This window comes from Fundulus heteroclitus, chromosome 10 (genome assembly GCF_011125445.2).
Source record: "Fundulus heteroclitus isolate FHET01 chromosome 10, MU-UCD_Fhet_4.1, whole genome shotgun sequence".
Lineage (NCBI taxonomy): Eukaryota > Metazoa > Chordata > Actinopteri > Cyprinodontiformes > Fundulidae > Fundulus > Fundulus heteroclitus.
The window spans coordinates 21,470,548-21,542,636 of record NC_046370.1 but is presented as its reverse complement, the minus strand read 5'-3'; the positions used below and the strand labels follow the sequence as shown (position 1 = coordinate 21,542,636).

The window sequence follows — 72,089 nt, the reverse complement described above, 5'->3', positions numbered from 1 at the left end:
TTTGGGAACACTTAAATAACCACCGATGTCAAAACCTGTGATGGGGTGGAGACCGAGGAAGAAGCTTTCGGTCCACAGTGGACAGCATCAAGCAGCTGGCTAAGTGGTCTGCCTAAGCGGTGAGAACCAGGGGATGAAAATTTTACTATTTAACTCACACAGAAGGAGACCTCAGGTTTCCCAGCTTGAGTGGACTGAACAAGCTGTCAGGCACAGTAGTGGCAGCGTCACGTTGAGGGGCCGTGACTCCCGCCATTCTGCTTTTTATAGCACACTGTTAGTCGGGTGGATTGCTCACATTGCCAGCCTGCGATCACGTTCTCTACAGATCTGCTGCTTGATTTCAAAACAGCGTCGCCTTAATGAGACTGAGTGATGGTTCTCCTTTAGTTTCCAAAGTTCCCCTTTGTCTTTCTTTTAAGGAGGGATAAACTGTGAGGGAAACTGAGCCCATGCAGAAATTGGTCAGTACGGAGCTGTTTACTGACAGAGAAATCCAGTCAATCGGGCATGTGAGTGCGGTGGCATCTCCTATGTGGAGGCTATTGGTCCTGTAGCATGTCTCCCCCCCCTCCCCTCCCCAACTTCCTTTATTTGCCCATTTGATGTTTAATTGCTGCAATCAAGGCCACCAGCAGCACAAATTATATATATAAAAAATATATATTCAATTGTTAGAATGGTTAATCTGCTTGTCACAGTGTAACAATGGAGTGACAGTTGTGGAGCGATATTTTATTTTCTTAGCTTTATTTTAGTAGATTTAGTAGTCCATTAAAAAAAAAGAATCACAGAGAAACTGTCTGAAATGAGGCACGAGATGGGAGAGAGCTTAATTGTGCCATATGAAGAAAGAAATGTTTGAAACACATGCCTGAAAACATAGCATGTGACGAGGCATTGGTCTGTGATTACAGACTACTACTCGCTATTTTTCTGACTGAATAAATAATACATTACTGACGCTTCCCTTAATATTCTAACCAGAGTACCGATAAGGCATGTATTTCACCAGTTGCAAGAGATTGTTTCACATCCAGTTCTCACTAATTCAAATTAGATTTTCATATTTGCTTATACATTTGGAGTTAAATTTAGCTTCCCTACATACAGTATTTTATTCTCGATCATGATTTTTGGGCAGTCGAGTCTTCCAAACAAATGGGGAGCTTGGACACGTAACATGTTCTTATTACTCTCGTTCACGTTTATTGCTCTCAGAAAGCAAATAACAGAGGATCAGAGAAGAAAACCTCTCACATGCATCGAGCTGATTATTTCATGTATACTTGTATTTACAATGGTCATAAAGGGGGAAAGAGTTAATAAAAGCCGATCAAGTTATGACCTTAAAACGTTCACAGTAACAGATTTTTGTGTAAAAGCCTCACTGCAAGCTATGTACCAAGCAAACAATTAGATTAGTTGACTGTTTTCCTCAAGTGGACCGTTGTCTGAAATAGGCAAAATTTTTCATCATGAATAATGTGAGAAAATGCATCACGGTTATCCACATTATTCACTTTTGTCAGAATGTGGATCAGACATGCAAAAGCTGTTATTATGGGTCACATGGGTCACATGTAAAACTCTGATTTTTTTGCTTCAGACCAGTTAGACAAGTGCAGCAAAAAAAAAAAAAAAAAAAAAAAACTAAAACATTTTTAGTACAACTGGTTGCACTCGGTCTTGTTCTCAACTCGCTCAGGTATTGGGCATGACTCATTCCGGGGTAGGGTGGTTTTGACTACACTTGAAATTTCATCTCTCTTTTCCAGGTATAACTAAGTGTAACAAATCATGCTAATAATTGTCCCCCAGTCTAAAAAGTATCAAATTTCCAGCAGCTGTCCCTGACAGACACAGAATGTTGTTTAATATCGCCACAATGAGCTGCTCTCAGTGCAGGTTGCTTAGGTAAAAACAGCCTCAGTGAGTTTGGTACTTAGATGTGGCACTAGTTAAAATACCCATTTGAATGTGTTCATCTGAAATACTGATAAATCAAAATTTCCAACCCAACCTACTCTCTGGACTTCTCTGAGCTGCATGAATACAGTTTCTATTTTTAAAGTTACATGGCCCGTTGGAGTACTTTAGAAAAACTAAAGCTGGGGACATCACAGTAAGCGACTTTACTATCAGAATGGGTTCACGTTTTCTTCAAAACTAAAACCCTCTTCCTTCTTGTGCCCATGGAAATGTGTCTGTCTGCTATGTGAAAACTTTGTTTACTGCTTGTTAGTGCTGTCCTGGTCAAACGTCTCCGCCTGTCGTAAAGCCGCGCGGAAAACGAACCGCCTTCAAATCAGTAGAAATCAGCCGCACGCCGCAGATTCTGACAGATATGAGCCTTTCAGTCCTCTCACCAACCGAGCGCTGTGGAGTTTTTTTTTCCCCGTGTCTTAATTACCTCACATTTGGCACAGTGAGCTGTACAGCTACTGCGGGGCCATGGGGAGTTTGGGAGTAAGCTGAGACGCTCAGACAGCGGTTGGTGACAGAAGCCAAGGGAGGCAAGGCAGAGAAAAAAGCTCCCAGCTATCATGCCTGGGATGACAGAAGCCGCCGTGGAGGGGGCCCAACCATCCCCCCGAGGAGAAGCGAGAAGAAAGAGGGAGAGCTCGCTTTAGGGAGAAATCCCCTCAGGCACATATGGTGGAATTGAAACATCCATATGCCGTCTTGAAAGAGAAGATATTGAGTATGTCGCCACTCTCAGTCACTTGTTCTTTCCGCTTTGGAGATGCCGTGTACTGTCTGGTTCCTTTCATTCGGCACACAAATCAAAACCCCTTGAAGGATTGCTGACGGCGGTGAAAAGAAGATAAGGGTGTTTTTAGAGACTGCTACAAATAAAACAGGAGAGACACTCGGTGGTTTCATCAGATTCTACTTGTTTAAAAAACCGACCATTCTTAAATTTGCTAAATTTGTTAACACAGGCATGCATGATCTAAGCGATCTAACGGTTCCCTCGGATAAAGTATTTCTGCGCTTAACCCGGCGCGGCGAGTGAATTGAAGAACGAAGCAGGGTTGGCAGAGACAGGAAAAAAAAAGGCAGAAATATTCAACACGCAACAAAAATCTAAAATATAATATTGAATATCTTTCACGCGGAGGTAGTAAACCCAGAAAGCAAGAGTCTGAAACAAGAACCTATAAAGTGAACTGTTTGGGAAAAAAAAAAAAAAACGATTTGAGGAAGACGTGTAAAATGTGGATGAAGCTCATTGACCGATGCTGTTCAGGTCTGCATGCAGTGCATGCAGCTCACGGCATTATTCGACAAGTTACTGAAGAGCTCCATGAGTTTCTAGCAATATGTTGTGTTTTTTTCACACGTAGAATAAAGGCTTCATACGTTTCAGACTGAGCTCTAAAGAACCGCAATCCAGTTAAAATGCTCTTTTTCAGGTATGATCACTGCAAAAACGGAACTAAAAATAGGGTAAATTTTCTTGAAATGAGTGTTTTTGTCCTTGATTTGAGCTGGCAAATAAGATTATCTGCCAATGGAACGAGTATTTTGACCCCTAAAATAAGATAAGTAGATAAATTGCATTTAAAATAAGATGATGTTGATGAATTGTTTCTGTTTTAAGTGAAAAAAAAAAACTCACTCCATTGGCAGATAATCTTATTTTCCTTCTCAAATAAAGGACAGATACGTTAATTTCAAGAAGATTTTACCTATTTTCAGTTCCGTTTTCACAGTGATCAGCTTAAGATTCTAGAGATGACCAAATGTAGTCCGGTCCTTAACCCAAACAAGCAAACAAACAGACCCAAAAAAAACCCTTGTTTGAGATGAAATGTCTGACTCTAACAACTTAGACACAAAGCAGATGACAGCACTGGCACAGGGGGCAGCTAGCAGTTAACTAACGGTGCTGCTCCCACGGTGCCCGCTAATTATTTATACGTTGTTTGTCATAGCTGTCATATCTCCCCTTCTTTAGTGCGCAGGGTATCCAAAATGCCACTGCAGAAACGACTTTAACCTCGATGTGGCTTCTTTGATGCGTTTAGGTTGAAGCCGGAGCCTGAATCATACAAAAAAAAGATACTTTTTTTTTTTTTAAGTAAGGCTTTATTTTTATATTCCATGATCTGGTATCTCAGGTTTACGAGGAGTGATCGTTTCCTGAATCTATTGTTAAAGTTTCGCCTCTTACCATCTGATCTCCACCTAGTGACCTCAGTGTTGGTACGTCTCTCTAACTGGAGGTATCCTTACACAACTGACTAGACTAATGACGATCATAATTTAAATCATATGACTGGATTGAGGCTTTTTTGTTTTTGTCATCGGGTCAAGTTCCCATTTTCATTATTTCTAACTGAATTCACTATTGCTGCAAATTGGTGCCGTGTGGAACGAATGACGTTATTGCAGAAACACGGAGAATCACCTGTAGTGTTGTCTTAGTCCATGCTTTTTATTTTTTTTTTCTCTCCCTGATTTTAACGCAAGGACGTTTAGGTTGTTGCGCAATGGCCGACGTACCAATGACGCACTCCAGACGGCAGAATTAAAGTTTGTTATCGCAGGACGCAAATCATTCACGGACACTTTGATCTTGTTTCAATTTAAACATTATTTAGAATCATATCGTCTTACATTACACTCAATAAATCCATTTAGATAGAGGGACATAAAATGCCGCTGTGCCGATTGTATACCCGAGCAATTTCCAGACAGCGTTTTTTTTTTTTTTTTTTTTTCTCAGTTAGTTGATATTGGAAAAGCACAAAAGGAGCCTGCTGTGAAAATAGAAGCCTGGAGCCATGGGCAATGAACTGCAAAAGGCTGACAGCGAAGCTCGGGCGGTGTTGATGTAAAATCTGCGCCTGTATCTATGCTACCAACACTCTGCCTATCGGTACCCGTGCTCGCTCGCTCAGTCTTTTAATCCTAATAGTCAGCTGATTGTGGGGAGAAAAAAAAGCATGCATGGAGACAGGAAACCGACGCAGGGCATTGCGACGCAGCAAATCAGAGCTGTCCACATCAACAGCTGGACCTGCGTTTGATGTAACACCCACATCACACCTTCTGTTTCGCGATGTGGGAACACGCAATAGAAAAGGCAAAACACTTCAACGCTGCCTTACCAAGCATTTGACAAAATGACATACCCAGACTGATCGCCAGATCAGCTAGGAAGCCACATACTTTTTTGAAGATGTCTAAAAAAAAATTAGTCAAATATTATATTTTTACAATGGCCAGTCCTGTCTGCACAGATGAAGATTGACTCACCCCAGCATGGCAGACACTGAACGTTAAAATTGACAGTTCACCCTACTTTCTGATTACCTTGGCTAGTAATCGTCTGATCAATTGTCGCCACACAGTCAGTCAGCTGATGAACACAAATCAATAATATGAAAAACAGAAAAACACATAAAGAGATGGTCTACACTACTGTAAAAGTAACATACCTCGTATTGATGCAACGCCACTCTGTGACTTCTCGACCCCTAACTCCGATTTCGATGTATTCAAGAACTGCGGCAGACCAAACTCAATATGCTTCATATCGTCCATCATTATGAGTTTTTCCAGTAAACTAGCTCGCATGGAAAGATAGGAGCCAGAGTGGAAGCAGCTTAAATAAGCACTTTGCATTTTGTCTGCACAGCATCACTGTTCTCCACTACATGCTGGGCAAACAGCACAATTCCTGCCCGTGGTAAACCAAATGAGGTTTACCATAAGGTTTCCTGCCCCCCCCCCCCTCATTTATTTCCCCCTGCTAAACGGCCTCGGTTCCCCTTGATGTGGCATTGATCTGTCTTTGTTAGAGCCGACCTGACGAAGCACCATCAATATTACATCACGTTCAGTCAAAACAGCCCAGAATCCTTTGCAGTCCGTTCAGGGAAGATGTAATAAAAGTCATCCCCGTCTTCATTCCCTGGGCGAGGAGAACCGTACGCCTCCAAAGCTTAACCCTTCCCTTTATTTTGAGAGAGGGCAGAATAATGTACCACCCCCCCCCCCCCAACACACACACACACCTGTACCAAGAGGTCAGGTATGAATATAGCAGAGGCAAAAAGTGACTTGTTACATTATTAATCGCCCCAAGTATTAATTAGCACTCTCCTGTAATTAGCATTTGGTCTTTTCACCGCCCTGGATCCACTGCTCCGAGGAGATTTAATGCTTGCAGAAGAGCGAGTCAATATTTGCTTGTTACTAGTCGAATGGAATTGTCTGAAGAATTACCCCCGGGCGCTCGGACTCACCTGAGCGACGCGGGGAATAACACGCCGTCCGGGTCCGCTGGAGCCGCTTTGGGCCCGGACGGCACCTGACTTCTCCCCCCCGTTTCCACCTCCGTCCTGTCTCTGACCACGGCGGTTTATTTGGCAGACGCAGCAATCTGCAGAAGCGTGGCGATATTAAATTGAATCCATGCAGCTGCCTCAGTGCCCCTTTGGGAAATATAGTGAAAAATGGAAACTGTTTCCAGAGGAAGACATCTACTCTGTTGGTGGCTCATTGACTTCAAGTCTTTAAGCTAGATCATTAGCTTTTTCAGTATAACTGACTCTACCAACTCTGGTGGAGCGACGGTGGCGGCGATGGTATCCTACCTTGCTTTTAATTAATGGCGTTACTTTTAAATAAAACATTGTGCAGTGATTTGGGACCATTTGGCATCATCCGGTGATCAAAATACAGCGGTGAGAATAACAAAGCTTTTACGAGGATCAAAGTTACGAACAACAACAACAAAAAAAGCAAACCAAGCAGGGTCATCATTGGACAGCTGGAGCAGCTAACAATGTAGCGACCTCAGGTTCTGTTTTTACTTTGATTGAGCAAGAATCACTTTCCCAGCCACATCAAGAGAAGCAATTCCATACAGATTTCAAGGCATTGGCTTGATATAAACAGAGTTTGACAAGCAGGTCTTCCGCATGAGTTCTTTTAAGAACCCCCCCACCCCACCAATCACTTAACAGAGCGTCGCTAATGTACGCTAATTTGTTCTAATCGAATCTCACTATGCCGTTTTAATGCAGCCATGGACGATACAATATCAACATCTAACAAACATTTCCGAAGAGTGCATCATTCTTCAGTATTAGAATTGACTGCCTTCTTTTATGCATTTGTTACTGCGTTGCATGTAGTAATGTCCCTGATAATACAATTATGAAAGCACATTTTTGCTCCATAACATAAAACTCCAGGAGCTATGATCAAGAAATTAATTGTGGAAGAAAGAAACATAGCATGAGAAGCACCAGTTTTGCTGATCTGTATGTCGCATAATACATATACAGTTAAAGCCCAGGTTATTCACACCTCTGGCTGACATAGGTTTAAAGTAATCCTTCATTTTATCAACATGCGTCTTCTGACTGGAAGTAATATTAACGCTGTGGAGCGGCCCGGCCAGAGGCCTGACTTGAAATGTGTTGGTAGTCAAAATTCTAGTGGAAAACATCCAAAAATCATGAGAAATATAATGGAAAAAGGTTTGATTGCATAAATAGGTTTCTACTGATTAACAAGTACTTTATCATTAGTGGTAAAACGCCATTCATATTTTTAAAAATGTATATTTTTACAGAATTTACTGTGTTTCTATATTATTTATCTTTTAGGAGAAGAATTCCCTGTCAGAAACACCATTCTTTGTTGAATGGAAAACCTTTTAACTCTAAATCTGCCAGGGGGGGTGCATACTGTAATTGTGGGCTTAACTGTATATATGTTTAGCCCATATAGTGCTTAATACATAGCTTAGGACTAAAACCTCAGTGGTAATCTTGATTAATTTGTGTCTGATTCTGTTCAACCATTTCCACTAGACCGGTTTAGTAACCTGTGAGTCTAAACCAAACTCAACTTTAAACACTCATCTCAGATCTCAGCAGTATTTTAATGAGGAAAACCTCACCCATCTGGAGTGCACGTTGCACTTACTTGTCAGTACTGGTCATTAAAGACTAAACACATTAAAAGATAGCACATTACTATTGTATTAATTCAATTCAATATTTAAATAATTAAAATAGTTATTAAATACAGTGGGCTATGCTATTTCAACACATGTAATCACCAGTTATTGAACACACTGTATGCAGAACTTCAAAGGTTTCATCTTTATGTTTTACAACAGTACGTTTCACTGTAGCTTTGGCGTCCCCCCCCCCCCCAAAAAAAAAAAAAAAAAACAACAACAAAAAAACAAATTGCTTCTGAGAAATCTCTCTGTTTATTGTCCCTCCCCAACAACCAAAGGGAATTTCTGCCTTGCCGGTTCCGCTGACTGACGCCATCCTGCCTGAGATGTAGATGAGGACAGGTTGTACTCAATACTGCGGCACTTTTAACCCCTCAGTCGTACCTCGATGCAAGACATGCTGCCGCAAGCAGGGCTGAGGTTTATGTACTAATGTTTTAAAAATATATACATATTAGAAGATTTGCAGTATTGGTTCCTAGTTTTCTCCTTGCTGCGTCATCTCCTTTTGCTGTGGATCGTGTCCTGTGTGCCGTTTTTTTTTTTTTTCTTCTTCTTCTGATGAAGCAGATCATTGCAGCAGATTGAAGAAGAGCCAGGAACCGTAGTTCACTCTCGTTCCTTAAGGCTCTGTGTTGCTCTTGCTTACTTGCTGAGGACGTGTCAGATGGTTTCCTGGCTGCGTTATGTTTCTTTTGTTTTATTTTCTAAAAGGATCAGTGGTCAGGGTTAGAGTTTCTTTTTAGTTTACGTCAGAGAGAGGGCACCTTTGTGGACTGGTGTGAGTTGTCCCCGTCCATATTGCTAACAGCCAAACTGCTTTTGATGGTTGCATTAATGTTACTTAAAGGTACAGTGGACAATCTTTTTACGGCTTCGGGTTCTGGGGGGGATCATGTCTATTGGTTGTCCCACATACCAATCAGTTTGACAGGCTCAGCTGACACCAACGTGCGTGGTGGTTCCTTGCTAAATTTCCTCTTCTAGTGTTTATGTATCCGGAAAAGTCGCCCACTATACCTTTAACTCAGCTTTTTGCCCTTTTATTTCATCAATACGTATTGCAGGTCACGTTTAGCAGCACGCTTTTTGTTTTGTTTGTTTGTTCGATGGGCTTTTGGTGTTAGGATGTTCATAGTGCAAGCCAAGGTTCTTCAATTATGGGTTTTTCTCATTAGGTCAGATCTGGGTAGTCATTAGTCTGAAAGACCCAGAGCCCTCAAAGGTCTTGTGATTCCGTTTAATTTCCTGCAACCCTTTGCAGAAAAGAAAGACGGGAATAGTCCACCTTGCATTAAAAGTCTCCAGACTGCGCGTTGGTCTTTGGGGGTCCCCATGAACACGAGGGGCATTCAAATATGTCCCCGACGGTTTTCGCTTCAGCTGTGCAGATTAAAATGAGATAAAAAATCTCACTTGCTGAAATGTCTTTGAGAAATCTAGCGGATTTTTTTGGAAACAGCAGGACGGCTTCGGCATCATTTACCAGCTTGTCAGTTGGCTGAGGCAGGGGACGAAACAGTGATGCTACTGCATGTTTTCGGTAATGCCGCTTACTAATTAGTGGAAGTAAAAGACATGCTTGATTAAACCTGTTTTTGTATTTTGCTTGTGGTGGCCAGGCAGACCGGCATCAAACGTTGCCTCAGAGACCAGCTCAAGATTTCCAGTCTGGATCTTTACATAATGCTCCCGAAACGAAACACTTGTAGCACAATGAACTCCGCCAGAGAGCGGCTCAGAGACCATTTCTGAGTCCTCCAACCTCTTTCATGATGGCTGCTCTCTGTCCTTCAAGATTTCTATCCCCTGACGGGCCAATTCAGGGGTACGCACATAATCCATTATTTTAGCCCGCTAATTGAGCCCCGCAGTTAAGGATCAGTTCGGTGGCAGGGGTAGCCGGACCCTCCTCGGAGACGGCTTCGTCATACAGGAGCAAGCAGAGGTGTCAGGCAGCAGCCCACTAATCACTCTATACTGTGAGTAATGGCTATGAAAGCAATCACAGTAGAAATGCATCATCTCTGCAGACCCCTCGATCTATCAACCTGACTCGCCCTCATTTGACTGAAACGCGTGCCAACATGAAATATGGCGCTTTGTCAAAGGCAAAGGGAGCACATTGGCTCCTGAGCTGCAGAATGTAATAATTAAACACACCCATAAAGACCCATTGTATTTCATCCAATGACATGGACGTGTTACCCATTTTCAAAGCGGGTCCCTGGGTAAACATTTCATGCCCGGCTCCGGCGCTTAATTACAATCCTTCCCTAGTTTATAGACTTACAATACACTAACAGTCATTTTCCACTTCAGTCGTCTTTCAATTAATTTCTCCACACGATATCGCCAGCGCAATGTTGAAAAAGAGGGAAGAAATCCCTCCCTTGCAAGCCATCAAATAACCATTTGTCTGGAAATTTGATATATTTTGAGCAAACAAATGCCACAAGCAGAAATCCTTGACTAACCAATCTTTTTTAATGCTTTGCATTATGCAGGAACAGGAGAGCTGCTCTGATGCCTTGATACTTTATTTTTTTTATAAATCTTGCGTTTCAAAATGACTTGCTATGCAAATTTTATTTTGCAAATGTTATATCCTGTCCAGACGAAGGGCACATAGATTCCATCACCTTACAGTCGGCATGGTTGTCTCCCCTTGCAAAGTGCCTCTGCATTATGCAGCGTGTAGTTAGTCTCACCAGGTGCTCGAACTTTTTGCACAGAGCCCTGTCCTGATCGACCATCTAACTCATGCAATGTCGTTCATTCTGAGTGAAATTATTGCTGCATCTCTGGAAATGAATTCTATAGATTTTCCTCCAAGCTCAGTGAGGGTTATTACTTAATTATATCACAGAAAGTCTCAGTCAGACATCTCCCATACCTCCAGCCGAGACCTTGCGCTACATGCTCATTGAATTCTGATCGGTGAGCAAACCCTTTCAATTACGACCTAGGCATCGAATTTAAGCTAGCAAACGCCGATATTTTCATACACTTTCTGGATCTTCTTTCTGATCCCCATCACAGTGAGGTGAGAGACCGTTTTCACTCCCTCCCACCGGACTTTTCCTCTTCAGTTTTTATCTCTCATTAGAAAACGCATCAAACTTCTGTTAAAACCTATCATGGTTTAAAACAAATATCATGGAAATAGCATTTGGTGCTTTATGTTGTGGGGGCTTATAATTTGCAAAACTGAGTGGGGCCCACTCACTAATTCATGCAAAATTGACTTCAATTATTTCTCATGTCACAACTCTGTCAGCGCCGACTCAGAGGTTGGTGCTTCAAATTAAATCGAAGTAAATGAATAGATTTTTCCTCCTCCAGAAGTCATCACTAAATTCTTTTAGTCTGGACTGGGTTGAAAGTGGCAGCAAGGAGCCATTAAACTTCTATTCTAGATTCAACTAAATCCCTGTAGCTGATTAAGTGATGGAAAAGTTAGCAATCATTTACTGTTATTATAACTGTTATTGTTTTAGTAACAGTAGCCTATTGTTACAAGATGTTTTCTTTTCTGGTTAATATTTGTCAAGTAAAACATCTGGCATTTGGTTCTTGGTGTAATACCACCGCTTTTCTAAGAGGCACCTTTGAAATATTTATTTTTGCATGCAGTACAAACTCTTATTACACAAGCCATTTATCAACCTGAGTTAACACAAAGTTAACCTGAGGTAATACAAAACAAAAACTTTTCAAATTATTTCCTATACCAAAGGAAAAAAGCCAGTTAAACCAATCTGATGATCTATAAATTAAGTAATAAGAGGGCTAATCCATAACTCTGGAATTAACACTTTTTGGAAAACTACTTTCAGTTTCATTAGTCCAGATTCCAGAAATCAGATAGAGAGATAAAACTTCTCTGGCAACATGACGTAGTCCAAAGATGTGTATATATACATATACATACATATATATATATATATATATATACAAATGAATTGACATCTGTCCGTCTGGAAAGGGTTACAAACCCATTTCTGAGGCTTTCTGACTTATTGCATTTGTACCGCTTGGGGTACAAGCCACTATCCACAAATGGAGAAAACATGGAACAGTGGTCAACCTTCCCAGGAGAGACTGGCCCCTAAAAATTACTCTAACAACGTATTGACGACTCATCCGTGAACAACAAAGGAACCGAGGACAAACAGTGAAGGCCTCCCTTGCCTCAGTGGAGGCCAGGGTTCACGTTTCAATAATGTGAAAGAAACCAGGCAAAATGGGCGAGTTTGAAGGCCAAAAGCTTTGCTCACTAAAGGTCAATCAAAAAAGAAAAAAAAAAAGTGTTTTGGGAAGTCAATTTATGGAATCATTTGAAAACTGCATTTATTTGTTTACTCAGGTTATCTTATGTCGTTATTAAAAATTCTGATGATCTGAAACATTTTATTGACAAAAAAAGCGAAGACAGATTAAATCTCTGGGGAAGCAAATCCTTTTCCTTAGCACTGTATCCTCAGGCGCGCTGTAAGAAAGCCTTTCAGGCATTGCTGTGGGGATGTTCTGATCTGATTACCTACTCACTTACGGCACAGTGAACATATTATGCATATATATCACAGACTACTATTTTCTTCAGCGTGCACCTGCATGCTTTGCTATGAACACAGGCGGAGCATGACTCATGGGTAGGCTTTTTATTCTTGTATCTATTAACAGGAAATGTTAACATCCTCAGTTTTACCAGCGTTGTAAAACATCAAACTCACTCATTACAATAACTATCCAAATTGGATTTTATAACACCGGCTATAAAGCTGTTGTGTTTGTCTTGTGTGGTGATTTGAGATTATTTCGTCATGAATTATTGCCATAGAAATGCAGTCGATTCTGCTGTAGTGCGAACACTGGCGTGTAAGCAAGCAGAAGCAATACAATTTGCTGCAAGCTTAAATTATTTTGCCGCAATAACAATGCAAGATTTTTTTTTTTTTTCTGGACACAATTACATTGCAACTGCATTGCTCAGAACTGCAATGATTATATTGATTACGATTAACCAAGGTTTTCCAAAACCCTTCTTGACATCAAATAATGTGGCCAGGTCTTTTTTAAAAAAGAAAACAATTATTTAATATTTATTTCTATGGTAAGTGACCATGGTATAAGCAGGATAATGCCCTTCGTTAATGGCCATCAGCAGAAACGGACGGAGGCATGCAGCTCGAAGGAGGAGCACAGCCTGAACGTAGCGTGCCTCGAGCTAATAACAGCTAGCACGCTAGCTTATTTACACCGGGAGGTTTTATCACAGGCGGGAGCTTTAATGTCACTCTCAAACATCGAGGCATTTCAAACAAACAAACAACGCTTAGCCTGGTGGCATGCCAAGCTTATACACTGCAAAAAAACGATTTAAAAATAAGTAAAATGTTCTTAAAGTTAGTGTATCTGTCCTTGATTTGAGCAGGTAAATAAGATTGTCTGCCAATGGAATGAGTATTTTGACCCCTAAAATAAGATAATTAGACATACTGCACTTGAAATAAGGTGATGGAGATGATTTGTTCCTATTTTAAGTGCAAAAATCTTATTCCATTGGCAAATCATCTTATTTTCCTGCTCAAATCAAGGACAAATATACTAACTTTAAGAACATTTTACTTATTTTTAGCTCTGTTTTTGCAGTGTAATACGCTGGGAGAAACCCTGACCTGAAATTTACACCAGACATTGATATCATGCAGACATGCATTCAGTCCTCTGTGGAAAAGCATTTTTAGTTATCACAACTTGAAGTGATAAGTGGGATTTGAAACATTCTTCCTTACAAACTGTGTCTTTTCTTAACTTAGCCAGCCAGATTGATAGTGTACGACACATTATTAATCTGGGACTGCTCGATTTGAATCTGTTTGGGGAAAGAAGGGAAGTTCAACAAAACTCTCTGAGCTGATTGGGCGAATCGAAGACTGGCCCGGACCCGTCTTTGGTTCGGACAGAAACAGTTGAATCCAGGGCGGAACAAGATGGATTCTCGCGTGTTTAAATACCGCGAGAATTCGTCTTGCAGGCAAGGTTGGTGTTTTCTACCAAACACCGGTCTTCAGTTCTTTCCATGGATTCCGACTTGGGTTTGTTGAGTTTAAACAAAAACTCTGCGTGTTCGTTTATATGAGAACGGATCAAAAAGCTACTTCTGTCTGTTGAGAGTTTATTGCAGATTAGGATTTGGTTTTTACGGGGACTCTTTCTCGTTTCAGCTCACTGCACACGCTAAGGCGACACACACAGTATCCCAAAAGAAAAAAAGTGACAATCAATCAGTGCATACATGATAAATACGATTGATGACGTCTAGACAATATGACATTGACTGGTTTTATAAATGGTGTTGGGAATATATGGTTTAGAAACTTTAGACCTTCCCTTCGAGGAGTGTGAACCTCTCTCCGTCTCTTCCTCATGCAAACCTTGATCCCTTCTGCTGCTGTGCCGTTATCAGACAGATCGTTAGATTGTTGATGCTTCTGCGCTCCTGCGGCCTTCAGGGCGACCATTGAACCAATCGCCTCTGCCTGTCAGCCTCAAAGTAATGTCTAGCGGGATGCAACTGCCCGCTGTTTTAGCCCCTAAGATAGTATTCACAACCCCTTTAAAAAGACTCCTTTTTTCATCCTAATGGATAGAACTCAGGTGATTAACTGGGTCTTTCCAGCATACTTTCTTCCCCTTACACCAGTTAACAGTTCCCTTAGCTGTGTGTGTGTGCGCGACACCATTTTCTCGCTGGGAAATCCACACTTACTTTCTCGTCGGATTTTTATCCAGAACGTCCTGATGCATTTCTCCCTTCATCCTCTCTTCGATTAGATGCAGTCTCTCAACAACATGCGCTGTCAGAAAGCATCCACCATAAGGTTCCAAAGCTGCAATATTCACTTTTAGCATGGTGTTTTTGGGTGATCAGCAGACATTTCTTCTTTTTTGCAAAGACAGGAATGCAGCTTGTGCCTCATGTAAGCAGACTACCCTCTGCTGGTATATCAGTGGGTGGATCAAATGTTGTGCAGCAAATGCTAAACAAGCTTCAACACTCATTTCCTTCAGCAGAGGAGTCTTGCACAGTGGGTGTTCATCATGGTTGTTGCGGTTGAGCACATGACTTATTGTTTTAACGGGAAAAAACTGTACCTGCTTCTTTCAGGTCTTTCTGAAGCTTTGATATTCCTCTGTCAGAAATCTTATGATGGGCACCTGGCTGTGGCTGAGTCATAATGTAATGTTGTTCTTTCCACTTGCTGATCCCATTTTCCTGGAACATTCAGAGGCTTAGAAAAGTGGCTTGAACTTTGCCATTATTGTGTTTTGCAATGGTAAGCCTTTTTTTGTTTGTTGTGAAGGTCTCTTTGCATTTACCAGTTGCACTGCTCTGTGCAATGCTTTTTTATAGTGTCATCAGTTAACCTTAAACCATCTACAACTGATGGCAGCAGGCATTTTGTAAATACTGAGAAGCTTTAGCTGATTTCCTGTTTTTTTTTTTTGCACATCCTTTTCTTCATGCGCTCAATGCTAGCCCATTGTGTTATAGCGGTATTTTTCTGCATAGCCTCGTTTGTGGACTAATTTGATTAAAACATTCTTTATGTGTGACCTGCTTGGGTTGTTGCCAAGATCATATGCGGATTCCGTGTCAATAAAAATATTTCAAATACATTTACTGAGAAAATCTTGATGATTCTAACAGATTCTACCTGCATACCTGCAGTATATTAAAGAACTGCAGAGCATGAATGCCTTAAACATGGTAGTCTACCTAATACTGTATCTGAGGAGTCCTTCGTGATCACAATATTAAGCACCCTTTTTGTGATGATGAGTGGGATTGGATATGTTGTGTAACCTTAGTTCTTATCAATGCGTTTGAATAATATAGTCCGTACTGCTGCATGTTTAATGCTAGTGAACCAGAAGGGGGTGCCCTCTGGCTCACCTACTTTCTATTTAAGAATATTTGCCTTAGCAAAATCTCTACAATTGTGGTTCCTGTTAATGTAGTCTGAAACTTAATAATGTGACTCACTACAAGTTGTTGAAACCAAGTTTTAATCTGCTCCAATACCCTTAGGAGCCAGAACTTGGATCTTGGAATGTACATCAGACCCAGTAAAAAGACAAAAAAAACAAAAAAAACCCTTATGTTTTAAGTTTCTAAAACATAAACACCAATCCCAGGCAGAAAAGATCAACTGCTATGCTTCTGAAAGTCAGAATTATTGTTATTATTGCAAACCCCACACATACAATTCAATATGGCTTCCTTCCAAGTGCTCACAGCTGCAGTAAAAAAAAAATCAGCTTGTTTGCACTTTTGAGCAATTTATATATTCTTTTAGATCCTGCAAACACATTACTGTACAACCTTTATTAATAAACATGTTCTAATCAATATTGAATGTGTATACTGATAAATGTATTTTTGTTAGGCTGTTTTTGTTTATTTCAGTCAGCTGGGTGATGCAAGCAAACTAGCACGGAAATGAAATACCTTTCTGCTCTGCTGCTGGGTCTGACGCACATTTCAAGATCTGTTTCTGCAAATTAAATGGAACAATGGGACATATTATGATATGAAGGATTTGCTAAGGTAAATTAACAGTCAAACTGGGTCAGGTTATGAATTTGCAAAGTGCAAAATGCAGAGATATGTGTTGTGTTGACTGAGGACAACATGTAGGCAAATCCACTGGTTTTGCAAAGCAGTATTACTCAGGGTAACAGTCTTTTTTTTTTTTTTTGTCTCCGCAGAGTGATCAATCAAACACACGTAACTAAATGGTTGCAGTCTTAATTGTTGACCTGGGAAAAAGAGGCTGTGTCCTATTGAAGAGTAGGCTAGAGGAGTAACTATATCTGCATTTGCCCTGGTTCATCGATGCCAAACAATGAAGCTGTGTTTGCACAGACACAGCAGTGTACACTGGAGATACAGCCGAGCAGGAATGCTTTACCTGTAGATAGAGCTCACACATCCACACAAGTACAGTCAAGATCTTATCTCAGAGGCTCCCAGTGGCCCCCAAAACAGATAGAGAGTAGGAACAAGTGGGGAGGAAAAAAGCTTTCTGTGGGTGAAGATGTGTTTTTTTTTTCAGATTTTTTTGCTGCCGGTTCTGGGATTTCTAACATACAACTGGCCTTATTAACAAGGAAACACATGCTGTCTGAAAAATTGTCTCTTCTAGTGAATCTGGGGCACAGTCATTCTGAGAGGCTCTCAAGCTGCCTTCTTTTGAAGGGACCTGAAAACTCAGATGCTGGAGTGTCTCATGCCAACAACTGTATGGGAACTGCTAGGTTTAACCTTTTGCTGTTGCCATGGTATCCAAACTGGAAAAAATGTTTACATAATAATAATAATAATAATAATAATAATAATAATAATAATAATAATAACCAGTGCCATCTCTGCCTCACATTTGTCTGTAATATAGCATTTCTATAACTAATATAACAGTTTTAGGTATCATTTGTATTGTTTCTTAAGTATATCCTTGAATTCTTTGGAAATATGTTATATTTTTCACCCATTGGCAGCATACAAAAAATTAAACCACAGAATCAACTGTCGTTTTTTCAGTTAAATTTACAACTCCCATGATTTACACACTGATGTTGCTGAACTCTACTGCAACAGAGCAGATCGCTGGATCTTTTATCAGAAACCCTGATGGTTCTTCATAGAACGGGTTAAAAAAGAATCACCGAACCTAACACTGGGAGCCTTTTGACATCATTGTTGCCTTAGTTGCTTTCACTCATAATGCAGAGTAGGGACCTGTTGATACATTTTCTAAACACACAAAAGATCCGACTTGAAGCACTTTGGCACAATCTGAGGGTCAGAGGTCGGGCGACACCCGCTTGTGACCATAATGTATTAAGTTGTATTTGGCATACTGTGATGATGGAGGGCAATAGATTGTACAGAAAAATATATTGTGATTTCAAAGTCCTTGTTTAGCAATAAATAGCATCAATAAAATGTCCCGCACACCTGAGACTAGAAAACATACTATCACACCCACTTATGCCTAACGTCACCAATATGCATGATATCTTCATTTATATGAATTTTGTTATATGTTTCAAAATGAACAATCTGTACTTAGTTTAGCATTTGCTCCACAACAAAAACATTTTTTATGTATATATAACCTTAAATGAGTCAAAAGAGTAAGGGGTTAGTAAAAAAATAATAGTTTTATGACACATATCTTATGTCAAAACAGATGTCTTTATGGCTGCATCAATACTTACATAAGTTGCAGAGAGCTTTGCCTGACATATACATATATTTGAATGCTTTTGACAAACATGTTAATGCACTTGGCAGTAGAAATCCCCTTACTTTTGGAGCGAACAGGAGGATTAAGCGTGTGACTGACAGACTCTGTATGTAATAACTATGGCTTGCTGGTAGCATGGCTGAAAAGCTGCATTAGTTCTGCCTTATTAGTACTTGGGAGTGCTGGTTAGTTTCTCAGGTCTTAGGGTACATTATGTGTTCGCTGAAAAAAAAAAAAAGAAAAAAAAGAAAAGCTGTCCAAACGAGAAGACTACTTACTTTCCCTCCAATCATGATCAAATATTAAAATGCCAAGACGTGGGGCCATAAAACCTCTTCCAAAGTCTCCGTCCACGTTGCCCTCGTTGTTGAACTGGCAGGAAATTAATCACAATAGCTGTGATTGTTTTTGCCGATGTGACCACTGGCGCTTTTTTGAAATGTTAATAAAGCCGCATTGAGCGGTGCATTATTCTCGGCCGGAAGTCCTTCGCCCGTGGCTGCCCACTAAATCTCAATGACTTCATTAACTCATTACCATGATTCATGGTGTGCAGTGCCAAAAGCAATTAAAACACGACAGAGAAGAGCAGCGTCCTTGGGCCACGGTTCCGCTCTCGAGACTCTTACTGGATTTAGCAGGATGATTGACGTATCAATAGGGACCCGGGTGGACTAAATGGTTCCAGTCGATATTCAGATGCGTCTCCCTCGCACCTCGCGTCTGGAACAAATTGAACACACCTTGTCAAGTCCTATCAGCCTTTGTGCTTTTTGGCAGCTGTTCAAGCAGGGTACACGTGTTCTGCTCCATCCAGGGAGACCGCACGCCTTCTGAAGGTTTTGGTTAACCTCCTAAAAGGAAACAGAAATACGCTTTTCACATACGGCGTTAGAACAACAACAAAAAAACAAAAAAAACAACGAACAGGAGTCAACGTAAAATCACAGATGGCTGGAAAGGTGACCAGTATTCCCACCAGTGCAGAGAGGGATTGTTAATATTCATCCACGTCTTTTGTCATTTCATTCCTCATTCGAGCAGGAGGCCAGAAGAAACGGGAAAATAGCAAGTTTCAGTGAGCATGTCAAGGCTTTAATTCAGCTCTCGCCGCTGTCTTTTGTGGAACACATTTCTATTCATAAAGCCGGGCCCGTACAGCCATGGCACTGCATACTTATGTTCACTTTGTAAAATCCGAGCAATATGGTAATTAAAATGCAACAGTGAGCTCCTGTCCCCTATGCAGCAATAAAGAAGCCTTTATCTTAGTAAATGACTGACAGTTGATTATGGCGGGGGGGGGGGGGGGGGGAATCTAAATTTCTTTCTTTTTTTTTTTCCTACCCCCATGCGAAGGCAGTCCTCCCACACCTTCTGCTTTTGTGCTCACTATTGTTATGGCTTCATTGTTAATGAGTTTAGGTTTAACCGGCTGTAATGAGTGGAGACTAGAGCCCCTGTCGAGCCTGATTGTGCTGTTGAGTTGGGAGCTGGAGGAGGACTGCGTGGATGGGAGCGTGCGGCGCTGTGCAGCTATGTGTGAATGCCACGCGCTCGCTGCATGGAAACATGAAGCATTAGTGGAGCCGGGGGAGGGGGGGGGATCGCATTCGGGACGGTCACGCCTCAGTGCATGGCTCTGCTGCACCGGCATCAGGTGCCGTCCACCGAAAAGTCATCCACTTTAGCGGATTGGTCTTATTGTGAAAGTTACTATTAAGCAGGTGTCGAGTGCTAAAGCTGTGGCCCCATTCAAGTGGTGGTATTAGATAACACCCAAACTAATCCAGTAAGATCTGAAGCTCTCTGCTGAGCGTTTTTATATATATATATATATATATATATATATATATATATATATATATATATATATATATATATACAGGCTCAGTAGTGAGAGTCAGGACTTACAATTTTCCCATTTTTGCATTGATTGAAGCGAAAGACTAACATTTTCTTTATGATATTGCAGAATGACCTATTTAGATTATTCTCCGTATTAGAAAATATAATGCAACTTCGTTAGCGTGCGACGTTTCCCCTCGTAAATGTAAGGTTGTTTGGCACATGGTTCCGAACTCATGAAGTAAGGGTTCTGTGGAGCTGAGTGCTTCTAATTCTCAAACTGAGTAAAAATGTGGGTTTGAGACAACCATCCGGCATGTGGTCTGGTGGTGAAGGGGGGGGAGAGCAAGCAACCCACGTACAGAGGGCTGGCCTGTCAGCCAAATTTGAAATAAAGGCCACCAGTGGCAAAAACTAAAACTAAAAAATGCAGCCTGTTTGTAAAATAGCAAACAAGCATTTCTGCGCTGATGCATATCGTCAACGTTTAAACAGGCAATCATGAACGTATTTGGGGAAGGCGTTTAGAGGGCGGTCTGATGCGGGAGGTGGTGAACTGAAATCGAATGATCTTAGTTTGCATTATGTTGACATTAACAGGATGTAAGCCCTTACCCGTCTTCCCACTTTTTCTTATAAACTATACTAGGGGTTGCCTGTATAGAATGTATATATCATTAGATTTGTAGACCACCTGTTATAATGTTGAAATACTGTTAATTGGAATTTAAAGTTTTAAGTAATAATGCTTCATCACCTCAGAACCCAGATTTCTCAGTTAACATGATCAAGTGAATCGTTTTTCTCTGTCTCTTTGATCACTTCTACTTCAATTGTCTGTAGTTGTAGAGCAGGTAACTGTGACCTGACCAAGAAATAAGTGCAAATGACAACCATCTACCAGACTGCATGAGTGGAATTGCTCCGGTCTGTATTTACTGCAATTTGCTTTGTGACTACAGCACAGAAATAAAGCAAAAAGGGTGTAAAACATACAAGAGGCTGCTCAGCCTAGTGGATTCCTCCTGCTGTATTTTCGTATTTGGCATTTTCGTATTTGTCCTAAACTGTCAAATGAAAACACGACCCACTTTTATCTAAAGTGTTGATCAGTCTTTGATGCTATACAGGTTATTTACTGATTTACAAGCTACAGGTTATTTACTACCTAAAAAAAGTTTAGTTTGTTTTTGCCAAATCAATATGCATTTAAAAATATTAATTGCACCAGAGTCAATAAACTCTCTAAGAGAGGCACCATCAAAGGCGCCCTCATAACATATGGACGGCGTAGCGCTGACCGGATTTCCCCAAGGCAGACGAACCACAAAGTTAACTCTCACTTTTAGACCAAATGTTTCTACATTTTTTGCCAAAAACATCTACTTGACATAATTTCAAACTAAGAATGCTGTGATGTTACGTTCTCACCGAACGATCTGCCATTCTTAACCAGTGGCGTCAGCGCCACTGGTTAAGAACGGCAGATCCCGCAGAGAGTCCAGGTTCGATGATTACCATCACCTGTAGCTGCATTTGGACGATGGTCGCTTCCAGCGGTTCTTCAGTCTTTCCAGGACCCGGTATGAGGAGCTGCTGCCCTGCGTCGAGGGACAGATCACCCTCCAGGACACAAACCACAGCCGTCTTCGTTCAGTACATTCAACATTGCTCAATAGGAATAATTGTATGGTCCAAACATTTTTGTGCTTAAATTAATGGACGAGCAGCACACTTAACGCGATCCGAATTGACGGAAAGGTTCCGAATTTTGGAACTCGAGCTAAATTTCGCATACCTCTATTCGCCGAGTTTGTGCAGGTCACAGCGCTCAAAACGCGTCGTTCGCATCGCGGACCGTTAATTTGCTCCTGGTCGCGCCTTTCCATAGAGGTAACATATAAATCACTCGCTCCACACGGCTTGTTCGCGTACGGTGTGAACGCACTTCTACAGAGACTGAAACCTCGACTAATAAAATAGATTTAGTTCAACTGAGTGCGTGGTTGTTTTGTGGGAGTGCTCTAATTTGCCTTGTGTAGTTAGCAGCAATATGCATGATAATTCATGTGATATGTTTTTTTTCCCCAATATATTTATTGATTTTTTGCATTGCATAACAATTCAAAATAGAACATTAACACATAACCCCCCCATCCCCACATACACACAGACCTAGGCTAAACCTGCAAATTCCACCTATGTACAACTTAGCTTAAGGAATATATACATTTGAAATCAAGTACTCAAATGTAAAAAGGATCTCGCTTAAAAATTATAATGAAAAACAAATAAATAAAACATTTAAAAAAAAAATACAGAACTTAGGATAAATAAACATTATAAACATTATATCTCAGACTCTATAATGCTCATATATGGTTCCCAGAGATTATAAAACTCTTTCTGTTTTCCCTTAGCAATATGCGTTAGTCTTTGCAGTCCAAGGCACTTGGAAAGCTCCTTTACCCAATGTTTCATTGAAGGAGCCTCTACACTTCTCCAATTAAGTGCAATCACCCTCCTGGCTTGTAGAAGTCCAAAGTCCACCAATCTAGTCTTTCTGTGCATTTGTATCATATGATATGGGTTAATGGAGACCTCAGGCTTGTGATTACTGATTCAGTGTGAAGATTACAATCCTTAACCCAGGACTTCAGGAACTATCCAGTTCGAGCTCACATGTCTCAGTTACCTGTTGGTAATTCTCTTGGCTATATACAGTTTTCTTTCTACGCCGGTAAAGTGTGAGAAAGGAGCATTGGAATTTATTTCATTTGGAAACAGCTCAGAAGAAACGCTGAGTTCTCCTAACCCGCTCGCAGAATCTATCGTAGGTCAAGAAGCTGTTCTAAAAAAAAAAATTGCATTAAACATTTTGTAGCAGTCGAGCTGAAGATTGGAGGCTCAATTTGTGTGCCTCTTCTTCTCTCCCCCCACTGTCCTGCAGCATAATTCTCTAAAATGAGCTTGCGGACAGAAGATGAGATATGATTCTTGGAATTAAAACAGCATTTTGTACTTTGATCATCCAGCAGTGTGTGAAGCGATGAAATAAGACTCTCCGCTTTATCGAATCCTTGCTCTCACTCTCACTCTCTCGCTCTCTCTCTTAATCTTACCCTTGCTCGCTCGCCTCGCTCTATCTGAGCTTAGGGGATTGCTGGATGAGATGGAGAGTTAATGAAGAAAGCCTTCTTCTCTCCCCTGCTAGAACACTGGTAAACTGCAGCAACTTTGTACTCCTCTTTTGTTAATCGTGTCACGATCGGCTTTCTTGCTTTTGTGGTCTCAACCCTTGAACCGGCTGAGCACGAAAATTTCACATGGTTACTTTTAAATATGGAGGGAACGTAACCCTAAACAGCTGCGCAAGCTGCTTCACGGGAGTCTTCCCAAGTTGGCTGAGCAGCTTAATTCCTTCTCCGGCAAACATAGGCAATTTAATCCTCCTTTACGACACGCTGTTATGTTTTATATAATGCGCACCTCGTCCTTAAATGTTTAGGATGCTATCATCCAATATGGAGGCCGACGCGGGCTGGAGCTGGATGTGTGGTTATGTGCGCAGGGTTCTAAGCGAGTGTCCCTGGTGTGTGTGTGTTTAACGTAAACGACACATTCTAGGCCCGTTTACACTACACCTTTTTTAACCGAGCCGAGACCAGTCCGAGCTCGGTAACCGAGATAACTGTTGTGTGTAAACGGTCAGCAGACTGAACCGGACCGCGCTAAACATAACCGGACCGCGCTAACTGCAGACCAGTTCCTGAGCAGGTCCCGAATCACACTCCATTCAGACAAATTTCAGACAGTCATAATAATACTAACTTCCTTACCGTGCCACACGGTTTCCAGAGATGATTCTGCTTAGCAGCGTGATGAACCTCAGTGTCTGTCGTCGTTTCCTGCGTCTGTAAATCCTTATTAGACGTTCGTTTGTCTCACCCACTTCCCAAAAAAGCCGACTTTCACAAGTAAATTCACCAATGGTTGCCTTCTTCCCCTGACTCTCCACAAGCACCGAAATATCACAATATCATGCATAACATCCTGAATGTTAGGGGCGCCGCCGTTTTGTTTTGCTGCTTCCGCCTTCAATCCCAGAGAGCGGTAGTACCGTAGATCGCCACTAGGAGGCGAGGAGCAACCAAGGAACCGGGATAGTGTGGTGTGTAAACGGGTCGGCTTGGCCTTGGATAACTGATCCAAGCTCGGACTGGTCTTGGCATGGCTCGGTTAAAAAAGTGTAGTGTAAACGGGCCTTCTGTCTACTGCACAGTAACCCTGCCTGGTCACTGGCAGATTCAGACCCCGTACCTGTTCATTTGTTAATACGCTAACGCGCGCTAATTAGCGGTGCACGAAGAGAAACATGCCTCCTCTCTCCGAGGCGTTGATTTGAAGCGGGGGGGGGGCAAGAGTCCTGCAACGTTTGGACGCCTCCGTGCTCCGACATGTTAAATGAGTGGCTCCTTAGCAGGCCTCTGCAGAGCTGGATGACTGAACGCTGAAGGGGGAATTTAAGGCGTTTTACTCAGGTGCGTTGGAGAAAGGAGGCATCTGAAAGTTGTAAGGGAGTAGCGATCGAGGGCTGGATTTGGTCACCCCTGACTTAAAGAAAGTAACAACCGGGGTAGGACGTGAGAAAAAATGCAAATTTTTGCAAACCACATTCAAAAAAAAAAAAAAAAACACTTTAAGGGATTATTCAACTTGATAACCACCTGTTTTAGCAGCTCCGCTAAGTTCCTGAATTTTTTTCTTGTTGTCTTTCACAACTGTTCCCACTCTGGGGCTTTCTTGCCAAAAGAGACTTGGTGAGCCCTTCCTGTTTGGATTTCTTTAAAATCATATCCAATAAGTACTGTAAATTCATTGTGTTCGTGTTGTCAGGAACACGCTCAATTAAGTAGAGATAGAGCCAAATTTTACATGATAGTAATTAAACATTTTTTTTCTGGCACGGGTGCGTTGTTTGGTCAGGGCTGCTGTTGCTAAACGGGGCATTGGAATGGAAATACAGCACAAGCACATGAGATAAAATGACCGATTTTTATGTGCAGATAAACCCTCCGTTAATAACTGTTGTAAAAATAAAATGAAGCAACCACCTCCAGTCTAATGTGAGGTTGTATTGAAATTACCTAGATAATTGTGCGCTTAAGAGTCATCTTAAGTGACCAGACCAGGTTCTGTAGTTTCAGCCCTAGTCATTAAAAAAACCCTGATTACACAACATAATTTACCACCTTACCGTTCCTTATTTCAACCTGTTCAAGAGGTTCAGTGAAGTCTGATTAGGTTGTTGGAAAGTCCAAAATAGCTGCCTGGGAAGAATGATGAAGCTCTTTGTCTATATATATATATATATATATATATATATATATATATATATATATATATATATATATATATATATATATATATATATATATAAAGTCTATATGATTTTATGGAATAAAACTATACGCAGTGATTAGGTCATGACAACATCATTAAATAACCTAAGTAGAGTAACTCAGAAGTCTATGGAAAGGTGTAACTGTATCAAATCTTAATGACTCCAGAATACTTTTTTAACCTATTTAAATATTTAGTGTACAATTTAGCCACTATTTTCTGTCAGTGCACATTGGCATAATAGACATAATGTGACATGTGGATGTAAAACAATGAAAGAAATGACCAATCCGGTCATTACCGGCCTGACAACCATGCACCACTGGGGATCCTCCATCTCCTTCCACTGAGGAACAACGCTTTATAACAGTGAACTCTGGATACTAACGGCTCTTTTCCATGCTACGCTGAAAGCTCGGAGTTATCACATTACGACGATCCATTTGCGGCAATGAATTAATGAACATTTGGTTCTGAATGTGGTTCCAGCTCCCAGGCTGCACCCGCATCATTAGCGAGTAAGGTTTTTATGAGATTTATGAGAGTTACATGCGCTACATTGTGTGTTAATATGAGACGCAGGACTATGTGAAGTTTTCGCAGTCATAAAAAAACATTTAGCTTTATTGCAACATACATCACAGTCTGGCAGCAGCCCCTGGAGTCAGTATTACCGTCATGTAGCCTTTGGTGAAATACTCATTATTATCAATGAAACTCAAAACATTGACACTAGATCAAGTGTCTTAGCCAAAAGATGCTCACTTTTATGTATGTGATTTCTGCTTTGTGTATTTCTTCATGAAGATTATCAGGGAAAGCATAAAGTAAAGTTTTGAAACACTGTTGTTGGTTGTGAACTTGGCTCTTGAAGGCTTACCCTTGATTTTGTGCATTAGTACAAAAATGGCCCCCACATCACTGTTTTCAAAGAAATAGCTTTGCTGACATGCCGACGTCTGCTGCAGAAAATTTGGGGTTGAAAATCCGAGCAAAGACTTCAGACAGCTGAGGGTGGGCATGCTGGCAGGTAGATTGGCCCTGGGAAGGGGGTCTCCTCTTCTCAGCCTTTTGCCGTGGCGCTGTCTTTATTTAAAGTGCTGCGTCGTCTGAAATCCTTTCTCCCCTTTTTATTGCCAGAACTGCTCTTTCCGAATATGTGGAAATATAAGAATTGCTCTTTGAAATTAGGAGACACAGCCGATGCCATTCCCTGCCTAACTGCCAGGTGCACTTTTACTTGTAACCCCCTTTAAGGCCTCGTCTTTTTAAAAGTCTTGTCCCAGCGCTGAAAATCATTTCGAAGCCTCTGCCTTGTGCCCTTCCACTGCGCCGCAAAAAAATGCTAAAAGCATAGCACCCTGCGTAAACCTTAATGCATAACGTTAAGGCAGCAAAGCTCGGGCACCAGCGTTTGTTATCGCGTTTTGCTTCCAGACAAACAGTCCGAATACGGTAAGATCAGCAAAGAGATGCTTGATGGACCACGGAAGTTTTTTTTTTTTTTCTTTTCTTTTCATGTTTTTTGTTTTTTTTCTGGCGGGTCAGAAAGAGAATCCCCTGAATAACCTCATATAAAAGCGAAGAGGCTCCCTCTGCGGCTGCAAAAGCGGATGACTTACAGCAGCCGCAATTTTCACTTACTTTATAAAGTGTTTAGAGTTCACAGAGTTCACCGGGTCCTCGCTATATTAATACACCATAAGGCCTCAGCTACTGTATGCACTGAGCCAAGGGTACGGTTTCTTCCCTGCTGAAAACACTCCTTGGACACTACCCCTACTCCCACCCCACGGAAATTTCTCCTATTGATATCTCAGCCTGCTCTTGTTGTCTGTACTTTTTTTTGATTGATTTAGACATCAAAAAATGTATTTTTCAAATTGATTCTATACCCAAAATGTACGAAAGAGCACAAAAGTGTTTGATGCATATTCAGTCTGACTCAGACCAGTAGCGATCTGCGTCAGTAACCTGCACAGTGATCTTCTACAGAAGCTCGGGATAAACCGGGGGAAGGATCAGACCTTTACGGTCATATTAATCTGTTTGCACAAAAAATTGCTCTGGAGCTGTGAAAAAATCAAACAGGGTTCCTTTCTGTGCTTCTACAGAACCAGTAATGAACTTGTGCTGTGCCGGCCCCAGTTGGTGCAGCCTTGGTTAAAAAGAGGAAGAAAAAAAAAAAAGACTACGAAGGAAAAGAACTTTGCCATTTCATTCTGTTTAATGTTATTTGTTGCTTTGTATGTGCTGTGGTGATGTGGGGAGACATCTGATTTGTTTTCAAAAAAAATGCTTGACCTCATTATAAGAAACCCTAACGAAGAGAGATATGAAGTTGAACATTTTGTAACCACCAGCAATTCCATAGCTCCACAGTCATCGTCTGTTGCTGATGGGAATTTGCTTTAGGTTTTATTTGCTTCAGTGTACTTATTTACATATGTCTGTCAGAGTTATTTTTTTTGATCAAAAACCTGTCAGTTTGTTTTAATAAAAAAAAAAAAAAAAAGACCAGAAATGATGATTAGCAGTGTTTCTCCTGCTAGAAGAGTTAAACTGTGCTAAGAGGGTTCGTTGGGTTGGTGGGTTTAAGGTCAAAAACTGGTGGGCATGTCGTCCCGAGCCACATCTCGGGATCGCATCCTTGTTGCTGTGTGGGAGGCAGTGGCGATGAGACGCTGATGGTAAATCAATAGTGATGGATCAAAGTGTCGCATGGCTGGAGCCCCGTGGTGTGGGAGAGCAGCAGTGACTCCTCGCCTTTCTTCTTCTCATTATCCCCTCCTCCTCTCCTCTCCTCTCCTCTCACCCCCCCTTTTTTTTCTTCTCTCTTTTCATCCCAAAGTCCCGACTCCTTTCTGTCATCCCCCTGCGCTTTAGCAGTAATAGCTGATACCTTGTGTCGCGGTGTCAGATGGGATCTGCCAGTAGTTGATGGGAAGATGAAATGCCACGGAATCAATAGCCGACCGCTAAAGTTGTGCTCATCTCTCCCTGCCTCCTGCACTCCAGCGTGTCCAGACATCTGTTGGTGTGTTGTTGTTTTTTTTTCAAGATTTACAAGGGTTAATTATAATGACATTAAACTCACGTGCTGTTTTATTATCTAATGTTGGAACACAAATTGACCCCCGTCAACAAGACTGATGTTTTGAATAAAGCCATTTTTTTTTCTCTCTCTGCTATGCAATGTAACCACGGTGGCTCCTAGTAGCTCAGCGTGATTACATTTTGTGGTGGCACCATTCAAGTAGCACAGTGTAATCAATAACCACTGGGTTCTGTTTTCTAGGGGAAAAACATTGGCCGGTCCGCTCCCAGAGTCACCATGGTAGGGATGGCTGTTTTCTGTTTAAGGGTCAAAAGTTGCCTCAAACCACTTTTCTGTTGTTTGGATTCTGTTGTATGAGCTTGTTAATGTCCAGTAGCAGCATTTTGTGGCGGAGACAGTGTTTGGAGGCAGCTCGTACTTCAAGTGTTAATCATAGTGCAGTGCCTTCCCATTGACCTCTATCTGTTTATCTAAACCTGTGTATTCTCCCTTTTGACATTTAGCTCTGCTGTCTGTGTGATAAATTCATGTGTACAGTCTGGTTTGTACGTGCTGGATTCAGGGGTGTGGCGGTACACAAAAAAAAAAAAAACGATGATTGATTTCACAATTTGACTAGCTGGATTTTTAAATATGAAAAAAAAATTAACGCTAGAAAAAAAAAAAAAAAAACTTAACCCACAAGCTAATCTGTATACTTCATCTACTGACCACAAACTGCTCTGCTCTACTTTCACCGGTTTTCTTCATTTTGTTTTTTTTATGCAAAAAAAATAAATAATAATAATTAAAAAGTAATGTGACATCTATTTAAATAAAACATAGATTTTTTTAAAATAAAATTGGCACAAGTGCAAAGGAAATGATTGCATTATTTGAAAAAATTATCTGTAATTTGATGTCAAGAATATGTTCAAAATTTAAAGTGAGGCATATTTACCCTTTTGCTACAAAAGTCTTTTTTTCCAACACACAATTTAAATCTTAAAACAAAAATACATGCATGTCACCCACACAATTGGTGCTCTGCCGGAATGCCTCAGTGGCTAAACTTTTGTCCACCGTCCCGTTTTCCACCTGCGATGAGCTTTTGGCCAGGAAACCCAGAAGCGGTACATGCAAACTAGATCTATGGCTTCCTTCTGGATGACATTTTCTACATTCAAACTCAGACTATCAGCAGTGACTATAATTTCCCAAAGAACTTGATCTTGTGATTAGGGAGTTTTCCACCAAACCACTTGGAGAGCTAGAACTGGTGCTGGAGTGTTTTTTTAGCACATCTGAGTGACACACATACAGTCACATAATTAGTGTTAAGCATTTATGTTTTACAAAGTCAATTCCACAGCTTATTTCTATTTTTTTTTTCTAGTTCCTGAGAACTTTGGAGTTTGTTCCTGGGCTATAGCATGCTACCTTTCTTGAAACAACATAAATAGAAAGCAATTATTTACTGGGAAAAAAAATCATTTCCTTTGTCCTTGCTTCATACAAGGAAAAATAATAAGACAGAGCAAAGGTGTTTGTAGGCAGTAGCTGTGGAGCTGTCAAAGCAATCCCACTGAATTTGATTAAAAGAGCAGCAAACTGTGATCGCTGTGAATTAAGAATATTGTACCGTGACACCCTTTCTTGGTTTTGCCCTAAACACGTGCGCTCATGTGGGCCTGCCTTCAACACTGTACAGACCTGGTCTCTGCAGCCCCTTCTACCCTGAATTTACTAAATGGGACACTCCGTGAGCACAGATTGGATGGAAGTTATGGGAAATGTAAAACGCAAAACCTTTACCCAGTACTGTAAGCAAATAGGAGTTGTCTGTACCTCCTGATCTTTGTTGCAGCCGGCCCACGTTGTGTTAGTCTCTTTATTGTGCTGTGCCTTAGAACCCGACTGGTCTCATTTCACTCCTCTGTTCCAATCTGTGCCCTCTGAAATGTACGTTTTTAAACTGCTTCACTTTCTCTGTGATGTCCTGATGCTGGAGTTAATGTGCTAACCTCTGCCGTGCGTGTGCTCTCTGGCTCTGTCCGTCTCAGTGGAGAGGAGGGCTGGTCTATAAAGGCACGGATAAACGCAGTTTTGATGATGTTCCTTCTTTTATCTTAAGAAGACATCAGATAAATCTGTGCTTATCCTTGCTTACGATATACGGACCCTCCTCTTCCTCCTCTGCCTGTTCCTCGCCCTCCACCTCCTCTCAGAAGTCTGCTTTTCAACAGCCTGCGAACAGGACTCGGTTGGTATCGCCATCGACTGCTGAGAAGAAAAGAAATGGTGTCTTTATTGTATTCATTCAATGTAATTTACCATGCAAATGCCTATTTTTGATGTGTCAGCAAGTGCTATCATTAACCCGGGGGGAGCCTGTTTGGCTTTGCTGTGGCAGACCAACAGGAAACCAGCTCAGCTTGCCCAATAGGAATGGTTATCCTATTGTCATCTAACACACAGGGTCAAAAGTGGGTTCACTGTATCATTTTCCACAATGAACTGGTTATGGAGTCCATCTCAACCTCTTGCCCTTCACCACCACTGCTGAGACTATCCCTGCACATTTGTCAAATAGGAGAGGCGATGACATGTCAAGTAACAACTTGGCCTTTGCTGTCTTGGGGTTTGATTGTGAGTTATGAGATAAAGAGTGATATTTACCGGCATACTGGATAGAAACAATGTGGACAAGAATGCATGGGGTGTGCTTGCTGAACACGTTTGGAGCCATCCAATGCAAATTGATGCTGAATCTTTTTTTTTTTATTATTTATTTATTTATTTATTTTTTCTATTGCGGCTATTCGTTTCAACCAATTCGAAACACATTAATTTGGTTTCACTCATTATCAAATATGAAATATGGATAAATAATCAACAAGCATGGCCAATTTAACAATGTAAAAATGATAATGACGGCAATACCGATTCATGAGAAGAATCAACCGCGTGTGGGTGAAAATGGATGCTCTTGTCAGATTAATGGAGACAGCTCATCATAGCTGAGACTAAAAAGGCAATCTTTTTTTGTAGTTTGTTTCTTTTAATATTTCTGAGAAGAGATTTTCCAAAATAGAGCGGGGGATTAAACTGGTATCATTCAGACTGATATACTGTATATTATAACCATTGTTTTTTTTCCTTTCTTTTTTATTCTCTATCTCTTTTTATTGATTCATAGCAAATGCAAATGCACCCTGCAGTATTTAAAGCTGTCCTGTTAAAGGTAGAGCTGGCAATCTTCCGGAAGTTTCCCCAAGTCCTATTTTAGATAACTGCGCATACACAAGACCTTGCTATTCCGCTCTTCAGGGGGATTATGTTAAAAAAAAAACTCCCAGATCCACTCTGGTCTTATTTCTTTCTACTGAGGCCTTCCTCTTCGTCTCAAACTTGTACGCAGTTTGCTTCTTGCAACTCTCAGGCATGTTCAAAGTAAACGGGGAGAACAGCTAACACTGAAGCTAACCGCTAAGCGAACCGGATACATAAACACTAGTAGTGTGCATGCGGAAACTAACAAGGAACGTGCACGCACACTGGAGTTACGTGAGCGCGTCAAAATGATTGGAATGTGGGACAACCAATAGATAAGGTGAAACCTCAGGAACTTGAAGGGCAGAGAGTGGTAAGGTCAGAAACAAAACTCTGACAAAATCCTGTCCTTCAGACCTAACGGCAGGGAATGGTCAGTCTTTACAGACCTGCAACTCTTACAGAGATAAGTTTTATTTACCTCCTTTTTCTGAATACATAATGTATTAAAATGGTTCTTCAGGATGGAATAACCATTTTACCCAAGTGTTCCTGAACAGGATTACCAAGTATAGCTTTAAAGGTATATAGCTACATTATATGCTTATAAAAAAAAGAGACCAAAAACTGTTTGACATGATAAAATAAAGTTATATATATATACCAAGCCTCCATCCTCATAATGTTTTGAATGTCCTTTTGTAGATAAAAATACATAAACCAGGGGTCACCACATGTGGTGCCCACCAGCCTGTTCCAAAAAAAAACAAAAAAACAATTCACTGCCAAAAAGTTATTTTATTCTGTTTAAAAAAAATTATAATTAAAATTAAAATATCTATAACAATGCATGAACAAAAATCGATTTTACATAAAGTTAAGGTGAACTTTGACTCTTCTACTTCAAAGGTCAGTAGCTCTCAGTTTAAAAAAGGGTGGTGACCCCTGATATAAACAGACGTGGCGCCATCTACTGACAGTATCGCAGAACTATTATAATGGCAGTTTGCTTAAATAATAAGTCACTTGTAAATAATGCCGGACGAGCTTGACTCTCTGCGATGTCTCGCAGCAAAGTGGCAGCTTGCCGTAATCAAAGAGCAACCGTTATTAATTAAAGACAATGATCTGCAACAACATTAAAAGCCTCATATCAGAAAATTGAAATACATCAATCAACTCTGCGGTCACATCTCAGTCTCGGCAGGTTTAGCGTCCTCTTCAGTGGACACCAATGGTCATACTGTATTCCCAGCGCTATTCCAGTCTCAGAGTCATATTTTTTTTTGTTTTGCATTTTTTTCATTGGATCTTGGATGATTCTACATTGATGGTAATAATCCTTGTTTTAATCCCTGCTGCGCAGTGTTCTTCTTCTTCATGGGCTTTTATTGCTGGTTGGCAAACAACGAAGTAGTGCATTACCCCAACCAACTGGTATGGAGTGAGGATAACACTGACTCCAGTACTTATTACATACTAAAACAAACCCAATTAACAAAATAGAACAAACCAAATACAACCAACACAGCAAATATAATACTCAGATACTCTCAATCATACATGTCTTTCTAAAATAATGAAAAACAATTGCATAACACTTATGTTTTGAAATCATTCTAAAAATTTATATTAAATTAAAACGCATTCTTTCCATTGTAATGTTTTGTCTCATTTCCCTCCTTCTTTACTCATACTTTCTTACAATGGAAAATGACATGTTCTATTGTCTCTTGTTGCCCACAATAGTCACACTTGCCAGTGTTATCATGTGCAGTGTTGTACTTCCTCTGTTATTAAAAAAATAAACACGAAAGGCTTTATTTACTAACAAATTGAGCAAAAACTAAGCGTAACATGCCAATATAACTAATACGCCAACCGGACGTGATAATATTTCATAAAAAACTTTGTATGCAACCTTAGTGAGCTACTGACGTGTAAATAAAAAAGTCAAATAACGTGGCTATTCACCTTTGGGTGCCACAAGAGATGAGGGCACTTTGTGGATGAAGCCTTACAATGAACCCTGTAACAAAGAACTGTCCTTTAGTTGTCCATTAATGTTATACTTGAGAGAGATATTATTTATGATGGTGCTATTTCTTTTTATTGTGTTTAGCTGTGAATGTCTTGAACCTCTGTATTGCTGGTAGTCTTGGCCAGAGTTCTCTTGTAAAATACTTAGATCCTTAATATCAATAGGATGTTCCTGGTGAAATCAAGCTTAAAATATTCTTAATAATAATATCAATAAATGTAAGGTACACTCAGGAGGCAGTGCACATCCAGCACCATCTATAGAAACCAAATACCCTTTTGATGATGGCCAGTGAAGCACAAACATTTTATTATGGATCAAACATTGCATCAGAAAATAGTACAGCATATATTTATAAAGACTGAATGTAATACATATACACTTTGATAGACATTTAACTTTCATTGCTTTTTATCAGAATCAGTTTAAGAAAAACAGTCCCACATTCTTTTCCCGTCTGTTGTGCATTAAAACAATTCAAAAGCAGATTATCTAAAAAGAAGCGCAAATTGCTCACATCTGCTGGACTTGATGGAGTACATTTGCATCGGCATGTAACTAAAGCTATCTACTCTGTGAATAAAATGCAGAGAGAGTTCAAAAAGGTGGTCCAATGATTAACAAGACGCCATCTTAGTCATTTCAAAATAAAGCTGCTGTTCTCTTGGTTGTGCCATTCACAGTACTGAAAAGATGAATAACTGAAAGACTCTGATATCAGTCAGTAGACTTGATTAAAAACCATCAGATTTCTGACCAATGGATGTTTAAATTAAACCTGGTCTTAGTTATTTCCTACTTCAGGGTCCAGTTTGTGACCTGTTAGCAAAGTTTAAGCATTAAAATTAGAACCAATAATATACCTTTCAGAAAATTGTACAACTTCCTTGCATTTTTATGGAATTGGAAGAAATGTTTTCTTAGATAATTAAAACTTTAGTATTCCCTTTCCAAGCATATAGTACTTCAGCTCATCTCCAGCTGGACCAGACTTACAGAATTTGATTAGATAAGATAATTGTCAAACACAGTATACCCACATTTTGCAGCATTGCTACACAATTTACACGTATGCTACCTAAATGCTGCAGCAATAACCCAACATAAGCATAACTTCACATACTACTCTATGCAAACACTTTGTCCGCACTGATGAAGATTCGTTCCTTCTGGCATACTTAATACTTAAAATAGCTCCGACTACTGGCAGCTGTACCTACTATCATGTGCTACTTTTTAATCCAGGTCATAAATGATGAACACTTTGAGACACTCTTACACTCCTTTCCCACCAAGTTGATGAAATGACCCTTCAATATGGAAACTTAAAGCAACAACAAGGAGGCGGTCTTCATGAAGTTAAAGACTGCAAATTCTATACACTTTATCCGAGCACACACAAACTATCAACAATGGGGCGCATCAAAAGAGTTGTTTGACATACCAACATACTTGACAAGATGGGAAAGTATGACTTTCCAAATGAAAATGATCAGGGGTCTCATTTACTAAACTTTGCGTAGAATCCATCCTAAATGGCATATACCAAAAAAAGAAAAAATCTGATTTTTAAAACCACTTAGACCAGCATGCAATTTTCCTTTATAGATCACAGCTGAACCTGAATGTTTAAGTACCAGGTTTCGCCGGATGTTTTGCCCATAGATGGTCAATGCAAAGTGTTAATGTGTATTTAAATGAGTCAGGAGATTGCTTTTTTTTTCATGGTGAAATGGCAACCCCAGAGGAAAAGCAAAGAAACTGTGAAAATATACTTGTGGAAGAGTTTATTAAAAGTGTAAATCAGAGATAAAAGCACAAATGCTGTCCACATTCAAAGAGCTTGTTAAAAAGTGAAGTTGATTGTTCTTTCAAACGTGGGATGACAGCTTCACAGAGGCTCCATGTTGAAATTCCTCTGATGCTGTGCGTTCAGACTGACATTCTGTGGAGGGGTGGAGACCAGGAGGAATGTGAGGATTCCACTGCAATGATAAAAAAAAAAAACAGCATTTTAGAAAGCCGCCGATGGGCCGGTGCATCTGCTCACCTGAAGCTGAGCGCTGCATGGGTGTGAGCGGTATTAAAGTGCACCCTCTCTGTGCTCTGGGATTTGGAGAGCGGATTAGGACCCAGCACCTGTGGTGGGGGGTTGTGTAAGCACTGTCCGCTGTAAGTTATAGCAGAATGCAATTCTCGGAGTCTAAAGCGGGATATTAGTCATTCTTCATCACTGGCCAGGAAATTTTTGACCGTGTGAAACCGTGTACCCTCCTAATTCTCCCATTTGCATGGTCTTCCAGCAGTGCCAGTACACCATGCTGTACAGCATTACCCGTATGTTTGACCGTTCTCAGCAATCAAAGCAATTGCCTCACACCTTGTTACAATTTATCTTTTAATCTGCGGTAAACGCCACCCTGGTGATCGTCAGAAAGAGTAATGTGATGGTAGAAAACCCCGATAAAATGTTGCACAGACTATTATCAAAGATTTCAGTTGGGTTATCTGATTTTTTGTTTTATTTATTTGAAAAGTCCTTATGTAAATGGTAAATGGACTGAACTTATATAGTGCTTTTCCAGTCATACTGACCACTAAAAGCGCTTTTGTACGTATAGTTATGTCAGGAGCACATAACACAGGGGTTTCGAATGCTTATGATGAAGTCAATCTGTGATTAAAGGTTGCGTTAAGTTTTTTTTTTTTTAATAGATCCAACTTTTGCGCGGCAAACGTTGTACGCATGTTTCTGCCCTGTTTTGAGGGCATGCAAGCTTTATAAATAATCTTAAAACAAAGTTTGTACAACCTCACATGAACAGCAATACAATTTTGTATTGAGCAACTTTGTCACATGAAAGCAGGAACAATCACCCACAGCTCAAGTTACCATCCGAGGTATCAGTGGGGATATGGTGGAGGGGTACCACCATGTAAGATTGGCAGGTCCCTGGGGTGTACTTGGAGAGTAAACTGCTCTGGTTCAAAAACGTTGATATGGTATACAGAGAAGGACCAGAGCCATTTCTATTGTTTGAGATGGCTAAGGTATTTAAACATCTCTCAAACAATGCTACAGATGTTCTATTAGTCTCTGGCGACTGGTGCCATCCTGTATGCTGCAGTCTGTTGGGGCAATAGCTTGAGGGTGAAGGACACTAACAGACTCAATAAGATCATTAAGAAAGGCCAGTCATGTTGTTGATGGGGAGCTGGACCCTTTGGCAGTGATGTTGAAGAGGAGGACACCGTTCCAAAATAAAGATAATCTTAGACTTTCCTTCCTAACCTCTACATGAATAGCTGATCAGCTGTAGGCGCAGTTTCAGTGAAGGGCTCCTGCTTCTATGCGGCACAAGTGACAGAAACAGGAAAACATCGCTACCTCTGGCAGTCAAGTTGTGCAATGCCACTGTAGTAACTGTGAATTTCATGATACCAAACTGGGCTTAAATCGCTGGCAACCTGGACATTTGCTCAGTTTTTTCTGAAAATGTTTCAACACCAATCTTGGAGTCTTTTGCCAATCCTGGCAGCTCACGCTTAAGCATTCAAGAGATAGCTGGCAGAATTGACAACGACTCCTGGATAGCTTTCGAAATGTTTTCACAATAGTTGAGTAAAAGTCCCGTTGCCTCCGAATTAAGCCTGTTTGCTTTTGCTATGACCCGGATAACTGAGAAATTGCACAGGCACTATTTCACGACGTATACCGTACTGTGTGCTTTGACAGAAGCAAATTGGATGTAGATTACAGTCACATAATATTTTGGTCATATTTTAGTCTAACTACTCTTAGTTTTATTTTACGTTGGTAGATTTTACTCTTATACTCTGGAACTTTGAGTCAAAGTTGAATTTTGGTATGGGGATCGATAAAGTCATTTCTGACTCTGACTTTAGGATTCAGTAGCTTGTAAAAGCACCTTTAACACCAAGACTCACTTTGAGTTGCTTGCATGGTTTTGGAGGGATTCTAACCCGCACCTCCTTCTGACGTCGCTTTAGCTCATTGAGGTTTGCAGGTGTTTGTTTATTCACAGCTCTCTAAAGGTCCTGCCAGCTCAGTACAACGAAGTTTGAGCTCTCGGCTTTTGACCAAGTGACAGAAAACTTTTAATATGTAACACTCGCAGAGCGTTAACTGCAGTGTGATGAATTAAAAATGAGGGTGCAAATAGACTGATGGAGCTACAGTGCAACAGCCAGCAGCATTTTAAAGTCAGGAATCAACGAGTCAGTCTGCAGGAGGCTCAGAAATCACAATAAATTCTCTGCCTCCTGCCTTGATGCCTCGACGGAGCTGTCACTCATTGCGTTCGTGGAGTGCATTTAAGTTTCTGAAACCACACTGATGTGTCAACCAATTAGGTTGACATGCATATTAATATTTATTCTATCTTAACCCCACTTTATATGTGCTTTGGTTGAAAAAAAAGGAAGAAATTTGTTATTACAAAGCCTTGCGAATGTTTGAATACCCCTCGATTTTACCCCCCCACACACATTTTGTCATGTAAGAAACACACATCTTAAAGTATTTAATCAAGGAGTTCTTAATTGTGCAACGCAAGAAAAAAAACGACTAAAGGTTTTCAATCTGTAAATATGGATGTGTATTTGTAATCAGCCTTCGTTATACTTTGTAGAATCAACTTCCTCTGCTGTTCCAGCAGCAAATGTTGTGGCATCTCTGTCGGATTGTCACATCTTAAAACTGAAAGTTTTGCCCACTGTTTTTGGCAAAGATTGCTCATGCTCGGTCAGACTGGATGGGGAGCATCTGTGAACAGAAAATTTCAATGCTTGCCACAGGTCCAAGTCCACTGGACTTCTGACTGGTCTATTCTATCGCATGAATACACTTTGATCTAAACCAGTAGTTTGCAAGGATTTCAGGCTAAACCAGCATCACCCCAGAAGACACCAAGCTCACCAAATACCTCCAATAAGTCAATGAATTGCGTTTTAATCCAAAACTATATATTCATGTTAACTAAGACACATACGTTTGAGCATATCTCCGCCGTGTTAAGCTCACTTCACTGGTGGCCGATTAATTTTAGGATACCATTTAAAATTCTTTTATTTGTTTTTAAGTCTGTAAATGGCCTTGCCCCACCCTACATCTCTGAGCTCCTAAGTCATTATGTACCACCGCACTGTTCTCTCGGGTCAGCTGACCTTTTACTCTTGTTGGTGGCGTAAGCTCAGAGGGGACCGTGCTTTCTCTGTAACCGGTTCCCAAACTCTGGATTGATTTGCCGCTGCATATCAGGCAGACTTCCCCTTTGACCATTTCTAAATCTCTTTTAAAGACTCATCTTTTTACCTTGGCTTCTAATACTCAAGGGGATGTTGTTATGTTTGTTGATTTGATACCAGTTGTTTCTATGTTTATTTTTCCCCATGTTGTTTTAATCAATATTACTGAATTTTGTGCCGTTTACATTTGTGGGTTTTTTTGTGCAACACTGCAAAACTGTGTTTATAGTGCTTTATAAATAAAGTTGGATCGAATTGTTTGACATGAACAAGCAAACTGCTCAGATCCATGGACATATATATATATATATATATATATATATATATATATATATATATATATATATATATATATTTATTTATTATTTTCATTTTTTTTTTCAGTTACATTTTTGTTTGAAAGTGGACTTTTCTTTTGTAAGGCAATGTATGTGTAATCCTTTATTTGTCCGTGATCAGATAAATCAAAATAGTAGTTAGTGCAGAAGTTATGTAGTCAGTGTGAAACGTCTTACACTGGTTCTTGGTTTTGGCCAATTGATCCAAATTCTTAAGGATAAAAGTTCAGCTTTACTTTCAAATGATCTTTTTTTTTTTTCCACTACAAAGCGTTAACCACAGTAGCCACTCAGTTAAGTATGATCAGGGGAAGCCGAAATTAGCACAACAGCAAGTTCTATTAACAAAACTCCGAAGCGTTATCGTTAATGCTGCAATTGGGTCAGCGTTAAGCTTCCTGCTCTGCCAGGGAAATCAATGAAGAGGTGGGAGCTACTTCTATCCAGGGGCCTGCAGCTTTGTCCCCACTAATCGAGTGAAGTGGGGCTATTATGGCAGTTAACTTTTAGCCATTAAATGCGAACACTCTTTGTCAGTTGGTAAATGTCAAGCCCGTGGTGGCTTCCGTTTTCCTCGGCATCCTCTTCAGTGGGAGGAGGGCAGGGAGGTGTTACTAACAGCACACGGCGAGCTGACAACTGAGCCGGCGGGACTCCACTATCTGTATTCATACCTGTCACATGCATTTCCACGCACAGGCACGCACGTGCACACCTGCACGCCGCACTCCCGGGCCCTCGTGGCAGCGCCGGCTCTTTTTGGGCTGTCATGGCTTCAGCGGCTCACTTGGCAGGGCTAAAAGAGCAGACTGGCTGCTGGTTTTTAGAGAGGCACGCCATGAGGGGAGCGGAGCAGAGGACGGCTTTCTTATGAATCTGCAGTCGGTGGCGTGGAGGTGAGGGGGTTAGAGAGTGCTGTGGAGGCTTGTGATCACTCGCCCATGTTGATGCTGCTCTCCACTTTTTTATTGCAGCACTCCACCAAATCCTTATTTTTTTTTCCCTCTTATCTGCTTTCTGTCTCACTTTATCCAGTGTCCAGTGTATTTTTGTCTCCATAGGCCCTCACCTAACACCCCCCCCCCACTCCCCGCCGCCCCTCTCTCTACCCTTCTGTTGAGAGATATCAAGCCTTTAGGCTTTTCATTAGGTTGTGTTTATCTGTCTGCAGTGTGTTCAAGTCTGTCTGTGCCCGCCATGCTATGTGCCCTGTGTGGACTGCAAATGTTTTTTTTCAAGGGGCTGAAAAAGATGACAGCTAAAATTATAAGGGCAAGGTTTTTCCATGAGCACCAAGTTCTGGTGTGGATCAGTCTGTCCTTTGGAATTTGTCTAAAGAAATCTTTACATATCTACCTAACTTTCTTCTGATAGGTGTTCTGTAATCCGTTTTAGGGTGTTGGACTCGGTAGGGCAAATTAAATAGTCATCTTACAAACTAGTGGTTTGTAATTTGGTGTTTTGGTAATGATAGTGCACCTTGAGTGAGAGGCACCCACCTGCGGTCGCACGGTGCCACCCTTTTTACAATCAATGGCGGAGGTTCACACCAGAGGTTTTGGACTCTATAATATGTGTCGCGGCCTTCCATGTTCCAAAAAAAAAATAAAAAAAAAATTCCAACATAGGCCGTGGGTGGTAACGGGTGGTTTTGATTTGAACGCACTTCCGACTTCATTGATTTGTAAAAATATGTGATTTATTTCTTGAAAAAAAATATAGACAAAATAATGACTAAAAAAATGTCTTGCAACTTGCTGAAAACGAAAAATAATCTCAATTTGCTGTTTGAAGCTCTAAAAGTGGTCAAAAAAATCATTTGCAAAACCTCATGTCAACACACCAGACATTTACCAAACAATAGCCCTGCACCAAGCACCCGGTGTGTTCTTAATTACTCAAATTAATGGGAGGGTCTAACAATTTACAACGTAATCTAAACAATTCCAAACATAAAAAATCATTACAAATTTTGGTTCTAAACTAACTTAAATATATTCCAACTACCCAAAGAAGAAAACTAAATTGGTAGAAATTACAATCTACAAAACTTATGAAATGGCCACTGCAATATGCGGAGATGGAGAGAAAGGTAAGGAAACCTACACCTAAGGTCAGTGGATTCAATATGTAAACCTGCAGTTTCTCCCCTCCCCTGGTTAGCTAGCCCTAACCCTAACTTAACATTGGAGGATGAGAAAGTCATGAACAACATGAATTTCAGTTAGGTAATCGCACATATCAAAACAATAAACATTTAAAGAGTGACTTGCTGCAATTTCGTTAGACTTGCGCTGAGTACTTCTGGCATTGATTGTAAAAATGGCGGTGCCCTGTGACTGCAGTATGGTTCACTCGCCTTAAGCTGCAAGAAGGCCCTTGGTTCAAATGTAAGCCGCCACCCTTCCGTGTGATGTGTGCATCTTTCGCCAGTGGGCATGGTGATTTCCCTTTGGTACTGCACTTATTTGGAGTCTTCTCTTGTTGGATTGGCAAATAAAAATCCAATCACTTTTATTATCACGATTCCCCCTGCGCTGTACAGTAAAAAGCTTTTGACGTCGCTTCTCTGGAATCTTCAACAGAGTACTGCAACGAATAAACGACATAAGAAATAATAAGACACAATTCGATAAAACGCATTATTTTTCAGATGACGGCCTGGTCATAGTCTCAACAGCGGTACAGTATTTTACCAGTGTGAGGTGAAAGCCATTTGGCTGATGGCATCAGTTCAAGAAGTTCACGGAGAAGGTGTGAGCAGTCTCATCCGATGATCGGAGCCTCTTTGTATTGTATCAAACTTACTTTCTTGACAGGGAGATCAGACTTTGTATGAATGTCGGGTTTCAGGAGAGGTGAAGCAGCTCAGTTCATTCAGTCTTGGCAACACTTTTTTTTTTTCTTTGTTATCAGTGGTGAGCTACACCTGAGTTAATCCACTGAGGTCCGCACGATATATAAAGTTGACCTTTGGTGATGTACCCGAGGCGAGAACTTTCCTGTGTGAGTGCAAACACCCTCAGGAAAGAAAAGGATGACCTTTTTCAGTTATTTGGTTCTGAAGGTGATTATACTTTACAAGTATTTGTTTAATCTCATCAAAAACACTGACATTGCAGGCCAGTATGATATCGCTGTCTAGTCCCAATGCTCCCCTGCATTCCAACCCCCATTAACACTTACGATATCAAATGCCATAACTCAATAGTATAGTTTCCTGTTGTTGCTTTCTACTCAGCTCCTGTACTGCAGGCGATGTTATAATTAAGGATACTGCCATTTTTTAAAATTTGTTTTCCAGTGTAGTGGTTTCTTTTGATCTAAGGAAGTTGACCTTGTAATTCAGATGCTTAGTTAAACATGCATAGTTTAGCTGCTTTGCCTTATTAGGCCACGCCCCAGCACACCTTTTACTAGTCTTTTATTAGCATACAGTGCCTTGTAAGAGTTATCATACCCATTGAACTTTTCCTCTTTTGTCACAATATGTCAGCTTGTCACATCTGGAGACTGTAATCTTTACCAGCAGAAAAGCTTGACCTCAGTCAGACTGGGTTTAAAGCATTCATTCAAAAATGTCTGATTCTGAAGCGGATTTAGTGCGGACTTTAACTAGGCCATTCTGCTTTGACCTAAAGCATTCAGTTGAATATGGGTGTGTTTTTTTTTTTTTTTTTTGCGGAGTCTAACAGGCCCTGCATTCATCTATTAATATTTGATTTATTGCTATTATGATATTAATATATCAATATTGTTAGCACAACTCTGGAAAGCTTTGTTACCCTTGCTACAAATATCATCACACAGCATGATGCAGCCACCAGCAGGTTTTGCTGCTGGGGATAGTGGGTTCAGCATGAAGCACAGTCTAAGTATTCTTTCACAAGCTGGTTTTCCATGTGAGAAAAAAAAAGTATATTTCTTTTTCTGACCTTAGAAAAAAAAAGGTGGACTTTATTTATTGATTGGTTAACATCTAAAAGTAGTATTTCATTTTAGGGAGTCAGGGTCATGGACGTCAAACCTTTCCGATTTTTCATTTGTAGAAAGTTTTAATTCATGTTGGTTTTTCATTCAACTTTACCGTTACGCACAATTTTGTGCTGGTCACTTGGTCCAAGGGGTTTGAGCACTCTTGTGCGGCACTGTAACATCTCTGCTCACGAAGATGAATAAGCTTATCGACTGGATACTGTGACGTGGCGCTTCAGTTTTCGAGTCATAAAACGCGCGTTCCTCATGGCGTCACGGCGGTTGCAGAGCAACACGAGCGCGGGTGTGTCGCTGCCTTCAGTTTTGTGATTGCTTATCTAACCTTGGCAGGGGTTCCAAGGTGTTTTACAGTTGGCTCAGTGTCCCTTGGCTTACCTCCCCTGGGTGCTTTATATGGATGTGACGCTTGGAAGTGTGATGTGAAACAAAATGCCACACCAAATGTCATATTACTGACTCACTTGCGCGCCATCTGGATGCTATTATGCAAACTCGCCAAGGAGGTATTCTCCAGAGAACACTTACTGTGTAAGCAAAGGGAAATTTAATGTGATTAATCCTCTTGTGGAGTTGGAGGCGACTGTATCTCGAGGTGTGCGTCTGTGACTGGTCTTTGCAGCTCACTGATCGTAGATGTGTTTGAGCCTGATTTAACCATTAAATCTCTCCCAACCCACCGCTGCGTCATCCACAAACAGCCATTTAGCAATTTAGCCCAGGCGTCTGAAGGGAACGTCAGACACAAATGAATTTGTCACCGCACTGTTAAAAAAAAACAACAACAACAATGGCTTTGAATACGTTTTCATTTTTGCGTGACACGTTTGGGAGATAAGAGCGAGAGCTGCTAGACGGCAAGGTATACAGGACGTCTCGTGCTTTCTCATCAGGAAACTTTAATCACTAATAGGTTTCTGGGGGTTGCCTTCAGAGTAGCATGGCGTGTTGAGGTTATTTTCTGACATAAGCTTTAAGGAGGCCAGTGAAGGTGACGAAGCTGTGGGGTGTTGGAAGCTGATAAGCAGAAGGAGAGTTTGGGGAGACTAACCGTGCTGGAGTTTCTTGAATTAAATTTAATTGGTCTCCAGATTATGATGGGATCACTGAACGGAGCTGCCCCGGTCCTAATGAGCCCGAGCCCTCAGATTCTGCTCAGTTGGTTGTGAAGCTCGCCCCCCCCGTCTCCTCAGACCCCCTCAGACTGGAATCACCAGAGTGGGATCAGAATTTTGAGAAAACATCCTCGCGTTGGTTCATATATGCTTCTTAAATGCATTTCCAGATGAAAAACGCAGAGCTTATTGAACAGTTGCCGGGGAGCAGTGCTGCACGTTGCATATGAGTACCGACTTCATTTCCAATAACTCTCGGCTGTAGGGAGAGCTAAATATCATACAGTTCTTGACGTCTGTATTACTATAGTTCCTCGAATGCAAGCGGGGTGGTTTTGATTTACTTGTTTCCAGGTCCGTGTAAGAAACAGGCTTTTATTTCTTATCATCAGGGGTATAAGTGTGACTTGTAAAGGTTTTCTATAACACCTGCAAGCTGGATCTGAAAATCACTTTCAATCAATGCATATTCCTTTGCTTACTGTTTGTTTGCTCCGTTAAAAACAAGATTTCCTCAGATCAATTGAAGAAATCTCTACTGTGATATTCAGGCAGCAATGTCTGACAAAATATTAGCTTTAAAGCAGATGTTACATAATGCTTGCATGAAACAGGCTGCTTTTGGATTTTGCTGCATACGTCAATATGGGTGGATTTAACCTCTCTGATGCACATCAAACTAGGTTATATTCTGAATCTGAACAATAATCTAATTGGTTATATAGCTTTTTCTATCCAGTCTCTTTCTGAACTACTTTTGTCATTAGGCTTTTATTCTAAAATAAGTACATGGACATTTTACAGCAGACCAGACAGAGAAAGAGGGATTTGTTATTAATGTCTCAGCTGGCACCTACATGTTTGAAGAGATGATAACTGCTTAGTCCATTACTTCACCAGCCCAAAGTCACAAAATCAAAAATCCGTCGCTGTTGTGTTCAGTAAATGCACCATAGCAAGAGCCCCCAGGTTGCTTCGCCAACAACACTCTTTGGTGCGGATGCTGTTACTGAGCCAAACAGACTCAGGGTTAGCAATCTTTTTTATTAAGTGAGTTGTTTAAGATAAAAGTTAGAGGACATGAAAAAGATTTAAGCAGCTGTTTAAAAGGATACAATATTTTCTACAGCATCTCAGAAGCACTCAGTGGTTCGTTCTGGCTGAGAGAAAGAGATGCCGTCTCAGTAGTGAAGTGCACAGTAGTCTTTTCAGAGTGAAAAGACTACTGTGACGCATTTTCTAAACTATATAAACTTATGTCTGTCATGGAATATGTGTGTTTTGTGCCCTTCAGAGATCTCAGCGTTAAGATAAGGACTTGCATTGTTTTTGAAAAACAGAGACTGCTGTTTTAGCAATCCTAGCCATGCTAGCCATTCTAACCATGCTAACCACTGATATAAAACACTGAAGCCAACTTCACTTCAATCTGATTTAAGATATCAGGAAAATGTTGGCTCAGATCATAGTATCAGTAGTCCAAGATCATTTAAAGCAGTCATATTGTCAATGCTCTATTGCATCTTCTTAAGATATAGCTCTTGAATAGAAAGCAGATTTGGTTAAAGTCGGTAGTGGCGAGTCAAAATCCAGAGATTTGACATTGTCCATAAAATTCTGATCTAGGTAAAACAGAATGTTTTTGAATTACCCACTCAGAAAAACGAGGCAAAATGTAAACTTTTAAGTCTTTTGCAGACATATTAAATGACTTGTAGGCAATTTTCAAATTATCTGACCTTTGTGAAGCCTATAATGTTCATCATGAAAAATGGAAGTCTCTTAAATTACTGTATCATACAAAATGGCTCTCACTAAGTCATGCTCTTTAGTACTTCCAGCTTTGCTTCATGTCTACAACTGCATTTCCTCAGGGACAAAAAACAGTTAAGCACCTAATTAAGCACAAATAAGGAATGGTACCGTTAGAGCAGCACCACTGGATGATGGCGGCACAAGCGGAGGGACGGCCTTACAGGCAGTTGGTGGAGCATCCAACATGAAGGCCACCGTGCACACACGAGGCAAAACCCAGAAACTGCACAGCACCATCACATGGCCGAAATCAAAATGTTCTAGATATTAATTGCAAAGCAGTTCCATATTTTCTATTTAAATATACAGTCCATGCATTTTCTTTTCCCGCTCAAACTTGTACACACAAGATCAAATACACAAAACTATGTACACCTAAACGTACAACTGAAGTCAGTTCAGAGTCCCGCGTCAGCCACCATGAATGTATTTCTGATGTGGAAAGACATCGGAGTACCTAGAAAAAAAGAACAATCTCAAATGTACATGTGAAAAACATGAAAACTCAGAACTGAAAGGCTCGTGTTGAACCCCAAACCTTCTACATATCAATTTCCTTCTGATCAAATCATTAAAAAACTGTTATCTGATTTAACGTTATCAGTCCACTGGGGTTCGGGTACAAACATCTATTGGTTTTTGCAATCAGGAGACCGTGAAAGGGTTTCTACTGCTGATGGGTTTTTTTTCCCCCCATGAAGGTCATGTTTGTGCATCCGTGGCAGCCCTGTGGAACAGAGCACCGCCGCTCCAGAATGCTGAAACTTTTTTTAACATCTAATTTCACAATCTTGCCGTCAGTTTCCAAAGGGTCAGCCAGATCGTTAAGGAGTGAACTTGACCTCAACAGTTTCCTTAGAAGTGTGAACCAAAAAGGTTCAAGAGCTGGGATGGAAACACACTCAGAAAGGTGAAAAATAAATTAGTATGGAAAATAAAAAAAAGGGTTCCTTCTTAGGAGCTTTAGGCTGAAAAATAAGTTTTTCAGAAGTAATGCTGTTGTTACAAACTCTGTAGAATACTGTGACTAGAGTATTGTGATTTTCAAACTCTAAAAATATCTTCTTTTGTCCAATTAGTTGAGCTGCTGTTTTCCTGCGGTGGGTTTTTCAAGATGTTTGGTTAGATTTTTATTTGAATTCATTTATTAACATTTAGGGTTGCCTGCATTCTCATTAACACATACATCCATAATGGGGCAAACTCAGAGCATGGATTCGTTTCTGTCTGACTCAGGATTTAACTGTCATGTCCTCATTACAGCTCAGCCTGCTCCTGTTTGCTACTGATTAGCTCTATTAATTGTTTCTAGTGCTAGGCAGCTTCTTAAATTAATCAGAAGCCGGCCATTAGGGCTGCCATTGCCATAGCACTGAGGGACACGTTACTTTTCGACACACTCACTGTTCCTTCAGTTTTTCCGCGTTGCTTTTCAGATTGCTGCTCAGCCCTCACTAAGTAACACTGTTTACCGCCTGCAGAAAAGACCCGCGCCGATGCAGTGATCAACAAGTTCTTCCCTCTTATATTAATCCACCTACTATTCGCACCCCCCATGCAGCACAATTCCAGCTTCTGGCAATCTAACAATCTTGTTAGCTCTGATTTAAAGGAGCTTGCTGCATTCTGGATTTTAAACCAGGTTTGCATCCTTTTTTATATATTTTTCTAGGATGTCGTAGCTGTAACAATCACTTTAACCTACAGAAACCTATATTTGCAGGTTTCTTCAGATGGCTTTGCGGGATTACAGTGGCAGCCGGGGATCTCATAACATAAGCACTCTGCAACCTTGTTTACGCTCTCACTGTCTAGATGCCTGACATCACATGTGAATGCTTCTCTTATCTGAAACGGAGATTTATTTATTTTTTGTTAAAGTTGACAATCTTGTTTTGTCGACTAAATAGTCGAGTAAATCATAGTTGTTGCACGTGCAACTATTGGTATTTGATTGTCTCCAACTTTGTTATTAATTGAAGTACTTGGAATTACAGATTGACGACTGCAAAAAAAACTGCAATCGTGATACCATTATGGCTAACGTGACATGTTTGGAGCCCATATAAGTCTTTTCCGATGCCCAAAAGGAAACGTCTTTAAAGAGACGATTAATCTTCAGTCATCTTCGGCTCTGCACGTGAATCCACCCGCAGGTTTCCCGAAATCCCCTTTGATAGGTCGGCCAGCTCTCACCCAGCGAGGGTAGCCTCACTCACCGGAAAGCTTTCCGCCGTTCGGTGCGTCTCGTTTCAGCTTCCGCGTGTTTTTGTTTGCTTTGTCAGGCTTAAAGCGTTTCAGATCAGACGAAAATAACCGGAGGAAATCCAGTAAGTTGTTTCTTCTGAAAACACTACCGCTTGCCCATTCAAACGTGGCGGCAATCTCTTCAAAGCCTATACGCTGCGTTGGCGACCGCGTCCTCACGAAATGCCCCCCCCCCCCCTCCACCGCATCTGACTGCGGCTGGGCTAAACAGACGGACGTTTACATCACGGAGAGGATTATTTAGTATGTTCAGCAGAAAGTGTCTCGGATGTCTGTGGATTTACCCCCCCCCCCCCCCCCCATTGAGTAATATTTGCGGTGAGAGTCACTGTTAAGCAGAGATATGAGTAAAGAGAAAGGAGGAACACAGACAAGACACACGCCATCCATCTTCATAGCCTGAGCAAATATCGAGAGCTATGATGTGAGAGCGTCTAGCCTCGCTCTCCTCCTTCACTTCTGTGACAGATGTAAATTGATGTTTCACCAGTTGGCTCTAATGCATTTTTAAACAGGAACAGCAGCAGACGGCAAAAGAACGTGCCGCGACGGCGTTACTCCATCCATGGCGGCCTCCCCCCCCCCCCCCTTCGCACACGACACACAAAGCCGCGTCTATGCGCACGCACGCGCGGCGCCCAGAATGGCTGTCATTCATCATCTTTCCCCCGTTACAATGGGCTCGGTAAAGGTCCCATCTTTCAACTAAAGCACCTCCACAATGCAGTGGCCCAGCTGAGCGCCGGGCCACTGCGTCACATCTCCTGTCGTCTGCAAAACAGCCCGGCTCAGCGGGCGGCCGGACGACTGGCTGGAACCCTTGATTCTGTGACTCCAAATTAAAACCGCTCTCCCGCTTGAGATGGCAGGAGGCGCAGACAAAAAAGAAAAAAACGTTGCCGCTCGTTAAAAACGCTGAACGCTTTTAAGTCAAACGTAATCAGGATTCTTTTTCCTCATCACTGCGCTGAACTTTAACAGGAGAATTGCATTCTCTGAGTAGTTCTGGTCAGTGCTGTCCATCTCCCACCCTTTGGCGCTTGCAATTATTAAGTAGAGTCTCAGTTGCCCTGATAAGAACTAAGGCGGCATAGGAAAAGTAGAGATGGATGAGCAGATAATTAAACACGTAAATGGTATATGGCTTGTATTTATATAGCGCTTTATCAAGTCCGACGACCCCAAAGGGCTTCGCACTACAGTCAGTCATTGAGTTATGTTAGCAGCCACAGCTGCCCTGGGCTGGACTGACAGAAGAGAAGCGAGGCTGCCATAGATCGGTGCCACCGGGCCCTCTGACGCCCGCCAGCAGGCAATGCGGGTGAAGGACACCACGACGGAGACGGTCAGAGCCGGGGATAGAACCGGCAAACACCATAACTGCTGTCGCAGGAAGAAATACGTGAAGAAAGATTATTTTTGACCATGAGACCCAGAACTCTAGTATATGTCCAACTTTTCTTTCCTGAAACTTTCACATATTGGTTTATTCTGGTTATGCAGTTAGACTTTTTTCTTTCCCCCTTTATCATACCTTGAAGCATAAAAACCTGCAGTAAAGGAGGCTGTAGACTGCCTGGCCATGTCAGAAACCTTTTTTCTTTCGCATCACCCGTGTCACCTCTCACATGCGTCTGAGTTTGACACGCTCACAATTCAGCAAACAAGTAAGATCGGCTTGTTTTGGGTGAAAATGTGTTAAAACAATTGCACGCACTGCAAAAACGGAACTAAAAATAAGTTAAATGTTCTTAAAATTAGTGTATTTGTCCTTGATTTGAGCAGGTAAATAAGATGATTTGCCAATAGAATAAGATTTTTGCACTTAAAATAGGAACAATTCATCTCCATCGTCTTATTTCAAGTGCAGGATGTCTAATTATCCTATTTTAGGGATCAAAATACTCATTCCATTGGCAGATATTCTTATTTACCTGCTCAAATCAAGGATAAATACATTAACTTTAAGAACATTTTACTTATTTTTAGATCCGTTTTTGCAGTGCGGGCGGGTCTGCAAAATGGCTGCCTCCAAGTGGTAAAGAGTTCCTGGGTGTGTCCCAGGTGGGCTGGCTCCTTTTGTGTGAGCCTGGCGTCTCCGGAGCTGAGGAAGCCGTCGTGTTAAATGATACTTCCTCTATCACTTCATCTGACTTCCTTAAGTGTGACTGTGAGAGTCCAGGCTTCGCACGTATTTCCATCACAATGCGCACCGGAACAATGCAGCTCACAGGGTTGCCACGCGCAGCCAACGACGGCACGACAGTGACAGCCTGTGTTGAAAATAGCCGTCTGTCATAAAAATTCCATGAGATGTCACTTTGGAGGTTTGCTAGGCTCTGCAGAGTCACTGCCTTCTATGTTTTTATTGTTCTCCCTTATCTGCTGCGTTATGTTTACCGGCTTTGTGGTGAAAAGGTTTCACACAAAGCTTGTGTTTTCCATTTTGGCCTTTTGGCGTAAGTGAGGGGCTCGTGTGTGATTCACATTCACAGTTCCTTGTTGGATAAATGAAATAATATTGAAAAGCAAAAGGATTTTACTGTTTAATGAAGCTAAATTCACTGAGACAATTGGACTATTGAAAAGCGCCCTGAGCTGTATTGTGATATCTGAGGACAATCAAAGCCTATTTTTTTTGTGTTAATGGTAAAAAAGGAGCATTCCAATTATCCAAATGAGATGATTTAAAAATGCACGACATTTTCTAGAGTCCATGTTTTGCTGTCAGACCTAACTGAAGCTCTTCTTCGCTGAGGAAAAGTCTCCGGTCAGGAGTTAAGTGACTTGGTGAGACTCAACCTCCAGTTTTCTCAGGCTTGACTGAACATCAGAGTCTGAATGGCCGCTTCGTCGCCTAATGAGGAATTAGTTACCAAGAGAAACAATTCTCAGTCTTTTCAGTTTAATTAAAGGTCACCGTCTGACAATAAGCGTTTCAAGCAATCAAATTAATTTGAGAATTTATGTTATTCAGATTCTTAACAAACTTTTGTTTTCAAATGATGATTTCCTTTATTAAAAAAGAAATGAAAGTATGCAGCCAGCCTGGCTCTGCCTTGCACTCAGGTTAGTATAAACTAGATAATAGGAAGCCTTCTAGTGTAGCGCCTGTAATGCCCACTAAGCCACCATTGCATCAAAGTGCTGGGGTCAACGGTACTAAAAACTGAGGTGGGATCCAAACTAAAACAGAACTGCAAACTCCCCCCCCAGCCATCATAATAACTCCCTAAATAAATCAGTTTCTGTGGACTGAATTTGGCCACAAGCACACAAACCGAAGGAACGCGTCTTTTTAAACCGCTACTTCCTCTAAAACCTTGGGGAAAAAAAGGCAGTGTTGAAAGAGGCCTGCGGGGTTTTTCTGCTTGTTTTAGATGGATTTAAACTGGGTTACCTCAAACGGATGTTGCCTATGTGATGTAAAAATTGCAGTAAACGCTTGTGTTTTTATTCAGCGGCGGCTCCACTACATAAAACCCATTGTCACCACGGCTCAGACTGGTCAGCATGTTTTCCTCTTTCATTAATCTTCTAGCAGGTTCTCGCGCTGGCCCGCTCTGCATATATATTAACGTTTTTAATAGGAGCGCATTGATTCAAGTGGTGGCTGTGTATGACTTACTGTTAAATAATACAATTCGCCTGTGTGTTCGAGGTCAGGATGTGATAAATATTGCATATTGAACCTGCTTTATGTTTTTATTTAATTTTATTTTTTTTTGCTTCCCTAATGTATTTGCTCTTCATCTCTGGATTCTAGTGGATGTAAACAGGTTTTTCTGGTAGAGCTCATGTTAGAGCAGACTCCGCTCATCCCCACCCTCCTCTGTCTTCATGTTCGCTGTGCTAATTTAAGGAAATTAAAGGGATACTTCCTCAATTAAAAAAAAAAAAAAAAAACTGACAAATGGTACTTTAGTTCCATCTTTGGTTTAAAGTCCTCTCATCTTCTGTGTAAATTCACAGAATTAGATTCAACGCAGAAACCTCCAATTGCCATTGAAAGTCAACTGTTAAAGATTTTTTTTTTTTTTTGTGGATTATCCCTTTAAATGCCTTCCCCTCACACCTCGTGTCTATACACTCTGACATGCGATGCTCCTTGTAGACATTTGATAGATCTTTCACTGCTTTTTGTCATTGCAGGTACCCATCAGCACAGCTATAACCATGTGGCTCTAGGTAGCCCTACACGCACACCTAAGAATGGTAAGAAAAACTAGAGGGAGAGGAGGGGAATGTTGAAGTGACTTCAAGGCTCAGCTCTGTGTTCCAGAGGGCAGCTCCTCAGAAAGCCGTGCTCGCGATAGATGTGTGACAAACCCACTGACGTTGTCTTCCTTTCGACTCGCTCCAGTGCCTTGCAAAAGTATTCATATCGTCTTGAGCTTTTTCCACCTTTTGTCACATTGCAGCCACAAACTGCAACGCATGTATTTCGTTGAGATTTTATGTAAAAAGACATACGGGAGAAGTGGTGCACGACAGCCGATAGTTGCACTGCAAAAAGGGAACTAAAATTAAGTAGATTTTTTTTTAAATGAGTACATTACCTTTTGATTTGAGCAGGTAAATAAGATTATTTGCCAATGGAATAAGATTTTTGCACTTAAAGTAGGAACATTTCATCTCCATCATCATTTTTCAAGTGCAGAATATCTATTTATCTTATTTTAGGGGTAGAACTACTAATCCCACTGGCAAATAGTCTTATTTACTGTACCTGCTCAAATCAATGAAAAATAGACTAATTTCTAGAAAATTTTACGTACTTTTAGTTCCCTTTTTGCAGTGTGTCTACCTGTGTACCATTAAATCGCAGCATTACATCCGGCTGTTTAGCAAAGGCAGAAAACATTACTGATCAAACAGCATCATGAGGACCTAGGAAGCTAGCAAACAGGTCAGGGAAATGGACTTACTCAAACTTCAAACATCTCCCAGCTCACTGGCAAAGTATGCCATTTTAATAGTGTTAAAATATGGCACTTTGGCAAAGTTAGCAAGACATGAATGGCCATATAGACCTGGCAAGAAGACCCTGGCAACTCTGGAGGAGCTGCAGAAATTCACAGCTGGGAGAATCTGTTGGCAGGACAACAATTTGTCATATGCTGGTGAAGATTCTCAGTCATTCAGGTCATGGTCATACAAAAAAAAAGTAAAAAACAAAGCAACTGGACTTGTTTTCCGTAGTTGAAGACGTTTCGCTTCCTCTCCCGGAAGCTTTCTCAATTCAAAAAGTCTGGAGTGATGTGCAGTACCGAGCTTTATACTACTGCCTAACAAAGGCCTTGTAATGGCTTAGATAACATGCAAATACAACAGAAACAGGTCCACCACTTAGCAATGAGCGGTCGTTAAAGCCATTAAACCAGCAGATTGAACCAAAACTGGTTCACTCCTCTGTAACGAGGAGTCGTTAGGCTTGGTACTGCCCATTACTCCAGACTTTTTGAATTGGGAAATCTTCCGGGAGAGCAAGTGAAACGTCTTCATCTACGGAAAACAAGTCCAGTTGCTTTGTTCTTTTACTTTTTTTGGAACAATTGGTCATGTTTTGCACAAATCTGACCTGCATGAACGTGAGCTAAAAAAAAAAAAAAAAAAACATTATTAAAAGAAAGCCACATTAAGTTTCATTTGCAGTTGGCCTCGAGCAATGTCAGGGCCACACCAAACATGCAGATAAAGGTTCCCGGGGGGTCAGATGAGATCAGACGACATGCAAAGCGCTATGCGTGGTTCACCTTGGATCACCTTCAACAAGGTCTCCTCATGGTGAGACACTGTGGTGTCTGCATTCTCCACCACCGAAAGGGAAGCTGGTCCGAGATGACGGAACTATCTAGAGTCCTGTTAGAGGATGCAAAGGACCTGAGACAAGAGTAAAGTTTCCCCCTCCAGCTAAACGTACAGCCAGAGCTACAATGCAACGGCCCGGATCAAAACATACAACGACCAAAGACGTACCCCAAACATGAAGTCTTAATAGTTAGTTTCCCAAAATGTGACAAGAAAATAGAAGTTGAAGGGGTGTGAATACTTTTATAAGGCCCTGCAAGAATTGCTTCTTCTGAAAATGAGCCTCAGTTTCTGTCGGAGACAGAACAGCGGTAGCGTCACAACTCATCGTGGCCGTTTCTCACTGAGTAGGATTGAGCCACAGTTTCTTCTGGTCCTTAAAGAGAAACAATTGGCCGAGATTCAACGTAATCTTCTTTCCAGGTCATCCCATGGTGGGGTTGACAGGCTTCGTAGAAGCTTCATTGTTCCTCTCTGGTATCCAGAGTAACAAAAGTTATCCCCAGAACCTGATTTCGTCCGAGAGGAGCAACACCATGAATCCTTTGATTTTATTTTTTATTACTGATGTCATTCAGCTGTCAGGTCTGACTTGTTGTTTTGACGGTGCAAAGGCTGGCCCAGGGTTGAATAGAGACACATTTAAAGAAGTAGGAGAAAAGGCCAGGAATAATAGCAAAGAGTGAGCATCAACCAAATATAAGCCCTGCTTTACGTATAATCAAATTACCCTGAGTTTTTTGTTAAGTGTTCTTTCCGTACGTCTAATTGAAAACCAAAGAAAAACAACTAGAAATAGTTCAAGCATGCCGGGATTGTGCATGAAGTCTGCAGCCAGAATGGTTCTTTCTTTTGTGGACATAACTGACCATATGGTGTAGACACACTCGCCCAGATAAGCAAGCCACACACTGGGAACAAATGCCTGGAGATCTGTGGGAAACATGGAAAATCCATTTCAGCAACACATCTAACACGGCCACTTTGATCACAGTCTGGCTGAAAATCCTTCACATTTCAGCGTGCAGTGTATTTCCCTGATAAAACCCAGAGTTCTCCGTGGCTTACCACTGACACAAGCGGAGCACGCCGCTCCGCATCGCAGGCACAAAACGGCAAATCGGGCACAGACTCTGGAACTGGAGCGTCCGCAGGCAAAGGCTGATTTCATCAGAATAATTGTTTTGTGGGAGGATTTTCTGCACTGGTCATGCTGAATGTGGAGAAAGTTGGTGTGCAGCGTGTTCTTTCTCTTACCATCGACATGTTTCTGAAATCTTTGTTTTTTTGTTTGTTTTTTGTTATTTTCACTTGGGTTTGGTAGCTCACCGGTCATTGAGACGTGGTAAGTCATACATGCATAGTTGATTTGATATAACTGTTTATTCACTCCATTTTACAACCCATACTGTACATCCGTCACAAACCCACCCTCATGTTCTCTGTCTTCCTTTCTTCCACGTCAGCCGGTGTTTTCAGACCTGATTTAAGTAGATTTCAAAGTGTGTTTGTTCCCACGGTTGCAGGAAACATTCAGGGTTCGCCGTGTGGGTTCAAAGATTTTCTTCGAGGATTATAAGATTTCGTGTGACTGCAGATGCACAACCCGAACCGGGGACTTAAGCTGTGATTTGTGTCTTTCTTACTGCCAACAAATCCTATCACTGATTGTTGAGGACAAAATAAGAACTGATATTTACACCAAAATCAATCAATCAATCAATCAATCAGTCAATCAATCAATCAATCAATCAATCAATCAATCAATCAATCAATCAATCAATCAATCAATCAATCTGTCTATGTAATTGACTATAGGTAGTTTCCATTTTCTGACTATCTTTCTTTTCCAGGACCAGAGAAATTGCCAAATAGCTGAACAGGGGAAAAAAAAACTCTATTGTCTGAGTTTCTTTCTCTGCAGTCTCATCAAAAGTGCTTAAAACTGTGGGAATCTCTGATGAGCAATCAGCTATTTTACCACAGGAATGTATGTTAAGTCTGCCAGTAAACACCCAATTGTGGCAATTGTGGACTTTGTCTCAAAGTAAGCGCTCCGAAGGAGAAAGTAAGAACGTTTTTATTCAGCCCGCTAGCTTCAGTCAAAGAATGAAAAAAAGTTTAAAGGTGATGCTCACCCCTATACAGTTGGTGTACTCCTATCTAAAAACTGATGCATGATAAAACGCAGCAGTAGCGTTCTTTAAAAACTGATTTGGTAAAATGGGGCTTTTTTTTTTTTTTCTCAGTCTGTGTCTGAGAAAAAGAAGATCACCCTAATATATTCAGCTGCAGTGCAGCAGTTTAACTCTGAGCTGCACAAGACATAGCTCTTGGTCTAAATAAATAAATAAATAAATAAAAGGTACACACACACACACACACATACATATACATACACACACACAAATATATATATATATATATATATATATATATATATATATATATATACCATATTTCTGACCACCATTATTTCAATCAATCTTTGATCACTGGGTTGTTTCATCAACAAATCAACAATATAAATGCTGATATAAATGTCTCAGATTTGGAGTTTGATAAAGATAAAGTTTGTGTGAGAGGAGAAAGCTTAACTCCTGACAGGAACTTATAATAGATTAAATCTATTATGTCTATACATATCATGGTGTAATTTAGTGGCAAATTTTATCCAGCCCCTGATTGAGTCACAACTGTGCAACATAAATCTCACCAGCCTCCCAACTAAATTGGTGTAGTTAAAACAAATTTTTGTGATTCATCAGGCTTTTTCACAACACAGTTTCGGGAAGTGGTCACAAGGTTACAAGTACCTCATTAAGTTTTATCTATTTTGTTCAGAATTTCTTATTACTCACCACCCACTTCACACCTGCTCACCAACTTGGCTCTGGTGACCCTAAGTCATCTACAGGTGGGCAGAGGCTCAGCTTACATTGGTCTCTTGATAGGAGCTACTGGTAAAGAACATCTTTATAGCATGCTAGTGTGCATCAGTTAGTCGGAAGGTGTTAGTTTCATAAGAAATAGGACCTTTGTTTGCAAAGCGTGATTGAGACCATGGTTTTCTCTCTCGTGTTTGCATTGACACTTCAGTTTGTGTCTCCCATCCTTCTCTATCCAACATGTTGCAAAGATGCAACTTGTTGGATAGAGAAAAAGTTTTTTTTATCCTGCAAAAATGATGCCCAAACACTTAGCTGCTTTGCAGAAACATTAAATGCATACGTTTTTTTCTTTCAACTGTACAGTGGAACCTCGCGAGTTAAGCCCCCAAACAACGTCTAGTAATAAAACCCAGTCCAGGTTTCTCACAGTGTGCAGACTTGGTTTTGACATCTTCACTGGAGTTGTTGGCAGTAAAAATATGACTTCCCAGTTCTGTGGTTAAAAAAAAAACACATTTCTGTGAAATTGATCATCCTCAGAAGTCTCCTACTATTTGAGCCAGGTCTGTGTGGTTGTAGTGTCCGTCTTGATGAAGGAGTGAAACGTGTTCGCCATCGAAAGCTAACAGCATGCCACAATCTGAGTCTTCCTTATTGATGCAGGATTGCAGACACTCCACTCACAAATCATTCACATCCTTCAGACCCCATTCCCTGCAGCTCCCAGGACACCCCCAGCAGTCGCTCGACCCTCCTGACTCGCCTCTGCCCTTCTTCGTCGAGCTTCCCGTCCGGTTTTCTCCCCTTTTTTTGTATTACAGTCGACTTTTTGTCCCTTTCAGATGGTCTCATCTTCATCTCTACTGCTTTCCCCCCCCCCCTCCGATGTTCTCCATCTTGCAGAAATTTACCAAAGCCTCAGTTTTTTTTTTTTTTTTATCGATTCAATGGAGGCTGCTTTAGAGTCGCATCCATGCTGCTGCTCTGCACTGTGACAGAATCAAGTCTCACACGGGAAGCGAGATTGAGAAGCAGCCAGAAAGAAAATGAGAGAGAAGGGAATACTGGGATGGACAAGGAAGAATTAAGAACCGAAGAAACGTGGGCGGCAGCATGGCGGGGTAGATAAGATTGACAGAGTGAGGAAGACGGAGGTAAATGGGACAGACTCCGGATGTTTGCGCGCATTGCATGTGTGGGAAAGAGAGATAAAAAGTAGAGTAAGAATAACAGAAGACTTAGGTCCTTCAGACATACCTCCCCGCCTGCTACGCACCCAGAGCGTCTTCCTGGAATCATATCACGTCGTTTCAGCAACAGTCAGTCCGGGCCTTGCTCCCCGGCCCCCCCCGGCCCCAGATCACATCACAACGCTGTCACCAGCAGGGTCACCCCCCAGCACACAGCGCCTGTTCCTTGTGTTGTCTTGTTTTCTTCCACTCGTTTCCTTCTCAGAACACCGTTTCCTCACGTCAAAAACCCCCACCGCTTCACCCGTCGAGCCAGTCCCGCAGCAAACGCTTCACAGAGTGTGTGATGTCTTCCGCCTATACTGCCCCCCCACCGCCGGCCCCTGAGCTGGAGTTTTAGATGTACAGCCGCTTCTGAAGAGCGGGTCCTTGGACGTGGAGGACATTTTTTTTTGACAGAAATAGAACTTCAAAGGCAAGATTTGTGAAAGAAGAACGGAATGAGGAGAGCTCCGGCAAAGCTAACAGCCAGGAGTGTTTAATGGTTTTAAACATTTATTAAGTACGGCCAGCTGTAAAATGTTTTTTTTTTTTTTTTTCAATTCGCCACACTTTTAATTTATATAAAGCGCCTTGCAAATCCACCCGCACACTTTAAATGTTTCACATTTTGAACAATAAATTTAGATGTATCTTCTTGGGATTTGATGGGATGGACCAACACAAAGTGGAGAATAAAAGTGGAAGGAGCATAATATATGGTTTTCTTCACTCTCTCTCTCGATTTTTATTATTTCTTTTATAAATATAAATTTAAAATGTGTGGTGTACATACATATAATTCTAATTTAGGTGTCACACCCACTGCCCAAACCATCGTCTGCAATTAACAGACTCTTTCATTCAAACCACAAAGAAGTGCATATAACCTTATTTTTTTCTACTCCTTGCCGCAGGTGTTATTTTTTTTTCTCTTTTTTTTTTAACCAGGCAATGCAAGGACAGCTCTAAAGTGCATTGAACTTGACTCACAGTTTTTGCAGTAAAGTAGCTTTGGAAAAATGCCCAAAGCTTAAGGATGGGTCGTCCCCTCGGCATGTTTATGTACTGTATGGGCTTTTTTTAAATGCACATATGGGCTATTTTTTCAATGTTTAAACATGTTTAAAGTTATTGATGATAGCACAAAAAACGTGAACTGTGCAGCTTTGCATTTAAAAACATTTCATTTCATTGATTTAGTTTTGCAGATATTTTCATTTGAAGAAGCAGATTGACTCAGTGACCATAGTAGCCTGCGGTCATATGGTGATACAGAGGCGAACCTTCACTCTGTCCTAAAATCTTTCGCAGCTTTATTGTGTTTTATGTCCTGCACTTAGCTCCAACTATCTTTTCATCAACACCGACAAATCCTCCTTTCACACCAGAAGAAAAGCACCACCACAATAAGATCCCCACCCCCATGTTTCACTGTGGGGATGAGGTGTGCAGTGTTAGTTCTCCACATAAATAGCACTTTGGATGTGTGCCAAAAAAGTACAGTTTAGGTTTCATCCGACCAAAGTAACATTTTCTGCAATTTTTCTTCATGGCTTGTGCCAAACAACAAATTGGACATCTGATAACATTCTATCAATGTCCGTCTTTTGCATACTTTCCCATAAAGGGCAGACTTATGAAATGAAATACTAAAAGTTATTTGGTCAACAGATTCTCCCACCTGAGCTCAACTCAACAGCCCCTCAAGAGGTACAACGGAAATCTTAGCTTCTTCACTAATTAATGTTCTTCCTTACTGGCCTTTCACTTCAGGTGGACGGTCAAGCCTCTTGTTTCCAGTCTTCTATGACGGATTGAGCAGCACTCTGTGCTTTCAAAGCAATTTGCTTTATGCACAACTGTCTGGTGTTTTCCTGAGTCTTGATGATTCTTGGTCTCTAGCAGCCTATGCGGCCTTGACAGAATAGCTGATTCACTACTGGGAATAATTTAAGTTTATCATTTTCCTTCAACTGTAACAAATGCTACTTTGTGTTGGTCAATCCCAAAATATTCCAGTAAAATATAATTTAGTTTTTGTTTTTAATGTGAAAATGTGCCCCTTAAGTGAGTTGAAATACCAAAAGAGGAGCTGATTGAACCAGAAATTATTTCTCTCTAAGTTGTCAGCATTTTTAGAGCACCTCTGCCTCCAAGGAATATTTGTATAACTAAAACTCCAGCTTTTCCATCAGCCTACTTCTGTTTCCCTCCGCTTCAGCAGGTGGTCGCCTGTGATGATTGCCTGGGGTCTCATCCTTGCTAGGTGTCGTCTTTTGAAGGAGTCTGGGTTGTGGAGCGGAAGAAACCAGCCTGCCCATTATGTCCTCTTCTGTGTCTGTATATGTACGTATGTGTCTCCAGAGAACAATCGGATAAGCGGCATCCTGACCTCGCAGACGGAGCCCTACGACCTGTCTTTCTCGCGCTCCTTCCAGAGCCTGTCACATCTGCCGCCCTCCTACGAGGCGGCCGTCAAAGCCGACCTCAGCCGGTTCTCATCCCTGAAGAAACTCAGTAGGTCCAAGTTCACTGCACTAATGCAAGAGAAGGATCCCGGTCCTGGTGCCTGCATGATTAAAAAAAAAAAAAAAACAGCAACAAAAAAACATTATATGGAATTCCCTAACTCCTGACTGGAAGCTACTAGGGGACTTTGAGATTTTTTTAGCTGCAAAAATTGATTTGCCTGCTGTTTTGTGGATGTCTAACGAAAGTACTCACACACATTACCCTGGCGATTTTTCTGCTCCCAATTGGGTAAATATGAGGGTAACTCAAAAGAGCTTCGAATCTAAATGAGGTATCCATTTCTCAGCTCCCATCCATCAGAAAATCAGTAGAGTCATTTCAAAGAAGCTATGAGTCATTGATATTCCTTGCTTTTTTTTTTTTTTTTTTGGTCTCCACTTAAAGAGTGCAGCCACTTATTCCCTCAAAGCGTAGAAGTGCATTAAGTGGCACGTTGCGCCCAGCCCGCCTCGGTTTTCGTATTGATTTGGTGGCGCTACGCTGGATTTCTGCTGCGTAATGAGGTCTCATCTCCTGATTTTTCTCTAAGTGAACTATTTCTCGAGGCTTGTGTAATCTCATCAAGATCGCCCAACTCCAGTCGCTGGCGTGTGTTCAAAGTGAGGGATGACGAGCTACACATCATGCGGTCAGAGTTCACTCCGTCCCTGGCACACACAGCAGCGGCTGCCAGGAACCGTATCCAGCCAACATGTAAAAAAAATGGTCTTGCAGCATACTGGGCTAGTTATCTCTTTACGTGAAGACTGCTTGCACAAATTAAGATAACAGCTTTTGATGGGCATTAGAACAAAACCAAAGGAATTCGATTGTAACGACAGAAACCTAGCACAGAAACTGTTGAAAGCGTCCAAATATCCTCAGGCGGTGTCCTTCAGTCTTGCTAACTTCTCTTTCTGCTTCCAAAGCAAATTATTTGTTGCAGCAAATAGCCAAAAGGCGCTGCTGTTTCTTTTTGTTGCTTAACTACTGTGTGCATGCTAACGGATCATGCTGGATTGTGTGAGAGGGAAGATAAGGAGCGGTTTCATTGTTGCGATAATAAAAGAGAATAATGCTTCTGCTTATTAATGCAAATTGCTATCAAACCGAAGGAAAAAAAAAGCATTTAGACGGTTGCCATGTAGGACCGTATACATCACAAGTTATTCATTCACTCCATGGTAATATGGTTGATGAGCTTGCAGTGCCATGCCCAGATCGCGCTGACTATTACGCTTGAAAAAAAGGAACATCTTGTTTTTATTATCTCTCATAATGAATCGATTTGCAGCACGCGCCTGTGGCTTGCCAAAGGGGCTTTTGGCTCAATCAAATATGGACAGGTGGCATGAACACTTTTGCACTCATTATTGGAGAAGATAGCATCACACACAAAAGTCATTCCGGAGCGCTTCATAAATTATTTTCGCTTGCGTTCACTCCTAATTTAGTACAGTGGCGAACCAGTTATTTGCTGACATTCACGGACACTGTTTGTTTTTTTGTTTTTTTTTACGAGATGTCTGGCCCCACTTTTATAAATGTGTGCCACCCTGTTTGTAATTCAGTGATGGGTCTTTATGCATGTATTTGTGTTGTGTGGCATGACCTTGATGCTGTCTTTCCCTGCAACTGACTGTCTCCGAAAGTGGTTCCGTCACTACCTGATCTACCTCTAAATGCATGTTGTCTTGTATGCCAGTAAGGAAAGAGGCAACCACGCAGTAATATGAAACCTCTTGCAGCTCTCAAGGATAACCTGTTCTTGCACTGAAACAAGTAGCATTCCAGCATGTTTGTATAAGGTGCCTGTATGTTTCCATCCATTTCTGTGAAATGACCATTCCTGTTTGTAGACCTTCACATGACCTTTGAAAAGTTTCCCCCTCCCCCACAGGCAGGGTTGACTGTAGCATTCCTGATGAAGCCTGGATATGTGGATGTTGTGTGCCTAGCATGTAATATGCAATTCCTCTATTTTCTATTCCCCTTCATGAGCTTGGAAAGGTGAAACACAGATGGGTCTGTCAACATCGCTCTCTGCCTTGTGTGCAATGTTCTACACTTTCTCCTGATCCAATTTTTCCCTTCCTGTGCAAACATCTTCCTGTGCTTTCTTGCTCTACAACATCCTGGATCTCTCTCCTCTCCCTTTGCCTCTTTTTCTTTTCTTAATTATCATTTCCTCTGTAGCAGATAAAGAAGTTGATGACTACTACACCCGTAAGCGCCACCTGCCTGACCTGGCAGCAAGAGGCACTCTTCCTTTACATGTTCTCAAAATGAGTCAAGACCAGGTGGGTACACAAGGGTTGGATTTTAGTGAGCAGTCTTTAAAAAAGAGGTCATGTTCTCTGAAGTGTGAAACATAAGTGCCGGCTCTAAGCCTCCACACTTGAATATCTTCAAAGCTATATAAGATCAGTCATTGGGTGCTCAGATTGTGAGTAAACCTACCTAAGTCATGTTTTTGCTCTCCAGCATCGAGATCCACAGCAGCAGCAACTGCAAACCCAACCTCCACAGTCCAGCATCTCCCAGGCCCCTCCTCAGTCGCAGTCTTCCCAACAGCAATCCCAGCAAAGGCAGAGGCCTCGCCGTGTCCAGAGGGCCATGTCCCAGGACCGCGTCCTGGTCCCGCAAAGTGGTCCGCACCAGGACTACAACATGTCCCCTGAGGGCATGTCCCCCTACGGAGGCCGAATCCTGTCAGACGAACAGCTCCTGTCTGCCGAACGTCTTCGTTCCCAGGAGCGTCTTCTACCACAGGACCGTCACACCTCCCAGGATCGCCTGTACTCCAAGGATCGCATGTACTCCAAGGACCGCCTCCTGTCCCAGGAGCACTTGTATTCAAAAGACCGCCATTACTCTCAAGAGCGCCTCTACTCGCAGGACCGCTTGTATTCCCAAGACCGCCTCCTGTCCCAAGACCCTCTTCTGTCACCGGACAAGCTGATGATGTCATTAAAGCGCGGCATGGTCAGCAGCATTTCCGGTGGCTTCCGTGGCAGTGACAAGTCAATTTCTCGCGCCATCTCACACACCGATGTGTTCACACCAACCACTCCGATCATGGATCGCTACAAGATGACCAAAATGCACTCCCATCCCAGTGCCTCGAACAATGGCGCTAATGGAGGCGGCGGCGGCAGCGGTGGGGCACCAGGAACAGGGGTAGCTGTGCATTCCAACACATTAGCCATGAACCAGACAGCAAATAAGAGGCAAGTGTTTGCCTCCAGACGAACTCACACTGTGGAGCAGCTCCACTATATCCCACAGCACCACCAGCAGCAGCAGCAGCAACAACAGCCACAGCACTACCGCACAGGCAGCAAGACTGAAGTGACTGTGTAACGGCAGCCCCAGCCTGAGCTGTGCTGGAAGAGTGACTGCTGCACCAGGCCACGGGGCTCAATTGCATAACATGGTTACATGTCACCTTGTAGAGTAGGAAGTAGTGACTTCATTTTCCTTAACCGAAGATTCCAGGACCAAGATGATCCGAAAGCTTAACGTGAGACCGGAACAAAGAACTACACTGTACACTGCGTAAACATGCCCAGCAAGATTTGAAGCCAGATAGGGTTGTGGAAGGGTTTGAGGTTGGGTATTGTCAAGTTAACCTGCCTAACATAACTCCCGGGTTCTGGGTAACCCTGTTTGTTCACAGTCTACAGCCTGCCTCTGTACATGTTCTAGTGGAACACACTGATTGTGTTTGTTTAAACCTTGATTAGTCCCCTTTGTCCAACGATTCTGTGACCTTCTCTGGCAAATCTTAAAGGGCTTTGCATGGTTATAGACAAGAACTGAGTCCTCTGCGACTTCTGTTGTACAACACAACGCCATCACAGGCGATGAACAAGAGGGAGCCTGTAATATCTTTATAAATATATATATAAAGAAAATAAAATAAAGGCATAAAAAGAATATTTTTTACGCCCCATCTAACTCATAGCTCTAGAGAATCTCAAGAGAGAAACTGAAATGGATGTTATCTGCACTTGTATTTGGTGCCTCTGACAGATGTTCCATTTCTGAATACAAAGTGGTTTTGTGGGTTACAAAGCACAATCAATAGAAAAATATTCCGTTTTGGTTTATCTTTGACTTTGAATAGTGATGGCTAGCTTATTTTTTTTTTTTTAACAAAGGCAATTTTGTTTTTTGTTTTTTTTCCTTCTTTTGCTTCCAGTAGACAATTGTAAATAAGCTATCCTTGAAGCCGTATTATGGACAAGTCTGTACTGGATGAACTTTGTATTAGACTGTCTGTTTTAAATAGATTCTAAACAACTATAACTCATCACTGTTTTGTGAGTTCAAGATAGAAACCCACATAACCAAGTGTCTGACAGGATAAATACTGTGTTTCTTTGCAACTTGTTTGGACAGGAAGTGAATGAATGTGCTACTAACAACAGATATCATGTTTGGATGTAGACTGTAATCCATTGATATTGGAAGACTGGAATGTCTTGGGTATGGAGTACAAGGCTTGTCAAAGTAGGGTCAAATAAATCATCCATATTTTTCTAAACATGCAACATGCCTCCGTGAGATTTTTGTGTTATTTGTTTTTCATTATCCCGCTCACCCAGACCACTCTGAATAGGTGAGTTGTGAAAATTAACCACAGGTTGCCTTTGTGGTGAAGTATAATTGTAGTAAGGGGTTCTTTCACCATTTAATCAAGATTTAAATGTTATCGTTATAAACGCACACTGTACTTGCGTAAAGTAAACACAGATTGCCTAGATTAGGAGTGTCCAAAATGCTTGCCGAGGGCCATTCCTGGCAATCTTGCTAGTAAGCACGGATGGATGATTCAGATGCAGAGATTGTCTGTTAGGGTGACATGTTGACAGAAAAATAAATCTTGAAATAATAGAAACAAAAATTATTTCTTGTTATTCTCAGGACCAGGCTTTTGCATTCATCTTAGATAATATAACTACTAGCAACTCTTATTCAAAAGTCCCCCCCCCCCTCCCCATGTCCAGCAACCCATGTCTAAACCTTCTAGCTCCCCAAAAAGAAAACAATTATCCCCCAAAAATAGGAAGTCAAAAGATGGGAGTTGCTTTATTACAGTGGAAGTCCAGCTCTGGAGCAAGCCATTAGTATTAGCTTTGACATCCAACTAATCTGGACTTATACAAATTGAAGGTTGATGTTAGAGTTATTGACTGTAAGTAATATATGCCTATGTCCAACAGTATTTTAACACAAACACACACACACACACACACACACACACACACACACACACACACACACACACACAAATATGAACACAGAAGTTCCTTTCACAGCCATGTTTATATTATTAATAGTGGACATTGCTAGGTCTATTTCAGAGAAACTGAAGGCCCCTTGTAATGTTCTTAAGCCCCACTAAAATTCTGGTAATAATTTTTATATTTTATCAATACAAAAGCCTTAAGCAGACAGGTCTCTTATGACTGAGTGAAAATACATTATAATGCTGATTTTCTTATAATTTGCTAAAAAAAAATATCAATACTTATTTTCCCTGTGGTAAATACAGAGCTGGACGGGCATTAGGACCCGTAAGGGAGCTGCTTGTGGTTGCATTAATATTGCAGAGCGGGAGAGCTGTTCAGAAGACAAATAGCAACTGACACACAAAGTAAAATTGTGAGTGGGCGTTACTGACAGTTAATTTCCTATCTTTTACTTCATAGCAGGGAAAGGCAACATCCTATTTGGATATTTTAGCATGTTTTTGCAGTTGTCTGTTCTTTGCCATTATGTGCCACCTCTGTGGTGTTTTGACAGTAAGATCCTTAAAATCTAACTTCACATCACAAAATCTGTTAAGTAATTTTTTTTTATATAAAAAAAAAAAAATACATGACAATTTTATTCTCACTGGCTGACATTCAATCAGCCCAAACCTTCCTGCTTTGGTTCAGTTAGAAGTACCACATTTATTAAATGGCAGAAAATTTAAAGATTTCTTTTCATATTTTAGATTCTTTATTTTTATTTTTTTTACAGAGGGCCCACCAATACCACAGTTGATAGTCCCATTGTCATAGCTGCATGGCTCCTGATAGCATGAAAATGGGTATATATCACTTTAACCAGTCCTCCAAAAGTGCATTCGTGAGGTCAGACACCGATGTTGGACAAGAATGCCTACAGCCTAATTGATCTATTAGGTTCGAGGTCTGAACTCTGTGCTGGCCAGTAAAATTTTTTCACAGCAAACTTCATACTCGCCTTAATGGACCTTCCTTTGTGCACTGCTGCACAGACATGTTGGAAGAGGAAGGGGCCATTCTAAAACTATTCCCACAAAGCATGAAATTGTCCAAAATGTCTTATTTTGAACCATTGACAGCTACTGTCAATGGAGCTAAGGGACCAATCCCAACTCTCTGGACCGCCCCACACCAGAATCCCCTTTGCACATAGTTTATCTCTTAGTACAATGCAGCCAAGCAAGGGCTACTTTCCTAGCAACCACCAAACCCAGACTTATCCACTGGATTACCAGACAGGGAAGTGTGACACATCACTCCAGAACCTACCTCTCCACTGCTCCAGGCTGCAGTGACGATGTGCTTTACATCATTGCATCTAATACTTACCATTGCAGGGATGTAAAGCTTCGAAATGGCTGCTGAACCATGAAACCCATTCCGCGAAGCTTTCTATGCTCAATTCTTGAACTGGTTTGGCCACATAAACTTTGTGCTTCTCACTCACTCTGCAGAACGTTTCTGATGTTCCTCAGTATCTCCTGACTGCTGAGCTGCTGTCTTTTTCAATCACTTTCTCTTTACTGTAATACTACTAATCACTTAATTAGTAGCAAAGACATTTCCTGACTGGACCTATAGCACAATGTTGGCCACGGAAATGAGTGACACACCTGAATTCAGTATGTTTGGTGGCAGAATATATTTTGTTGATACTATTGATCTTCATTCTGAACTTGAAATGTTTCAAAGACAATGCCTTACGTGTTGAGGAACAGCAAGGCGACAATGGTAAAACAACAGCTTGGCCTGCTCAGTTAACGAAACCAGTGCACAGATTCCAACATCCCTTCCTGTCTGACTACGGGAGCCACAAATCCAAGAAATGACTCAAAGAAATCTGACCAACAGACTGCAATATCTTATCAAATGGCGCTTACACGTTTGGTGAAATAAGGTGTCCGTCTACGTCAGGTAAGAAAACAATTGGTGATAATAAATTTACACAACCTACTTTCAAGAAACAATCCTTTTAGACTAGCAGAGAAACTCCCTGGCATTAAGACAGTAATTCTTGTAGCTACACTGCCAGCCAGGACATGTAAAAAAAAAAAAAAAAAGACCAGTTGCTTCAAACGTCTTTTTGTCTCTGTGCTCTAAACCAAAGCAACTCATAACAGCATAAGAGTTCTACTTCTGGAATTGCTTCTACGAATGCTTGATATTGTTCACAGTCCAGGCTGCAAAACTGTAAAGTGTTGGTTGGAGCGCAGCAGCGGGAGGTGTGCATACCGGAGGTACGCTGCAGACAGGTCACTCACACTTTAACTCAGTGGTTCGGCGTGACGCCTGGCACCTGCTGGCCTGAGCCGTGCCTCGCTTTGACATCTGAATTAAATTGGATGATTTCATTGCAGGTCAGTGCAGTGCGGAGCCTTTTTTACATTCATAGAAATCCACTGGGACAAATCTGCATGACAAACAATGACGGCTTCAATTCCTCTTCTCCAAACATACCAGAGATAAGAAATAAAAAAAATAAAAAAACATAGTAATACGTTTAGCTTTTCAATTTACACCGATGGTTTAGCCCATCAGCATTTAAATGAGAATATGGGACTGCAATCAAACTGAATAATATGAAACGGAGAGCCGCTTAAATGTCAGAGGATAGTTGTGATACTCAGACTGAAGACACTAAACAAGAGAATAATCAGTTGTTTCCATACAATTTAAAATTCACAAACATTTTATTGTTCTGCTTTTCTTGCAAACAAGGGCCAAGGCCAGACAGCCTTCATTGGGAATGTTTTGCTTTTCCCCACTGGTCTCCGGCTTTTTGCCGCTTGGCGGTGGTGTCAATGACACTGAGCAGATTGTCTTTTCTGAATGTTAGGCAGATGTTTTTAGTTTACTTCAGCAGTGACGTACAAATAATTTTGTTCAGACATTTGTTAAAAAACATTTGAAAAATCTTCAGTTCGCAGTTCAAAATGGAAACTGTACTTAAAACAACAGCTCAGGCCACTAAAAAAAAGGCAAATCATGACTTGAGCAGACCAGATTTATAGGTCTCTTTTTGCTTTCTGTTATATCTTCAGTGCTAGGGGTATCTTGATAAAAATTAGAAGTATACAAACATGTCCAATGTGTTGGCCAGAGAGAAACTTTATCTAGGAAAAATAACTCCTTCCCAGTCAGTGCCTTGCTTCTTGCTTGCTTCAGGATGGTAATCTCTCTCTGTAATGCGATGTAACACCGGTGGAGCAACCAGATGCAGAACGCAACATGGGAACACTGATTTTCTACCAGTGAAATACGTCCAAGGTTGACTAAAATATACTCACATTGAACACATCACTTTTAATAGTGTTGGTCTTTTCTTTGGTTCCAAAACAGCCCTTACCCATCCCATTATGCACTAGATCCCCCAGGGTGTAATATTTGTAATACATCCTTTACATCCTGTAAGTTGCAAAGAGATGCTTCCACGGTTCTGATTTGTCTGTCGAGCACATCCTGCTGTTACTCGATTGGGATGGGATCTGGAGAATGTCAAGGCCAAATCAACACCTCGGACGTACCGTATTCCCCCAAACTCTTCCTGAAGCATTTTTGCTTTGTGGCAGAGTGCCTTATGTGGCTGTAAGAGGCCACAGTTATCTGGAAACGCTGTTTCACTGTAGGGCTGTACATAGTCTACATTTGGCCTTTCTACTTTTCTGACCCAACGAGACTCTAGAGACAGGCCTTCATACAGTGGCCTGTATGGAGTATTAATGTAACATCTGGAATAAAGATGGCCGCTGATTGCTGACAGAAATTTTATTTATCGAAAAAAATATATATATCCTGATGGGGTATGCTGAACTCTACTTTGACCTATCAAAGTTCATGGGTGGGGCCAATGCTGCTCTTGTTGGTATAAATTGTCTGAACTAAGGCTGATTGACTACAGCAAAAATATATACAGCTACTTGAAATTATTACAATGATTACTTAATGCTTTCAGAAAGACAATGCATTTTTGCACAATATCGCAATAAATAAGAGCAAGTTATCTTAACCAAAGAGATTTGACAGTACACCAAGTTAATACTAGCTAAATTATTCATTAAACTAAGAACCAGATAACAGATACGAAACAGCATAAGGAGTAAGACCATGCATAACAACGGAAGACTGACAGCACAAAGACAGTCAAGTCGACACACTGAACACACACGGATCATTTCTAACAAGAGAGAAGGAAAAGAAGGCGGCACAAATAGCTTCTAACAGGTGACAAAGCTGGACATATTTTAATACACAAATAGTTTTACATTATGGTCCACAGACACGAATGCTCCAAAGGTCACAGCAAATACACCATTAGAAGTTGTAAAGCAGATATATATATATATAAAAAACAATCCTTTTAAATGTAAGATGACATTAATTACATGGCTTCAGATGATTTTAAAGATTAACATTCAAAACATGAAAGAAATAAGTGCCAGCTTGAGTGTGGACAGAGATAATTGTTGCCATTATAAGCTCTGAAAAAGGCAAACAGAACAGCGCCGAGTGCTGAAAATGTGCCACCCTGCACGGCCGCTATCTCCCTTAAAGCAGGACGGGACCCCAGTTACACTTGGGATAATCCACAGATTGTAGGCAGCTAACAGACCTTTGTTTTATGACAGATGCCAGAGTCAGATCAACATTTAATTAGCAACTCGTCAGCTGTGTCAAAGCTAATTACGCCGTCCTCCAGCCAGAGCCAAAAAAAACCCAGCTTGCTCCTATCGCAGTGGGCCCGGTCAGCAGCTCGTTCTGCCAGCTGCGGTAGGACGCAGGGAGCTGGAGGCAGCGGGGGCCGCACCGTCCAGCCTAAGCACTCCGCCACTCCCCCCCCTTCCTACTGTCTGACCACCGAGGAGTACGGCCCGGGCCCAATTACAGGCTGAGGCACCGCTGTGCTATTTGTCAGCACATCTGTTGTGAAAATGAACGCCGGCAGCACTTTGGGTTGTCACGGCAGCAAACCTCTGTGTGAGGAGCGTGAGGGGGGGGGACTTCAGGGTGGGTCGTGCTAACGCTGTCTGCTTGTCAAGTCGTCACTGGAAGGTGTGAAGCAAAAACAGAGTAAAAGAAGACCACCCGCGTACTGAGTCGGCTGAGAAAAAATAAAAAATAAAAATGGATGACAAAGCTCGGGCTTGGCAGCAGGTGCGTGGGAAAACACGAGCATTTCAGGGGAGTTGCTGGAGAGGTTATGCTGTTCTGCATCACACCAATTATGCACACGTGCTGCTGATGGTGGTTATTATTAACCAGCATTTACCCTCTGGGGTCCCTTCGTTTTGTGCTCCATCTGTATCCCTTGGACACAAAAGTGTCATGTATGAGCATATTTTTGTCACATTACATTCCGACCTCTCCATACATACGTAACAAATATTCGCAAGTCGTCTAAATGTTTACCCCTCGGATGCCATTTTTTTTTTTTTTGGTGACAAAATGTCTCTTTTTTTAAGCAGAAAATAAACAACCATTGTTCCCATCCTTTAAAAGTAATGGAATGATTTCCAGTACATGAGACACTATATCTTCACCTGCTGGAAAACCTAAAAAGAATATCATATTTCAATGCTAATGTGTTAAAAAAAACACCGTCTGGATGGGAATTAACGACACAGAAACACGCAGAG

General features: G+C 41.3%; 1 protein-coding gene across 1 annotated transcript; it reads left to right on the top strand.

Moving 5' to 3' along the window:
• The first annotated feature begins 28,179 nt into the window (after positions 1-28,179).
• On the top strand, positions 28,180-65,712 carry LOC105920231 (protein shisa-6). The gene is made up of 8 exons (XM_036142590.1): positions 28,180-28,223; positions 28,548-28,600; positions 28,862-28,900; positions 52,864-52,926; positions 55,847-55,867; positions 61,010-61,162; positions 63,353-63,456; positions 63,641-65,712. The coding sequence occupies exons 1-8, from the start codon at positions 28,180-28,182 to the stop codon at positions 64,517-64,519; spliced, it is 1,356 nt and encodes a 451-aa protein (XP_035998483.1). The 3' UTR covers positions 64,520-65,712.
• The last annotated feature ends 6,377 nt before the right edge of the window (positions 65,713-72,089 follow it).

What these genes read in the sequence shown, in the direction of transcription:
- LOC105920231 (XM_036142590.1), top strand. Translation starts at nt 28,180, where the DNA reads ATGTCGTCCCGAGCCACATCTCGGGATCGCATCCTTGTTGCTGT. An exon ending in GCGTGTCCAGACATCTGTTG is followed by an intron (nt 28,601 to 28,861) that starts GTGTGTTGTTGT and finishes TCTGTTTTCTAG; the next exon opens with GGGAAAAACATTGGCCGGTC. An exon ending in CTCATCCCTGAAGAAACTCA is followed by an intron (nt 61,163 to 63,352) that starts GTAGGTCCAAGT and finishes TTTCCTCTGTAG; the next exon opens with CAGATAAAGAAGTTGATGAC.